The sequence below is a fragment of the Lygodium microphyllum genome, chromosome 1 (assembly GCF_053477565.2).
Source record: "Lygodium microphyllum isolate KBCC chromosome 1, Lygodium_microphyllum_v1.1.10, whole genome shotgun sequence".
NCBI classification, from domain to species: Eukaryota; Viridiplantae; Streptophyta; class Polypodiopsida; order Schizaeales; family Lygodiaceae; genus Lygodium; species Lygodium microphyllum.
In genome coordinates this window covers 73,877,857-73,949,945 of record NC_141135.1, presented here as the reverse complement: position 1 = coordinate 73,949,945, position 72,089 = coordinate 73,877,857, and positions in this window count along the sequence as shown.

The window sequence follows — 72,089 nt, the reverse complement described above, 5'->3', positions numbered from 1 at the left end:
TAGATCTCCTTCAGCCATAAGATTGTCCATGTTTTGATCAGTCATCCTGCAAAATTTCAAAAGAACTCACACACTCGAAAGCTTGTTAGCGGGATGAGCATAGCTCAAAGGCGGGTTTACAAGGCTTGTATATATATTTTGTTTGGCTTTTATAGTATTTGTCCTTTACGATTGTGAAATTCGATGTCACAATTGTCTTCCAAGAAAGTAATTTTGTGTATAGTCTGTGTGTTGATAATTGATTGCTGTAATTTGCTTCTGTCAGTTCATAGGTGTGAACAGGGGCTTCCAAAGGGTAGTAAAGTGGGTCGTGTGTTGCTGAATACGAACTGCCGCTATAGTAGTTGTTGAAGATGATTTGTTAGACTTTAGTAACTTGGGGAACTTAGAGAACTTAAAGCTTTAAGCTTTAGTGACTAAGCGTAAATTTTGAGGACCTGAGTATGTCCTCACTCGATTTGACGACGGGTAGTTCATCCTGCCCTGCCGTTGACGATTAAATTTGTTTAATGAAGCTTCTTATTAAGCTTCTTTTGAAGCTTACTAAGCTTAAATAATAAGCTTGAAAAGCTATGGCTGAAATTTCCTTATCTGTAATCAACGACTTGATGAAGGAACTTTCCACGTGGTCCTAAGCCTATAGAGGCCGGTCCCTCGCGATCTGAGTGTACAACAGGGGGTTCTTGACTGCCAGGAACACGCTGGTATCGACTGTTTGCCACGAGACTGACTGTAGAGCTCGATCATTCCGGGAGCTCCGCCTTTGCGCGAGATGGTAAGCGATTGGAAGCTCTTGATCTCAGCTTCGCTCTGATACCACTAGTGCATAGATCGGACGTCGTATGCACGCGTAGTGAGCATCAGAAGGTCCCCAAGAACAAAAGAACTCTACTTTTTGCACAAAAAACAATGAAGAAAGCTTGCACGACATGAAACAAGAGACAAATTGGGTGCAATCTCCCTCCATGCCTTGTGTGAGCGCTCCACAAAGCATGTATTTTATATATTATTCATCTTCAAGCTCAAGAAATAGCCCAATTTACAATTAGCACGCTTTAGCTTTTGTGTTTGCTTTTGTGCCACTAAAGAATTAAAGCTATTGGGTGAAGAAGTCAGGCGGTACCCAAATACAATGTCCAATACAAATATTTAAATCGTACATCTATGCGCACACAAAAATAATAAATAAATATCAAGTGCTTTAGTAAATAAGCGCAACAAAATATGGACGCCATGCCTAAGATACACGCCCATAAAAAATTGATGATATTTGAATACACGCTATCCTCCAATGCTTCCCACTACCACCGCTGCTTGCTCTACACATTAACTGAAGCATTCACAATTGTTAGAAAAATAGTACAATTAAACCGACAAAAGTGAATACCTAGCAGTCTTCAGCTACAAAAATAAATTGGTTAGAAATCAATCCTAACCTTAATTTATTATGAGTGCACACTCCAAACTCATAAACGTTTATTAATTTAAATATGTATTTTTCGAAATCACCCGCTATGAAATCACCCACTTACACATTGAATTAACAAAATGCCCAAAAAGGATAGGCGTCCCCATCGACTTTTCGCACAAAGAATCCACCTTGTGTATGAGCCCCGGTAATAAAATTTTACTGAATCCATCGCAAAACCTCACGGAATCCACTGTGGGATATGCCTCCTGGCATCAGGGATTAGGTGGATGGTATGCATAGAGATAATGTATACTCATGGCAAGAGATTTTAGCATGTGAGAGTAACCTTTAAGATGTGTGAAGTGTCCAAAAAGAGAAAGTTAATGCAAATTTTAGGCAGGAATTTAAAGCCGATGAAAGCGGAACATGAAGATCTGACAATTTTAGAGACTAAGGAAGATGGAAATGAAAAAGTTTGACCATTGCGGTGGTTTCATATTTTTATTAATTTTTGCAAAAATTATATTGAAGAGAGACAGCTTCCCGACCATTTGGGATGTCAAGTTGGACATGCAGGATTTTTCAGATTTGGATCCGAGCACCAAACGGAAGAGATATGAGACGTTGGACAATTTAAAGGTTAAAAAGGGCCAAGAGAGTGGACAATTAAATGGGCATGGGCCTTGAGGGGGCCCATGGCCTAACAAAAAGTTTTGTGATTTGGGGGTTGGGGGGGGGAGGGGTGTTTTGAAACGACATTGAAAAAAAAACGACGCCCCCCCTCTTGGCGACGATTTGTGGAGAGGGGGGGTTGTAGAATGTAAGCAACCTACCAATCAGATCAAGGCAATGATCTTCTGTAATTTTTTAGTTCTCTTCATCGCTTGCTGATCCAAAAATGGTTGCGTGATGAATGAACTGCAAATCTAGTCTTTCTCTCTCCTCCCTCCTCTCTCCTCTTGATGGCTGTTCACACGCATGATCCTATGGAAGAAGGGGAAGGAGTTGGATGCTGCTGATGGAATAATAGAATTGGAGCAGAGGAGATTGTAGATCAGAGTTGGAGAGAGCATCAATGGCCTTAAATGAGCATCAATGGCCTCCCAACCATTAAATAGGTGCCTCCAAAATCGGGTTTCCATGTGTAAGCGCTCATTTCATTCATTTTATGAAAGATGTTTGATGAAACTGTTTGTAAATGGATGTCCATGATTGATAATGCTGAAATTTATTAGAAATCTTGAAGAAAACCAAAAATCTTAGTTGCTTAACAATTTACATCAAAACACGTAAAACACGAAATTATACAATTTTCATGGAAATGATAAATTTTGGGGGTTTTGTTGTGATTTTGGGGTTCATATGGAGTACAAATGAGTACAAAATCAATGTTCAGTGATTGTGATAAGTCCCAATCCATAAATCAAAAATATCAAATTTTTATTTAAATAAATAAAGAAAAATAGTGAAAAAAAAGAAAATTTTAGTTTTTTGCACTAGGAAATTAAGGAAAAATATGTTTTATGTACATGAATGTATGGCATGGCTATAGCATGATCGATAAGCCTTAATTCAATCGTGTCTTCATGTTAAAGTTTGTTTTTACCATTTTTTACAAGAAAAACACATGAAAAAACCGCCCTTTACACCTATCAATGATGCATAACCTAAACGGTAGGGGGAAGAGGGGTTTTCATGCTGATTAGCTATTGAGAACATATGAAATTATGATCTATTTATTTTTGTATACCGTATAAGACGTTTATAAATTAAGTTAAAAGGGGTCAAGCACCACGAGGATGCTTGGTGCTGCTAACCCTTAGCAACGAAGAATGATGTGTAGGTTGAAATCATGGAAAGAAATATTTGTTGCACTTCACAACGTTGATTTATAATCATAAAATGCTTGAGCATTATGGCATTCACAACTGCATTGCGCATATCACATGGTGTAATTCTTTGATGCATTGCAATTGGTTTCTTATACATATGATCCATGCTGAGTTGTGAGATACCTAAGCTGTAGGTGTAGACGTTCGGGTCCCTTGGGAAACTATTAAATGAGGAAATATCTTATCTCTTGGAACTCTTTAAAATAAGAGTCGAGTTCGTGATGTCTTATCTCTTGGAAACTATTAAGTGAGGAAATATCTTATCTCTTGGAACTCTTTAAAATAAGAGTGGAGTTCGTGACGTCTATGTTATTTATGCTAGCGATGCATCGAGGGGCCAATCCTCGAGGTGGTGTAGGAGAGCTGCAGTGGGGCCATGGCATTCAGCCGAGGGGTGCCTCCTTCTATTTGTGTTACTAAGTATTTTATACCAATCTATGTGTAGGGACTCCCTTTGAGGAGTGTGGGGCTTAATCGTTGGACTACAATTCAAAACAAATGTAAAATTTACGATAGAGGTTAGGGCAGTGTGTCTCTTAGACACTCATGGCAGCGGTGAGGTCGAGGGGGTGTGTTCTTTGAGTGTAGAGAGGCCCAACTAGTGCTTAGAGCCAGTGTTGGGCCCATTTTTGGTCCCAAAAGCATGTCAAGTACCTATGGTAGTAGCATTACATTTCGATAATTGATTGCACATTCTTCCTAACATATGTGCTTCCATGATCAATAATGGATGAAAAAACAAGGCAACTAGATCTCTATAGAGTCCAACAAAGGTGGTAGACCAATCTCTAACATTGAAATTTATATACCAAATGGATTGGTGAACTCCTTGCTAAACAAGTATTAGAGCTTATTTAATATTTGTGAACATTTAACTATCATGGGGAGTGTCAATACTAATCGTTTTAGCTTTCAAATTGGATATAGGATCATATGTTTGCTTGAGTTTATCTATGATCTTCTATGTTCTGATATGTGCATAAGAGTTTTGATTTTTTGTAGGTGGAAAAGATATTTAAAAAATCTTTCATGTTATCTACATCTTTGAATGGAGTTAAGATCCATGTACAATTTGATGATGCAAATGAAAATGAAGAATGATATAGTATGCTTGTTTGTTACATGTGGAAGTCAATAACACCATCATAGATTGGGGCAGTGGATTGTCATGGCTTATTGGGCATCAAAGTGGAATCCAAGATGGAAGGGTGGTTAGGCCTATTTCACCTTCTAGGTGTTGAGAGTTTGGCAATCACACCCACTTCTATGCCTCTTTGTATGGAGCAGTGGGCAAGGGAAATGCAAGTAGTCTAAGAAGAGGTGACTAAATCCCATAAGCACAATGGTGGAGAATGCTATTATCCAACTATTGTAAATCATTGTACTTGACTATCACTTTCATGAAGCTGAATGAGCAATATCATGATACTTTATTCTTTCAGTTAGTTTCATTGTCATTGTCAGTTTCTTACACAAGATTGTGTTTATGAGTCCAAGCTTACATCTTGGAACATAATTCACTTGTGTAACGACCAGTCTCTCTCAGTCTATGTCATCATGAGTCTTGTATTCATCTTCCAACCTCCATAGCTACCATGCTCTAGATCTATGTTTTTGACATGGTATCAGAGCTCAGCTAAGCATGGCTTAGCTCTCATCTATGCTCATTCGGTCTCTCTCCATCTCTAGTCAGCTTAATCCCAACTCATGATCTCATTTCTCACCTCCATCTCCACTTTACCTTCTTGTTTTCCATAGCTAGCCTAGACCTATAGCACTTTTCGAGCTCTCATATCTATCTCTACAGGCCAAATCTTAGCAATATCTCTTCTAAACATTTCCCCCCTACTTAAGACGCTTCTCCTTGGCACATCATAGTGAGACATTAGTCCCTTTGCAGCGTGACATTGGTCAAATTTTTTCATTGTTGTCCTATTTGTGCATGTCACTATTCATACCGTTGATTCTCCTCTTGCATGCCATGGTTCACTCTATAGCTATAGGGCATTTGAAGCCCATCACATGAGCTTTCTCTCCTGATAAATTTTGAGCCCAAATAGCCCATTGTGGGAGTTTCTATAATAAACATTAGGGCCAAAAAATCTTCAAAAAAGGCACTTGTAAGAAAATGATTAAGTTGCTAATTAGTTGAGATATTGGAAGAATGAAAACGCCAAATTTGGTTGCTCAGATGTGATTACTGAGAGAATATTGAATTCATTAAAGAGCTCAGCCATTAATTGTCCCTCATCTTTAATTTATGTCAGGGTCACTTTTTTGGCCATTTTTTGTCTTTGAACTTGAGAGAATTTGTATTTTTGAGAAATGTCCACCTATATCACGGTTTGTCTACTCCAGTGTCTTCTTTTCACATGCTCTTTCTCCATTATCTTTCACCATTCTCTTCTTTGTGTTCACTTTCTTATCATTGTGATCATTGATGTGCTAAAATGTTTAGCAATATCTTTGCAAGTTATACATATGCGAGCACATGCAAGTATAAACTTACCATCCAACTAGATCCAATTTATTCATCTTAGAGAAGTATACATAGTCGAGTACTAACAGATGAGATGGAGGCCAATAGATTGCAAACTCAAGGAAAGAAACATATAGATTTGTGGGTGGATGGAAATATTTATCCCAAGGATCCTTCAACAAGTAAACCTCCTAATTTTTTAGTATTCATGGCTATGTGAGATATGTTGGGGAAGGTTATAATGGGATTCTTGGCTATTGTAAAAGGTTATACTCTACATCATACACATACATGGCTCAGATGAATGAAATGAGAAAAGCATTATTTATTGCAAAGACAAGCATTTTCGAGCTTACAAATAAGATTGACGTTTTGGAAAATGCTAATAAGTCATTACAAGACAAGCTAGCACACTTAAAGAAAACTCTAATAGGATTTACAGAGAGAAAGAGACCATTAAAAAAATATAACTATCTTGTGTGTGAGAGTAAAGAAAAGAAGATTGAATCTATATGTCTCTAACATGTCAGGTATTAATATTCGAGAGAGTGAGGAGAGAATCAGTCTTTTAAAAGAGACCATGAATAAGAATGATATTTTGAGGATTCTTAGGTCACCTCAGAATATGGATTTGAGAGGTCCAACTCTTAAAGAATTAGTCAAGGACTTAAAGGACACAGTAAAACCAAATGAAATTGTAGAGACATGTGATACTGTGGGCATTAGTCGAAAAGGTTATCGGGCTATATCAAGATTATGGTTTAAAAATCTAAAATGTAATAGAGAGTACCCAATAAAAATACATTTTTTAGCCTTTGGATCAAGCTTCTTCCGTAGCTCATCTGGCACATGAACATCTGCATTTGGGTTATCTTGAGCCCTAAGAGTATCGGTGGAAAGGACTGCCATGAATCGTAAGATTCCTCAAGTTTTCGGGGAATACATTCATATTGAAGCATCTATGCCATATGAAAAGACAAAAGGAAAATCTAGTTTTGAATACAATGTATTTAACAATAGATGGGTTGATCTAAGAAGAGTGCAGATTGCAATGGTTCACATGTATAGACTCATCTTAGAGGAATGTTACGGTGTTTTGAAGTTTGCCTTGAAATTAGATGAAGCACAGATTCAAAAAGGACAAAAGATGGAAAGATTCAACATTTCATCATGAACATGGTATTGGAATACATCAATGGTGGGGGTCAAGCACCAATGCATAAGTTCCAGTCTGAGGAGATTTGGTGGGTTGGTGCAGCTCAGGTACCAATTGAGAATCATCAAACATTGAAATCGTTGTTTATTCATACAAGTATTCCAAACATTATTAAGTCTCAAAGTGAAGGAGAAATGTTAGTTGTTGATGGGGTAGGTAATTTTAATGTGAAAAGGCACATGAACACTAACTTGAAAACTATCAAATGTATGCTTGGAATATGTAATGGGACGTGTATTTATTGCATGGAAAGTGTTGGGTCTAAATATTGAAGCAACTTGCATCGTGTAAGAAGAGCCCCAAACAACTAGAGACTCTATAGTTCTAAGTTTTTAAAAAAACAAGAAAGGAAGATATATGGGATCCAATTCTTTCAATTCCTCTTACAAATGTTCATATATGTACTTTGCATGCAAAGATTAGAATTATTGATAAACTTCTCAGGTTGCATCTCAACTATGCATACTCAATTAAGCCTTTGCTTTTATTAGATGAGTGTATTGACAAATGTGAGGCATTAATCTCCAAAATGGGTTTTCATGGAGGTCAAGTTCCCTTAAGAAAAGATCCAATACTTTCAGGGAAAACAAGAGATGTCTTGGTTGATGTCTTAATGGGAGGCTCAAAAGCTAGATGTTTTTTAGAAAACCATATAGGAAAACAGGTTAGCATTACTTGGAAGCATTGGAGAGAGATGTGTGGGATAACGACAAACATTGCAAGCACACCACGACTTTCATTTTTAAGGATGGAGGTTTGGAGACACCTTGATGTCTTCCTAAAGCTCATCAAGCAACAAACAAAAACCTACACATATCCAGAAGAGTTCAAATGTTTGATTACAAATCTTGTTCAAGCAATAAAGGAGGCATGGGGAGAAAAAGATATCACTTTTTATTTGGTAAGAGAGAATATTTAATCCAAGATTTCTTCGATAAAATTTCCATTGGCATAAAATGATCGTTACTCTTATGAATTTGCATTATATCCTTCATATCCATGGGCCTTAGTTTGTGGAGGAGCAAGGCCCCCTAGCAACTTTTAGCAGCCAAGGCTGGCAAAATCTCACTATCAAGCACGTACAAGTTTTTTCGAAGCACACGACATGGAGGAGTTACAAAAAGCAATGCTCTTAAGGATCTATTCAATTGGTTTTTTTTATGACAGCTTCAAAGAATGAATACTTCAACTTGAGAATTCATAGTATTTTTTAAGAAATAAAAGTACAAAGCTAGCTCTCAGGAGCCTTTACATCATCCTCCTCCTTTAGGATATTTCCTCTATAACATATACATTTTCTTCTCTTGTAGCCAACTATTGATTTTATATCAATTTGGTTTGCTGCCAAAGCATAAGATGAGAGGGCTAGAAAGTATCCTACTCTAGAAGCAGAGAAACCAAGACCATAACCAAAAATCCTAATATTGCCACAGTCTTCTCCAAAAACATCACCTTGTGTGCATTGTATTATAACCCAGAGAAACCAAGTAGCCTTGTAAGTGCCTTGATACATAGTATAGGCCATGTTGCTTCCTCTGAGAAGATGTTATGAAATACCAAGAAAACATGCTGATCAATCCTTGCTAAGTGACGGCCAAGTGCAACATCTTCAGTGAACTAATACCAACTCTTGTCCCTTTACCCCGTCCCAAGAAGTTATCGAAATCTTCAATCTCCAATTGTAAAAAAAGATAAACGTCAAATGAATTTTGAAATCAAACATATTAATGTATACCTTACAAAATTCGAGATAATAGTACCAATTGATTTTCAACAGTCTCTAGCTTACTTGGATTCCATATGTTAATTGATGATTGTGCCTCATTGGTATCTTCTAATTCTTTAACATATTGCAACTCTTCTCTTTCAAAATTGGAAATTCCAAGTCGGTCTTGAAGGCCGTGAAACTCCTCTTCACCCATACTCTTTCTTATCATTCTTTGCCTTACGAAAACAAAGAGAAAGGGCATCCCCTGCTTCAATAAACTTGTCGTCTATAATTTCAGTGTCAAGTTTAACTAACTCTTCTTTCGATTCATTTTCGACATCAACAATGCCATTTGTAGCATCAAAAACCTTTGCAATGATCATTAAAAAATAATCCTCCTTTGGATGTCTGCTCTAGCAGTATGTATTCCTTGTCCTTGATAAGAAAATTTGGAAGTAAAGCAATAGTATAAAAAGAAGAGTCACATACAAAATCTGCATTTGCATGGTTTTCTTCAATAATGACTCAGCTTTGAATTGAGCAATATCTAGTTTGCCAGCAATATATGCTTCTTGCTCAGGGTCCAAACATTCCTTTGCATCCTTGTCATTTACTACCTCGTACAAAAGGTAGAAGTTGGAACATTTTGGACCCTCTAATTGTTGTTCATCAAATTTAACGCGATATTTAACAAGAGTATACGCAATGAATGCAGTTTTTTTTTACATTAGCCTCTGCGATGTCGCAGCGTGTAGGATTGAAGGTCACCACAGGGGTTTGGCAAGAGAAGAATGTATGGGGGTTCAAGAGCTTAGACTTCGGAGATGGTAGAGATAAGAGAAGGGTTGAAGGTTTCAAGCCAAGTTCTTGAAGATAAGAGATAGCAGGGTGTAGGTAGATTCAAGGAGAGGAGTGAACGAAAGAGAAGGGGTTCGAAGAGATTAAAGATGCAGAAGAATACTCCCAAAAAGAATTAGAAAATATAGAAGAATACTAATAGAGATGAAGCCTGTCAGTTTCTTTCAGCATTATGAGAAAATATAACTCTAATAGACAAAAACGTGTACAAAATAATACCTTCCTCTATGCTGCTTAGATTGCTAATCTGATGCTTCCAATGGCTCCAAAGGGGGGGTTAAATACCAGGACACCTGGCCAGAATCATGCCAGATCACTCCTTCTTCATCTCTCACTTTCGCAGTGATGTTTACTGCCTGAAAAGAGCGATCACGTGTCATGCGATTTAGCTAATCTCTCTTTTTACATAAAATCCTCTCAAATTAGTTGAAAGCTACATGCTTTCTTTTACATGTCATCCTAATCTAGAAGTTTTCTATAGTTTTATGGATTTTTTATAAGAGATAATATCTAGAATATCAAAAATTGAATAAAATCTAATATTTTTGAACCATGGACACTAACACTAATGTCTAAAATGGCATTAGCTCTCTAAATCTAAAAGGAAGCCACACTCTAGATTTTTTTTTTTACACGGTGTGCACATAGCGGCATGACATCCACCCCCTCCTAACTTGCATATCCTCTAGCATGTGCCAAAGTCTTACGGATTTGCAGTGTCAGAAGAAGTATCTTCTGCCATGTCAATGTCTTCATCTTCAGCCTCTTCTTCTTCCTCTATGTCTTCATGCTCTTGAATTATATTCAAGTCTTCTAGCTCATATGTTGAACTTTCTCTTTGTTTTAAGAGCTTGATTCTTTTTCCAGCTATGGGTATCTTCATGCTTGTTCCATCCAATTCAGCCAATGAATATGTGGCATTGTCATGAACGACCTTTACCACATATGGGCCAAACCAACGCTTTACCAAACACTGTATTGATTGTTTAGGTTGCTGTCATAGACAAGAACCCAGTCATTTTCTTGAATTGCTTTTGTCCGAAGTCGATGTCGCTTATCAAATCTTCTTTTGTTCTTTAGTCTTGCTGTCTTTAGCTTCCCAATAGCTACTTGAACATCTTCATGCCTTCTTTCTAGCTGCCATATACGCAAAGTCAGTAGCTCTTCTCTACTGATGCCTTCCTCCCAAGGTAGAAGACTCCATGCGAGAATAGATTCTTCAATTGGCATAATTGGTTGTTGTCCATGCATAAGTTCAACTGGCATATAGCTAGTCTGAACTATGAGTAGTCCGGTCAGCCCATAATGCAAAAGGTAGCATTTTAGGCCATTCTTTGATCTTTCCTCTACAAGACTTTGCTAGAGCTTTGAGAATAGGTTGATGACCTCTCTCACTCTTTCCATTGTCTTCAGGGTTGTAGGATGATATTAAATCCAACTTAATACCCAATTAGGCAAAGAAATTGCGTGCCTCATCAGCATCTAACTCTCCTCAATCTGTAGTTACTTTACCCACACAACCATATCTACAAAACACTTCTTCAAGCAAAAGATGACAAATAGCTTGAGTGGATTTGGTTGTTAAGGCTTTGCCTTCAACTTGATTGGTTACTCGGGGGGTTCACTATATATATATTCTCTATATAACGTGCGTTCATGGCCTATTTATAAATATTCTAATCTGTGAATTTTTCTTCAATAAAACACAACCCTTTTCTATTCAATCTATAAGTAACCCCTTTATATGACACCCTTCTGTATGTAAAAAATATATAAAAATGGTGTTTTAAAAACCCCTTATTTTGAACTCACGTTATATATACATATATTCATGAGTGACCCCCCTCCCCCCCCCCTCGAGATTGGTTTGATCCTCTCTTGCAACCACTAAATACCGCATATTCCATATTCCTGTAGGCATGGTTATAAGATCAATAACCCATCTATAATTTATAGACAAAGGATAAGTTGGTTGTAACCCATCTCGATGCTTGACCATAGAATACATTTGGCACACATAATAGGTTTCAACAAAATGTGCTATGTCCCGATACATGTTTTGCCACCAATATTTTTCTTTGACTTTACTAAAGGTTCCCCATATGCCTCTATAGCTAGCTCACAAGCTTTCATGAAATTCCTTCGTTACCTATTGTTGTAATCTTTTGTTACCTAAAACTCGGACAAGCGCTCCTTTCTTCTTCTATGCGTACTTGTAATCCGAGAAAATCACAAAAAAATATTTGTCTAACACTTTGTTGATTTTTTGTACATTTGGAGGTTTGAAATAAAGAAGAGGGTGGGAACAACCTCTTGGGAAATCCAAGAAATCACTAGATGGAAATATTTCATGGACCGGTTTACCAAGGGGGAGTGAAGAGTAAAGATCAATGGAGGAAGGTGAAGGGAAAATGTGTAATGTGAAAAGAAAAGAGATGAAATGGATTTGAAACCACCGAAAGGGCATGTGAGGCTCATAATGTCATGGCTTTGGAGCCTTATGATAATTCAAACAAATGGGACCCTTCTTGGAAGCATTAGTGGAAGAAAAATCAGGCACATGATTTTGTAAGATTTTTTAAAAATACTTCCACTCTGATCCAAAAAAACTTTTCAACATGAAGGTTGTAGCGCGTGAGCTGAAGTTTCAGCTTGTATTTTTTTATAATTTTTTGGAGCTACGAGTCAGGAGATATGGCCAAAATGAAGAGCTCTTGGACTTAAGCTATGGGGGGGAGAATGGAGACAACTCACCTATGATGGAACTTGATTAAGTAAAAAATTGGTCAATAAAACATCTAGATGGAGCTTCCACATTGGTGGAACTGCCTTAATGCAGCTTTGGTGGTATTAATTCCTATTCTATCTTAACCTCCTCCCTAAACACGCTCAAGGCCTATATAAAGAGGCCTTCTCCTTTATAATTTGCAAGAGAGAGCCAAGAGGCCTTCTTCGCCCTATTGAGCCTTCCCCATTCTCTCTCATGAGCTTATGCAGTTCATTCCCTTACTATAGCTTATGCATGCTCTACAGTGTAATAAGCCCATGCTATTGGTATCCATATCGTGTATATTGGTTATGTCTTGAGGATTCTCTATCTCTTGTGCCCTCTTAATTTTTATTGATTCATCTATTTTTTATAGTTCTCTCTCTCTCTCTCTCTCTCTCTCTCTCTCTCTCTCTCTCTCTGTGTGTGTCTCTCTCGCTCTCTCTTTGTGTAAGAAGCTAGGAATAAGGATTTAGTGTAAATAATATTGATATTCTGCCATGTCACACTGACATTGGTATAAAAGGAGAGGACATGTAATTTTTCATATCTTTTTGACACATTAATACAATTACATTCCTTCTCTCCCATCTTGCTCACAGCTTCTATGGCTTCTCCCTCTTTCCTGTCTTTCTCTCTCCAAATCTAGTCTTTCTCTCTCCTCGTCACTCTTCTTCTCTCTCTTCCTATGGTCTTTCTCTCTTCTTTGTAGTCTTCTCTCTCCTCTTTCTCTCTCTCTAGTTCACTCTCTGACAAGTGGTATCAGAGCATTGGTCTTTGATCCATTCTTTTTCTTCTATTTTTAGTCCTATTTTCCTCTATCAAAATCAATTTCAGACAAAATTTGTACAAGACAATGACTAGTGGAGTGCTGCAGATCATCTACAATTAGTAAGAGACTAAATCTAGAGATATCCAAGGTCAGATATGGTGGAGGATGACTTAAGTGACAAGTCGTTACACGAGCGGTGATCGAGAACAAGCCTCACTTACAACCCGATAACGAGATATTAAGGAGTGCCGGTTGGGGTAATTGACTTTGTAGAATGCACAACACAACTTGAAAAATATTTGACAAAACACCACGAACCACACAAGATAACTCACAATGAAAGTATCAAAATTTTGACAACAAACCAAGTGAACTATATTCTCATACCTTAACAGCCTTGAGGCGAGGCTTGACACCACAAAGTCCAACTTCTTCCACTTCGACAATAGCATGTCCAAAAGTATCCTCTCGCATGCGACCCTCCTCTCACATCTCTCACAAGATGACAAGAAGATTCAAGGGAAGGGCCCCTAACTCTCTACTCTCCTCTCCTTTTATAGTTTTTTTACATTCTTACTCACGTTGGATATGCTTTTGCTTTCCCAAAAAGCCTTAGGCTTTTTATGCCTTTCAAACTTAAGGCAATTTTAATGTTTTTAATGTTCATAACTTTGACATTCAGGATATTAAAAGCTTAGAAAGTTTTATAGCCTTTAAGGCTTTTTACTTCATGCGTTACGTTAACGCTACCCTTTGCGGAAACGGACTGCTTTGTCGCAGCCTCCAAGTTCACGCCCTACTTCTTCTTGTCTTCCTTTGTTGCTTCTTGTTCATCTGTGTCTTCCCGCCTTCAATTAGTCGTTATCTTCTGTAGAGTTCTTCTCCTTCGATCTCGTTGTGTTTTCATTAATAGCTTCATCTCCCCATCCTTTATTCAGTGTCATCTTCCATCGCTTTCGTCGTCGCCTCACTACCTTATGCTCAGAATATTGTGCCATGTCATTGCACATTGCCTCTTCTTCATCTCGTCCTTTCTTTGTCACCCTGTTGCAGTCATCGTCGATTCTTCTTTTCATCTTCTTCACTGTAGGCTCGTCCTTGTCTTCATTATGAGCTTGCCGAAGTCCCTTCGTTCACCTCTTATGAGTTCACGCGGTCTTCTCACCTTCCGCTCTCGGCACTCCTCTCTCACAGCAGCATCCACTTCACACTTCCTTCTATCTTTGGCGGAAATAGTTTGTGCTTGTTGTCGGAGGTGTGATCAGACTCGCACCTCTCACCACTTCTTCTTCTGCTGCAATAATTACATCGTTGTCATCTTCGATTTCACATGGATCTTACTTCTGGCTTCTTCGACTTCACTGTTCCCTCTTCCAAAAGGTTCCCCCTGTTGAAAGAGTAGAGAGAGAGAAAGGGAAAGACTCCATATCCATGAGCCTTCAGGCTCTCAAGCTCATTCCTTCATTTCCACACACTCTACTGAAAAGCACACACCCACTACAAGATAAAGTGACCTAGTGTAAATGTAGACTAGACTGACTAACTCTAGTCATGTCACTGACTGACTACTCACTTGACTTATTTAATGTAGTCACATATAGACAGCTGTACACACTAGCTGTCATAGATGTCGGTCATAGATGAAGACACACTGACGGTGAGCTTGATTTCTAACACTCCCCCTCAAGCTCAAAAACAAAACTCAAATCATCTGCATCACTCCAAGTAGCTGTCTAAAGTGAATGAACTTATCTTTACCTGTGATTTGGTAAATATGTTTGCTACCTGGTCTTCAGTCTTCACATGCTCCAAGTCAATCTGATATGCTAAAACCATTTCCCTGATGAAATGGTAGTGAACCTCAATGTGTTTTGATCTTGCATGATAAACAGGATTGCTTGCTAACATAACACTGCTCAAATTGTCACAGTACAGCTTGACTTTGCTGTCCAAGTGTACTCCCAAGTCATTCAGTAACTTCTGTAACCACTTAGCTTCACAGGCCGCTAAGGCCGCACCACGATACTCTGCTTCTGTACTGGACAATGCAACTGTAGGCTATTTCTTACTCTGCCAACTGATCATGCTACTACCCAATCCAAATGCATAGCCACTGGTTGACCTCCTGTCATATGTGCAACTAGCCCAGTCAGCATCAGTGTACCCCATCAAGTCAAGGGTTTTCCCATATGCATAAAACAGCCCATGATCTGTGGTACCCTTTACATATCTCAGAATTCTTTTGACTGCATCCAAGTGTGGTTTGCGAGGCTTCTGCATGAACTGACTGATCAGCCCCACAGCATAACTCAAGTCAGGTCTAGTGATCGTGAGATAGATCAAGCTGCCTACCATCTGTCTGTACATAGTAACATTCTCAATCTCTGTCCCAACATCAATCTGCAGCTTGACATTCTGCTCCAAAGGCGTATCCATAGGCTTGCAATCAGCCATACCATATTTCTGTAACATGTCATGAGCATACTGCTTCTGTAGCAGCCATATGCCTCGAGGTGTAGAGACAACCTCAATCCCCAAAAAATATTTCAGCTCTCCAAGATCCTTGACCTTAAACTCAGCCTGTAAACATGTCTTTATTTCTGCAATCCCATTTTCATCATCTCCTATAATGATTAAGTCATCAACATAGACAACTAGAAAAACATAACCACTATCTGTCTTCTTCACAAACAGACTATGATCAGCATCTCCCAATCGGAAACCATGTTGCTGTAAATAACTGGTGATGCGAGCATTCCATGCTCTGGGTGCCTGTTTCAACCCATATAATGCCTTTTTCAGCCGACATACATGTGCTGGAAATTCTGGATGTACATAGCCTTCAGGCTGTTCCATGTAAACCTCTTCCTGTAATTCTCCATTGAGAAATGCATTCTTTACATCCATCTGCCATAGTTTCCAGCCTCTAGCTGCTGCCAAAGCAATCACAGTTCTAACTGTAGCCATCTTTGCTACAGGGCTGAAAGTCTCCTCATAATCAAGACCATACTGCTGCGCATACCCTTTTGCAACCAGCCTGGCCTTATATCTTTCCAATGATCCATCTAATTTACATTTTACCTTATACACCCACTTGCATCCAATAGGTGTTTTGCCCTCAGGCAACTGTACCAAATCCCATGTACAATTTTCAGCCAAAGCTGAATATTCCTCATCCATAGCAGCACGCCAATTCTCATCTGAAACTGCCTCATCAAACTTACTTGGTTCTCTAAAACCTGTTACTTTCATCATATAAGCATAATGATGGGCTGAATATCCAGTGTAAGTATACCTGTCAACAGGTCGTCTGACCCTCTCTGATCTCCTGAGCTGTGGCTCACTGTGAGCTTGCCTCTCATGAGGCGGCACATAACGGCTCTGTCTAGCACCTGGCGTCATAACAGACGGAATCCCCAATTCACTATCTAAGCTGTCACTGCTAGATGAATCATAACCTGCAGTGAGTGGACTTGTTACATCTTCAAAAACTTTTTCTTTTCCCTTATCTGTTCTCCCCCTCACTAACATATCCATGTCAGTGGATGCAGTAGTGCGACTCCGTAATCGTCCTGTCCAAGGACTCACTATAGATGATACATCACCTGTCTGACCAGTCATGGAAGTACTCTCTGCAGGAGTATTTTCAGCATGACTCATACTGGGTGAGCCATCAGTAGGCACTGCAACAGGATTCCTATACCAAGATGCTAACTCATCAAATACCACATCTCTGCTTATGAGTGTCTCATGCGTAGAAGGTACATAACACTTATAAGCTTTCCAATCCTGTGCATATCCAATAAACACACTTTTCACTGCCTTAGGATCCAATTTCTTCCTCTTCTCATCCGGTATATGCACATATGCAATGCTACCAAATACCTTCAAGTGTGAAATATCAGGTTTATGACCATACAGCCGTTCATACGGAGTGACCTCATGAATCCCTGCTGTAGGGGTTCGATTCAGCACATATACAGTACTCACCACTGCTTCAGCCCAATAACCATTTGGCAGACATTTTTCATTCAGCATAGCTCTAGCTGACTCCATCAAAACCCTGTTTTTCCTCTCTGCAACACCGTTTTGTTGCGGTGTATAACTGCATGTGAGCTGTCTTCTGATCCCATGTTTAGCAAGATACCTGTCAAAGTAGTTTGAGACATATTCACCTCCTCCATCTGATCTCAAACATGATATGTAACAGCCCAATTCATTTTTTAGCATGTTTCTTGAAGTCTTTAAATGCATCAAACACATCATCCTTATGTTTCAAGATATAAAGCCAAGTGTACCTGCTGAAATCATCAATAAATGAGACATAATATCGTGCACTGCCAAAGGAAGAATTATGTGAAGGACCCCAGACATCAGAGTGTACCAACTGTAAAGGCCTAGTGCTGTTTTTTACATGTCTCATGAAAGGAAACCGTGCCTGCTTCCCAAACTGACATGCAGGGCATACATGACCAAAATCATTATACTTGAATTTAGGTAATCCAAGTACTACTTCTTTTTGCTGCATAGATTTTAGCTTTTGTACATTGACATGTCCGATTCTCTTGTGCCAGATCTCTACATCTCGAATGGCACTCTCATCATGTGCAAACATAGCTGCTTTAAGTTCAGGAATGGTCGCTTCCAAAGTAAACATCCTGCCATCCCTTCTGCCCTTGGCAATTAGCTTGCAGCCATTTCCATACTCCTCAATGAAACACCCATCTTTGTTGAACCTCACTTGCAAATTCTGTTCTGCCATTTGACCCACAGACAACAAATTCTTTGTTATGGTCGGTACATGTAAGACATCATGCAGGCCTTTCTTCTTGCCATCAGGCATCATAAGAGGAACAATCCCTTTATGCTTTATGTCATGTTGGGTATCATCCCCAGTACATACATGACCATGTGTACCTGCAACCATCTCATCAAACCACTCTCCATGCGGGGTCATGTGGTTTGACGCTCCAGAGTCAATGTACCATCTGTCATCTCTATCATGTCTCGATGCATTTTTAGATACATGCTGCATGGCAAAGAGTCTATCAACTGACTCATCATGAGCACCACTAGAAGATGCATAGTGCCCATGATGTCTGCCCTTTGCCTTCATATCTCCTTGCTTCTTGTAACAATCCTTTGCAATATGCCCATACCGGCCACAATAATGGCAGTCCTTGCCCTGTTGGACTAATCAGACGACTGCCATGAACCAGAACCACCACCTCTACCTCGAGGTGATCTCCCTCTGCCTCTAAACCCACCAGATCCACGCTGGCCTTGTGTATTTGCACCATGCCAATTACTCTGCTGCTGCTGCTGTCCATAAGTATTACGAGTGTCACCACGACCTCGAAACGAACCACGACCTCTAGATCCTCTGCCACGCTGGCTAGAGTACAACACAGTGTCTCTACTCTGAGATGCACTAGAATCTGTATTCAAACCAAGTTTGAATTCCTCATGCAGCAACAAAGCAACTAGCTCTTCCCAGCTAGGGGGCTCTTCTCTGACAGAAATGGAAGTGTCAAAAGCTTTGTACTCTTTGCCTAAGCCATTCAAAGCAACAGCAATCATATCATCTTCTGATACACTTGAGCCAATAGTAGCAAATTGATCAGCTATGGTCTTAATCTCCGTGGTATACGTCTGGATGCTCTTGCCATTCCTAGACATGTTGTTGAACTGTTGTTTCAACTGGATCTTTCTTGCATGTGTCATGGTTCCATAATTTTTCATCAGTATGTCCCAAGCATCCTTCAGAGTCTCACATCCAGTGATTTGAATTACCATAGCATCAGATATACATAAGGAAAACCAATGCATCACCTTGCATGCTCTTTCATTCCATAGCCTGTAGGCTCTTTTCTGTTCATTTGTTGGATTGTGTGCAGGCAACTCAGGAGCAACTTCATCTCCTGTACATAAATCCCAATAACCTCTGCCAACCAGAAAGTTTTTCATTCTGAATTTCCATAATGTAAAGTTCTTATTATCCAATTTCTCTCCAACTATCTGAGTGATATTGTCAGTCCCATGTGCATTAGCCATGATGCAATAGACTGTCTATCAAGTGCCTGACTCCCTGCAGTCCAATAAGTATGACTGACTAAGTTCAGTCCGTAACAGTTTATGACAGTTTTCTGCACTAAATTGTAGAAAAAAACCAGGGTATTTCAGCCCATTGACACCCCAAAACAACCCTCAAACAAGTGGTCTCAACTGTAGATATAACTGTCAATACATAAGCTATGTGTTTGCTTCAGCTTAAGCTTATGTAACCTCACTGCCAGGGTACATACATGCAGTCTGAAAACTGTAAACTATGAGTAACCAGCAGCAATTTCAAGTCCAAAACTGAGTGTGTCAACAAATTCAGTTTTAGGTTGCAGTCAACCAGAATTCAGCATACCAAGCTCCAAGTGCTCCAAAATGTCTTTTGACCATGTCATACATTTACTTTGTAGTGGCAAGTTCAATACATGAGCTGTTTGTAATTAACCAGGACAGTGTAACTGCATTTACTTCAGCTTCAAAATTCAATTTTCAATGATGTTCATTGCTTGCTTCAATTCTCCATGCATTCAGCATGTATAGGCCAATTCATATAGATGATGGAACCCCCAAGATGACCTGTATTGCTTCAGTAATGCACAGTACTTGTCATTGACTGTGTATGACAGTTTTCAGCCTGTCATTGATTTTCAGATCTGAGTATTTTGTCATTGACTGTGTATGACAGTTTTCAGCCTGTCATTGATTTTCAGATCTGAGTATTCTGTCATTGACTGTGTATGACAGTTTTCAGCCTGTCATTGATTTTCAGATCTGAGTATTCTGAGCAACTGTGTATGACAGTTTTTAGCCTGTCATTGATTTTCAGATCCGAGTGTTCTGAGCAACTATGTATGACAGTTTTCAGCCTGTCATTGATTTTCAGATCTAAGTATTCTGAGCAAAAGATCTCAGCTCCAAGACATTTGATCCAATGTATACATGCTTTGACACATTCTTGTGCTCCAAAGATGCCTTTTGAGTGTAGTACAAGGCTCTTGTGTGTCAGTAATGACTACAGCAATTCAGAAATGATTATAGGTCTGTGTCTGTCACTCCAGCTCATAACAGAGCTCCCACACAAGCATTTACTCCTTGCACACTTCAAATACCTTCAATAGTGAGCATACATGCTCTATGAACCTTGTCCAGGTGCCCCACTGAAGATTGACAGGTTGCTGTCCACTCAGATCAGCATGCGCAGATTTTCAGATACAGGTTGATGTCCATTCAGATCAGCAGGCGCAGATTTTCAAATACAGGTTGCTGTCCATTCAGATCAGCAGGCGCAGATTTTCAGATACAGGTTGCTATTTTTCAGGAGGCAGTCCATGATTTTCAAAAGGCAGTCCACGCTGATTCCTTCCTTTGACTATGGCTTCATTTGCAAGTTGTCATGCCCATTCTCCCACAGCCTCATGGATGAAGCTCTGATACAATGTTGAAAGAGTAGAGAGAGAGAAAGGGAAAGACTCCATATCCATGAGCCTTCAGGCTCTCAAGCTCATTCCTTCATTTCCACACACTCTACTGAAAAGCACACACCCACTACAAGATAAAGTGACCTAGTGTAAATGTAGACTAGTCTGACTAACTCTAGTCAGGTCACTGACTGACTACTCACCTGACTTATTTAATGTAGTCACATGTAGACAGCTGTACACACTAGCTATCATAGATGTCGGTCATAGATGAAGACACACTGACGGTGAGCTTGATTTCTAACACCCCCGAGGTATCGTGAGTAATCGTGAAAGATCCACTGGCCTGAGACTCCCATATATACTGCTCATCGTCATTGTGCTTGGTGGTTACTACCACCTTCTCAGCCACAAAGTACGCTGAATAGAAGCCCACTCCAAACTGACCAATCATACTCACCTCTGCACCAGCTTGGAGGGCCTCCATGAATACTTTCATACCTCCTTTACCTTTTTATTTTTTTCTCCTTATCTTTCTCCTCGTCTATTTCCTAAATTTTGCCTTCAATTGCAGGTCACGACTTTAGTTCGGACCACCTTCTCTATATTATGACCACTTTGTATGCCTTTAAATTCATGTTCACCAGCATTAAATATGGAGTCAAAAATGGGTTTCCATCTCCTCTCGGACTTGCGCCTTTTCACAACTTTCAAGAAGGGTATAGATGTCTCAGAATGTCTCTTCCTGGACTTATCTTCCGGAAAACCACCACTGTTAAATCTTCTGTTATCCTCCTCCATTTCTCTACGTGTATCAACCTCAACAGGTCTCAAAAAGTTCACACGGACTTGCATTGACATAGCAGGGAAATCTCTCTTCTAGGAGTCATCCTTGATACTAGTGCCAACTGGAGCAATTCTCTCTTTATGGTTGCTTTCTTCTTTGTTGGATGTGTCCCTCTTCCTAGTACTTCTGCTATAACCTTCAGAACTGGAGTCCTGTATGAAAAGTGCTCACCTCCTTTCTCTTGTACTTTGTTCACCCAACGACATGGCATGACTGGAAATGACAAGGTTCTTCCTCCTTTTGTTTGATTGTTCAAATGAAGTGGTTGAAGAACCTCTCTTTCCAGGTCTCATGCTTAGAATCCTTGAAACTCTCTCCAATGTCATGCATAGGTCCTCTTTTGATGTGTTCGCTTGAAATCAAGGTCAGAGAATCTATATGGCCATTGAAAACCCTAATTTCTCTGGTGAAAAGGTCAACACATTCTTCTCTTGTCACAAGCTCTGAAGCTGAAGTAGGCACTGCTCCTTTAAGAGCTCTAAGAAACTGTTGATTTTCAATCTGAGAATCTATACCATCTGTCTCTTCTTTACTTACCCTGGTTTTGAGGACATCATCTAGATTTTCACCAGTTGTTGCAGGCTCTTTTCTCTCAATGCTGACCATGAACTTGGCATCCTTGTGCACTGTCAAACATGCTACATTCTTTATTAATTCTAAGAATGTCAACTGGACTCTCACCAGCCAAGCTGTTGTTCTTCCAACTCAGCATCCTTCGGAATGCTAGGAGCAAAACCATTCTTGGAATTTTCAAAATGATTTTGTATTTTCATGCAATGTGCCCTAGCAGAAATATGATTTGAAGAGAACTCCGTGTACAACCATACATGGTTTGAGAAAACATACAATTGATCGAATCCATGACATGCTACCATTCAAACAATGCTCACACAAAAAATATGGATGCATTGGAAGAATTGTGCCTAGCCTATCTAGATGTGCTAGTGCGTCATGCAAAATTCAAACATAGTTCCTTGATTAATTAAATCCTTATCCTCACCTCTCAAGTCTTAGTAAGAAAATATAAAGTACTCCGCTCCTCCCATCCAATTCTCATAATTACTCAAGAAAATAATGGTCCTCAGGATGTTGACCAAATAAGAATAACCCATCTCACAATTGGCGGTGCCCTTCATGACCCTTGAGCTCTCCCAACCACCTTACACTCTCAACCAGAAGTTCCTAACTTTGTGATGAACATCCCAAATGGTGCATGCAAGAAATGTGCATGCTCAATGACAGGTGCTCTCTCATGTGTGGGTGCATCTAAAATTTACTGCATATAGCTACAGCGGACCTCATGCCGTGCTAGTGCTCAATGATGGTGCAAAACGTGTATAATTCCAACCCATGGCATGGAAATATTTGATAAGAACAGGAGACGACCCCCAAGTGCAGTGCATCAACTAGTGCAATGTGAAGTGCTCATGAATCCATTATCCTTGTGATGTGCAAAATCTCGACAAGAAAACATACCTAGCTCCTCAATGTTCAGTAGCTAATGCAATTGCACTTAATGTTCAAAACGAAGATCTTGAGGAAGAAGTTGGGCAATAGTATTTCTATGATCCAGCTGACTCTTTTCCTTTTGATCCAGGTGGAAGTGTTCCGTTTGATCTAGGTGGGACTTGTTATGAGCCGCTTGCTTCCACTAATTGTTCTATTTCTATGGATGCTTGGACAGGATCTAAGAGCCCTAATACACTCCGTATGAAGGGAAGAATATGTGGAAAACCAATGTTCATTTTGATAGACTGTGGCAGTACTCATAGTTTTGTGAATAAGTCCATCTTGGACAAGCTGAATTATATTCCCACAGATTTACAGTAGCCCATTAGAGTTCAAGTGGCCAATGGTGAAGAGGAAATCAGCACACAGATATGCCCACAGGTTTATTTATAGTTGGCTGAAAATTTTGAAGCAAAAGTAAACCTGATCACTTTGGAAATGGGGCCTATAGACATTGTACTCGGTTGTGATTGGTTGATGACATTAGGCACTATGGATTTCTCACAGTTGTATATGGAGTTTATCTTAAATGGACAGCTTATCCATTTATAAGGAATTCCTAGTAGATCAGATTTTCAGCTTATTACCATTCAACAACTCAAAAGGGAGTACAAGAGGCACTCACAAATATTTGTTTTGCATTTGAATAAAGAAATGTAGGATCAGCCCAATAATTCAGCAAACCATCCAACCTTGACAGCTCTTCTTGAGGAGTATAGAGATTTGTTTGAGGTACCTACTTCATTGCCTCCTAAGAGAGCAATAGATCACCCCATTGATTTGCAGCCCAACTCAAAGACAATCAATAAGCCACCTTACAGATTATCAAAGTGTGAACGAGAGGAAGTAGCCAAGAAAATCAAGGAACTTCTTGAGATGGGATTCATTGAACCAAGTTCTTCACCTTATGCATCTCCAGTCCTGTTAGTCAAAAAGAAAGATGGATCTTTCAAAATGTGCATTGACTACAGGGATCTTAATAAGATCACAATGAATAACATGTATCTGATACCCAGGATTGATGATTTGCTTGATGAGCTTAAGGGGGCTCGAAGATTGACTTGAGGTCAAGGTATCATCAGATTCGCATGCGAGAGGGTGATGAAGTCAAGACTGCTTTCAGGACTGATTGTGGGCTCTATCATTTCTTAGTGATGCCATTTGGGCTTACAAATGCTCCAGCTACCTTCCAAAGCCTAATGAATAAGATTTTACAACCTTTTCTCTTTCATTTTGTCTTGGTGTTCTTTGATGACATTCTGATCTACAGCAAGACTTTACAGGATCACTTGGCACATATGAGGAGGGTTTTTGATGTATTGAGACATCACAAGCTTTTTGCTAAAGAGAAGAAGTGTTCTTTCATGCAAACTGAAGTGGAATACTTGGGACATATTGTCAGTGAAAAAGGAATACAGGCTGATCCCAAGAAGGTGCAATGTATAAAAGATTGGCCAATACCTACTTTCTACTACTACCTCTCTTAGAGGATTCCTTGGTTTATCTTCATTCTATTGCTGATTCATTATACATTATGCGGCCATTGCAGCTCCTTTAACTGATAGGTTGAAGAAGGAGGCTTTCTTTTAGAATGCTCTTGCAGATAGTAGCTTCAACTAGTTAAAAGAACTCCTTACCTCTGCTCCTATCTTAGTATGCCTGGACTTTTCCAAAGAATTTACTATACAGTGTGATGCTAGTGGCCATGCCATTGGGGTTGTTTTGCTATAGGAGCATGGAGTGATTGCCTTTGAGAGCCATAAGCTCACAGATAAAGAAATGGCCATGAATGTTTATGACCAGGAGATGTTGGCTATCCTGCATGCAATTAAAAAGTGGCACCATTACTTGTATGCCAGCCGATTCAGAGTACACAATGATCACAGGGTACTTAAGTATTTCCTCACTCGGTCCAATCTTACTCCAAAGCAATGTTGTTGGGTAGCTACATTACAGAATTATGATTTTGACATCACTCATACGAGGGGCAAAGATAATATAGTGGTTGATTCTCTTTCTCGTATGTGGGCTTGCAAAGTTTCAGCTATGACAGAATTGCATAATGATTGAATTGAAGAATTACAAGAGGCTTATCTTCTGGATGAAGAATTCAGCCATATTTTTTAGAAATTACAACAAGGTCTTATGGAATAAAACTCGCATTACTAGTTCAAAAATTGCCTTATTTGGTTGAAAGGCAAGATTGTTATTCCTTCTACCTCTTCTTTTATGTGGAAAATTATGGAGGAACTACATTCATCGCCTCTAGCTAGACATTTAGGAGTTTTCAAGACCGATGACAGGATCAACAAAAGTTTCTATTGGAAAGGACTATGGAAAGATGTTAAGGACTTTGTTATGAAGTGTATGCCTTGTTATCAGAATAAGGATAGCACTCATAAGCCAGGAGGTTTGTTACAGCCATTACCTATTCCTATGGGTAAATGGACTCCTATTACTATGGATTTCATTACTGGCTTACCTACTACCAAGAAGGGATGGAATAGTATATATGTGGTGGTAGACAGACTCACCAAGGCATCCTATTTTATTCCAACCAAGATTCAGTTTTTTGCTTCTCAAGTGGCTAGTCAGTTTATGGAGTAGATTTTTAGACTACATGGATTACTGCAGGTGATTGTTCATGATAGAGACTCAAAGTTTATGAGTAATTTTTGGCAGGCAGTATTTACATCTATGGGCACTAAATTGGCTCCATCTATGGCTTATCATCCCCAAACTGATGGACAGACAGAAAGAGTCAATAAATGGTTGGAGACTTATCTTCATCATTTCTGTTATGATGTCCAAACTTCATGGGATTCTTGGTTATACTTGGCTGAGTTTGCTTATAACAATTCTACTCATGCTAGTATCAGAGTTTCACCCTTTGAGGCTTTGTATGGTTACAAGGTGCCCTTACCCACAGTCATATTTAATGAAAGGATCAATCCTCATGGGAAGGAAGAGCTAGAAAGAATGCAGACCCTTCTTCAGCAATGTAAGATGAATCTTAGGAAGGCTCAAGACCAAATGAAAATGTATGCTGATGAGAAGAGGAGGCCTTTAGAGTTCCAAGAAGGAGAGTTGGTTTTACTAAAAGATGGATCTAGTAATAAGCTTGCCCACAGGTTTTATGGCCCTTACCGGATTCTTAAGTACTCTACATTAAAAGATGGATCTAGTACTCTACGTTAAAAGATGGATCTAGTAATAAGCTTGCCCAAGTCTAAGTACTCTACATTAAAAGATTGATCTAGTAATAAGCTTGCCCACAGGTTTTATGGCCCTTACCGGATCCTTAAGCGAATTGGATATTTGGAATACAGATTAGAGCTTCCCTCTTCCACAAAGATTCATAATGTTTTCCATGTTAGTCAGCTCAAGCCCTTTTATGGTGATCCAGTGGATATAGTTGATGAGCTGTCACCTATTGATAAAGAAGATCTTATTCAATACATCCCAAAGGCTGTTATAGGATAGCATTAGACGAAGCTTCGATCTCGCTCTATCGTGCAATATTTGATCAAATGGAGAGGTTTAGCTCCTAAGGAAGCTTCTTGGAGGCCTGATTCTATATTGGATGAGTTTCCTTTCTTAAGGGATACATTGGTGGGCTGAAGCCTATTGATTATGAAGCTAGTGATGATGTAGACAAGAACATGACAGCACGATGTTTTAGAACAATTTTTATCGCGCCTAATTTTCAGAATTAAGCTATCTATATGGGCTTAAAGTATTCTTCAAGAGCTTCGTTTTGATATATGGTACGTCTCATTTGGACACTTCTACTAGAAGTTATGGGTAGAACTGGTCCAACAGGGTCTGTTTACACAGCAAGCTGTCTACTTTGTTTTGAGATTATTTGTTGAAGACTTTATGGCTCCATATACTTTTGAAGTACTCCAGATCATGTATATAGATGAGGCTTACTTTTGTTCTTCAATCTCAGTCCATATAATTGGTCATACTTCATTCATTTCCCATTTATAAAGCTGTAAAAAACAAAGTAGTACTCTGTTCTATCCATCTTTTTCTAGTCTTCTAGGTTTGTTTTTTAGGACAAAAACTTTTAGGAAGGGATGGATTGTAAGAAGCTGGGAATAAGAATTTAGTGTAAATAATATTGATATTATGCCATGTCACACTGACATTGGTATAAAAGGAGAGGATATGTAATTACAGTCCTTCTCTCCCATCTTGCTCACAGCTTCTATGGCTTCTCCCTCTTTCCTGTCTTTCTCTCTCCAAATCTAGTCTTTCTCTCTCCTCATCATTCTTCTTCTCTCTCTTCCTGCAATCTTTCTCTCTCTTCTACATTTTTCTCTCTCCTCTTTCTCTCTCTCTAGTTCACTCTTCGACACACACTCTCTCTCCCTTTCTTAGTTTTCCTCTCTTCTCCCTCACAAGCTCCTCTCCCTCTTGCATAGCATTCTAGTCCGCTCTTCCATGACTAGGTAGTGCCCTTAACTCATTCACTTTGTGTCAGAAGGGAGTTTGGCATAGTATAGAGGCTGCCATACCGAATTTCCTTTGTCATAAATTGGTGCCCCCGCTGAGGACATTCTCATCCACAATTCTCTACCTCCTTATGCGGGACGATACAACACATAGTAGTGCATCCTCTACAACAAGTGCTCCAAGTGGCTCTTCTCCAATGCCTTCACCAACTCTTTTTGAAGCTGGTCAAAGTCCACGACTCCCACAATGGTCTCCCAAGGAAGCCCAAGAAAGGAAGTATGGCTATCGGATGACGGCACGTATGTGGGTAAAAGCTGTTCACCTTAGAAATTCCATTCTCTCACAACGGAAAAAATCATATTGCCATCAATTGCTAGGTTCTCATAATTGTGGTGACTGTTTTGCAAACAAAGTAAAGGTCCTTTCGGGAGGTCCTCATCTCCAAATCATCAAATCCCTCTCTCTCTCTGTGGCCTAATCCACATCAAAGGAGGACAACTATGCATGAACGGTGTGGAGTTTTGTAGAGGTGCAAAGTATGGAGACTACCTTCAACTGTTGCTAGCTCGAAGGTTGGGTGTGGTTGACAAGGTGACCATCACACCTTATGAAATATATGTTATCGAGGATGGACACATTAAGGCAAGAACAATCACTGGTGAGAAAATTCTCTGTATAGCAAAGTTGGTGGGTTCCAGAAAGAAACACTCTAGGAAAACTCCTTTATAATTTAAGAAAGTGCATTCCCTCTACTCCCTTAAGTAGTCTCCACTTATGAATAATAATAATGGCCTGAATTTCTACACCTTCCACTCTGTACAAAACATCCGAGGAGTTAATGTATGCATCAGTAGGAAGATTTTCTTCCAGCAGCGTCTTGTCATGTACTTTGGGGCTGAAAGATTAAGGGAGATTCTTGTATCACCAAAACCTAGAATCTTCCCAATGCTAGACTACAATGCATCCTTCAAACTACATGTCTTTATTTTATTATAATAGTTTCTCATGAATCACTGCGAGTTGTATGGACCAATCCAACCTCTTGCTATGCAAACTGTGCATATTGTAGCTAGCACAAAGCTTAGATTCCAAGGCATTATTAGAAGCATACTGGGGCCTAGACGTCTTGCTAGAATCAATGCATCTGTGAACCCATTCATCCTCCCCCTCATAAAATACAACTTAAGTCTAGACATGTTCATCTTTGTACTCTACTAAGGCAACATGGCATTTCCAAGCTTCTTTAGGCGCAATGGGAAAAATGCAGTGGATTTTTTGGACAACCTTGAGATGGCCTTCCTTGTCTCTGGGAGGGATGATGAAGCATTAAAGTTGAGGCCTTTTCCTTTGGTGCTCAAGGAAGAAGCTAGAATGTGGTTTCAAACTCTAAATCCGGCCCAAAGAGCTGAATGAGAGGAATTGATGGCAGCTTTCTTGCAGAGATTTCAACAAACTAACTCAGCTAAAGAGTTATGGCAATGACTTTTGGCCCTCCATCAAAGTGATCCTTATGGTTATGCAACTTATGAGGAAGGGTTTTTGAAGCTTTGGGGGCAGTGGTCAGACTCACTGAATCCTAGTGAGAGAGCTCCAAACTGCCTTCAAAAGGATCGATTTATTTCAGGTTTGTATTCCTTGCTCAGGGAGAAGGTAAAGGTAAAATTTCCAAACACTTTTGAAGATGCTTTGAGAATCACTAGGGAAAATAATCGAAAGATTCTCTACCAAACCCAAGCTAGCCAAACAGTTTTGGGAAACAACATCACAACTATGGAGGCCTCTCAAGTTTCCCCAAATGTATCTAATGCACCCGGCCTTGCTAGAGGTCAAGAAGACATGATTCAACAAATAAACAATCTTACTAATCAACTAGAGGGTTTGAGAGTGAATCTTGTGCAAGGTGCAAGAAGACCTATCGAGGGGAATGGTGAGAATCGACCACAAAATCGGCGACAAGTAAGGGAGATGTTGTGTTACAACTATGGAGAAAATAGACATGGCATGTACAATTGTCCTCACCCTAGAAGATATGATCACCCTGCCAGAGGTCCTCGACAACAAGTAATCCCTCCTCGTGCTAGGACTCAAGAGCAAGAGTAGTCACAACCTGCAATTTTACAATCACCTTATGTTCAAGCTAAAACCCCTACTATTCAACCAAATGTTAATGTCATAAAAATAGAGGAGGTGGTCAAGGATAGAAGGCTCCAAGAAGAAATAGTGAGAGGTAATATGAAGGTAGATGTAGTAGAGACCATGCCTATCAAGCGGGTATGTGTCCAAACTGAGGCAAGCAAGGAAGCAATCAATGAGGCAAGTACATCACGCGCACCTAGAGATGAAGGGAAGAAGAGAAAGACTCGAACTAGGTCTAAAATTGATATCTCCGACTTCCCTTTGGGTTCTCGGACAAAACCTTATGATCTGATAGCAGATGTGAGCTCTCAAGGGGCAAAAATTTCTTGGCCACAACTACTTCATGCCTCTCCAAAGATACGATGACAATGGTCAAAAATGGTAAGCACAAGGGCAAGGCAAGGTAAAATGGTTAGTGCAATCAAGGCATATGGCCTCAAAGATATAGTGCCTTTAGTGGAGGCTCAAATCAAAGGTCAACGGATTCGAAAAACATACATCGATATTGGAGTAGAGGTTTGCGTCATGACAGAAAAGCTTATGCATCAATTAGGCTTAGAAGTAATGGAATCCTCAACCTTTAGGGCAAAGATGGCCAACAATGATGCGGTCACATGTGTGGGTGTAGTGAAAGCTTTGAGAGTTTCTGTTTTTGGAATCACTGCAGCAGTGGATGTTTATGTGATGCCAGTAAAGGGACAAGGATATCCCCTCATCCTAGGGAGACCTTGGCTTATGGGCATCGGAGCTAGGCAAGATTGGGTAATAGGGGATCTAGAGTTGAGGCCACATAAAGTGGGTGGCCACGATCGAAAGGTGGTTTACAACTTGAAGAGCAGGCATCAAGAGAACCTTGAACTAGAAACGTCTGCCGATGAGTGGAGCTCAAGTGGATGTTCCTCATCGGTAGAAGAGGAAGAGAGTTCAAGTGGAGAGAGTGATAGCACTCTCGAAGTTATGGGCGTCACCTTAAAGGAACCTATCTCATCAGAAGACAACCCAAGAATCCAAGGAGAAGATGTGTGGGATGCTAGCCTAGAGAAGATGATATCCAAGGATATAAAGGATGAAGAAAGGGAGGGTTATGTGAATGTTCTCAATAAGCATGCATCATTGTTTAATTCTGATTACACTCACATTACAGGTTTCACTGCAGTGAAGCATCACATCCAACTCAAAGAAGGAAGTAAACCTGTAGTACAAAGATTGAGAAGACTGGGAGTTGTGCAACAGGATGCACTGTTGACAAAGGTGAAGAGACTCTTGAATGCAAGATTCATATACCCAGTGGAAGATTCAAAATCGGTCTCCCCAGTAGTAGTGAGGCCAAAGAAAAATGGTAAGTGGCGAGTATACATAGATTACAAGCCACTAAATGCTACAACAAAGAGGGACCACTTCCCTCTCCCATTTCAGGATGAAATCTTGAATGAAGTAGCGGGACATGAGCGGTATACAGTGTGTGATGGCTACTCTGGCTACTTCCAGATTCACATTGCAGAGGAGGATCAAAAGAAGACCACTTTCATCACACAATGGGGCTGTTTTGCCTTTCGGGTCATGCCCTTTGGTCTCACAAATGCCCCAACAACCTTTCAACGGTTCATGAATATGGTTTTCCAACCTTAATTTGGTAAGTCCATAAGGGTTTTCATAGATGACTTTTGTATTTACAACTCAAGGAACATACATCTACGCAAGGTTGATGAAGGATTTACTCGCTTAGCTAGGTTGGGTGGACAACTGAATAAGGATAAATATCACATTGGGGAAAGCAAGGTTACACTACTAGGGCATGTAGTGTCAATTGAAGAAATTGAGGTAGATCCAAAAAAGGTAGAAACATTGCTAGCCCTACCTTCCCCAACCTCCATCAAACAATTAGTCTCCTTCTTACAAAAGCTAAGATATTTGGGTAGATTTATACACTTACTCTCTCAGGCCATATATCCCTTGTAGCAACTGACACACCAAGAAACACTTGTATGGAGTGAACAAAGTGAAGGACATTTTAAGGAGATAAATAAAATGTTGGGGTCACTTCCTATAATCCTCCATCCTTGTTGGGAAGAAACATTCTTTGTAAACCCTAGCGTGGGAGAAGAGGCCATTGGTGCTGCTCTTCTATAAAAAGATCCAAAAACATCCTTCATGAGGCTTGTGTATTTTTCCAGCCGCCTCATGAAAGCCTCAGAGAAGACTTACACCTCCATGGAACAACTAGTGTTGGCCCTCATGTTTGCAATAACCAAATTTCGGCCATATTTGCTTCCAAAGAGGATATGTTTCCCTATGCACTACAACATATGGAAATCTCTAACAAAATAGCAAAGTGGGTGATCTGACTTCAAGAGTTTGATTATACAGTGCAGGTTGAAAAAACAACTCGAGCATGCCTGGCTGATATTTTGACAAACAGGTGCTATAAGAAAAATCTTAGGGTGAAAAGAAAGGACATTCCACCACCCCCATCCATAAAGACTCTTGTAGATGCTTATAGCCTCTACTTTGATGGTGCATCAAGAGAACTAAGGATAAGGCAGTCGAAGGCATTGTTGTTTTCTCTCCTTTAGGAGAGAAAATCTATGGTGAAGGAATCATCTTGGAAGGTGTCCACTCTAACAATGAGGTAGAATATCAAGCTTTAATTCATGGTCTTTGTTAGTGTCTTAGTAATTCAATCGAGAGGTTGAATGCTTTTGGAGACTCCATGATATTGCTAAGGCAGATGCAAGGTACATGGGCATGCAAAAATACAAACCTCTCTAGTAAAATGAGATAGGCCAAATCTCTTATGAGAAGATTTAGGGAGGCACAAGTGCATCATGTGCCAAGAGACCAAAACAAGGATGCTGACCATCTAGCACAATCAAAGCTGAATGAGTCAATGGTGGGAGCAGTGGCTATCAAACCCCCACTTCAGCAAGGCAAGGAAGACTTAGAAGATATTCTACACCTCTTAGAGCAAGGAGAAGCTCCCAAACACCTGACTAAGGGAGAAAGACAGTGGCTAGCTCGGAAGGCTACAAGATATCTCATGGTAAATGATAGTTTGTATTGTCTTGGTAAGGATGGTGTGCTTAGGAAAGTGCCTTCAAAGTGGGAAATTGAAGAAATCTTAAAAGCTTTCCATGATGATGTGTGTGGAGGCCACTTTGCACACAGCATCACAAGTAGAAAGGTTCTACAAGCTGGCTTTACTTGGCCCAGTCTACACCGAGATGTCAAATATTGGTGTCAAACATGTGAAGAATGTCAGAAATCAAGACCACGACAGCTCATAGCAGAACCCCAAACCCCAATCAAGGTCTATGGGCCCTTTGAGAAGTGGGAAATTGATGCCATAGGGCCTCTACCATGCACTCCATCAGGAAAAGAGTATACTATCATGGGGGTAGATTACATGGCTAGATGGGCCGAGGCTATGCCAATTAGAAGAATCACTGCTAAGGAAGTGAGTAAATTCATCTTTGACCACATTTGTTGTAGGTTTGGTACCCCTCTTGAAATACTATCAGATAGAGGACCAGGGTTTAGAGCTAATGTGGTGGGTGAACTCATGCAAAAGCTAAATATTCAATGGTGACACTCTACCCCTTACTACCCTCAATGCAATGGATTGGTGGAGAAGGTAAATGGAATGATTTGTAAAATCATCAGCAAACAGGTACATTCAAGGCCTCGGGATTGGGACAAGCACCTTAGTGGAGCTCTATGGGCTTACAGAACCTCCTTCAAAACCATGTTAGGGTTCACACCTTTTCATCTAGTTTATGGACAAGAGGCTCTTTTGCCTATTGAGGTGAAATTAGCTAGCCTTCAGGTATTAGGTGTCACGGTAGGCTCTCAAAAGGAGAAGTTACATCAAAGATTACTAGACCTAGAGAGGCTACAATTGGAAGGAGAAGTTACATCAAACATTACTGGACCTAGAGAGGCTACAATTGGATCGTGAAGAAGCCATCAACCACTACTCCCAGGAAGCTGAGAAGCGTAGAGAAAAGTTCAACAAGAAGCTAACAGATAAAAACATCAAGGAGGGATCTTTAGTGCTTCGATATGACAATCGCTTTGATAAAAGAAAGGATGGTAAGTTTCTCTACTGATAAGAGGGACCGTTTTGGGTCACAAAAAAATTCAACAATGGCTCCTACAAACTGCAAGTCATTGAGGGAAAAGTGCACAAGACCAGGGTAAATGGATGGTGCTTAAAACCCTATCACATCAGGGTGGGGTCAGCTCAAGATACCAAAGAGTGTCTAGAGGCATAAATACCTCTAGCCAGGTTGGGGGGGGGGGGGGCTATATGATTCGAGAAAATCACAGAAAAATATTTGTCTAACACTTTGTTGATTTTTTGTACATTTGGAGGTTTGAAATAAAGAAGAGGGTGGGAACAACCTCTTGGGAAATCCAAGAAATCACTAGATGGAAATATTTCATGGACTGGTTTACCAAGGGGAGGTGAAGAGTAAAGATCAATGGAGGAAGGTGAAGGAAAAATGTGTAATGTGAAAAGAAAAGACATGAAATGGATTTGGAGCCAACCAAAGGGTATATGAGGCTCATAATGTCATGGCTTTGGATCCTTATGATAATTCAAACAAATGGGACCCTTCTTGGAAGCATTAGTGAAAGAAAAATTAGGCTTTTTGTAAGATTTTTTAAAAATACTTCCACTCCTATTCAAAAAAACTTTTCAACATGAAAGTTGTAGCGCGTGAGCTGAAGTTTTGGCTAGTATTTTTTTATAATTTTTTGGAGCTACGAGTTGGGAGATATGGCCAAAATGAAGAGATCTTGGACTCAAGATATGGGGGGAGAATGGAGACAACTCACCTATGATGGAACTTGATTAAGTACAAAATTGGTCAACAAAACATCTAGATGGAGCTTCCACATTGGTGGAACCACCTTAATGTAGCTTTGGTGGTGTTAATTCCTATTCTATCTTAACCTCCTCCCTAAACACCCTCAAGGCCTATATAAAGAGGCCTTTTCCTTTGTAATTTGCATGAGAGAGCCAAGAGGCCTTCTTCAGCCCTATTGAGCCTTCCCCATTCTCTCTCATGAGCTTATGCAGTTCATTCCCTTACTATAGCTTATGCATCCTCTACAGTGTAATAAGCCCATGATATTGGTGTCCATATTGTGTATATTGGTTATGACTTGAGGGTTCTCCATCTCTTGTGCCCTCTTAAGTTTTATTTGATTCATCTATTTTTTGTAGTTCTCTCTCTCTCTCTCTCTCTCTCTCTCTCTGTGTTTTTCTCTCTTCTCCCTCACAAGCTCCTCTCTCTCTTGCATAGTGTCCTAGTCCGCTCTTCCATGACTAGGTGGTGCCCTTACCTCATTCACTTTGTGCCAGAAGGGAGTTTGGCATAGTATAGAGGCTGCCATACCGAATTTCCTTCGTCACTTCCATAGATGTCCTTCTTTAAGAAAAAAGCCATAAGCTTTCCTCTTGATATGTTTGAACTCCTCATCAGTCCAAGTCTCTTTCTTCTTCATTGTGCTCAAATATTGGCCGATCTTTAGCCAATCTTCTTCATAATCTTCTTCAAGGAAATAAACTAGAACTTGAGCAATGCAATGAGCATGCTGGCTTCTAGTTGACCATTCAGTTGTTATTAGCTTTAGACTAGTATATGCAGTAACTGAAAAGGTATTTTCAGCAGCCATGGAATGAAATTCAGCAAGTTTAGATTCTTCAGCTTCATCTTCTTCCATCATCTCTTCTTCATTGTCATATCTTGCACGTGATAGTATGTCAATAACTGGATTCGCCTTTCCTGCAATATGCTTTAATTTGGGGTTGAGTGACTTAATATATGCAATCCATCTTAGCATAGCAATGTCGGATGTAGAGCAGTTGGCAATCATGCCCAAGAGTGGAAGACAATCAGTTTCTACCACTACGGAAGCACCTATAAAGTATTCATGATCACACTTTAATGCTGTTACAACTCCCCACATTTCCCTTTTCACTTGTGCATACTTTCTTTGACGTTCATTGAGAACTTTTGCTCCAAAACGAATTGCATACGTGTTACCTTCAAGATCCTCTTGGCCACGAGCCCATCCTATCCCAATGGGACTTGTATCCACAGTAAGGATGATGGGTTGACCATTTGAATAGTCATCTCTTTTAAGAGTGGGGGCTGAAATTAATAGCTTCTTTAATTTACACATAGTGAGAGTATGCTCTTTATTCCAAGAGAATCTTTGGCCTTTTCTTAATAATTGATAAAGATTTTCAGCTACATGAGCAAAATGTGGTATCCATATGAGATAGAATACACATGCGCCAAGAAATCTTCTCACCTCTGAGACATTTGTGCATTTTTCTTGCATTTTGCTGATGGCATCTATCTTGATTGGAGAAGGTTTGCATCCATAGGGGCCACATAGATGACCGACCACTAGGACTTCTTCTACTCCAAAAATCGACTTAGCTCCAGAAAGGGTAAGATGTACCTCTTCTAGCCTTGTCAAAATCCTGTCACAATCTTGAATATGGTTAACTACAAATATCCTGCAACCATCTTTTTCAAGCTCCTCATTCTTTTTATTGACTTCACACCTTGATAGGTACATCATTAAGAAATGGAAGAGTAAGTTGTGGAATAAATTCCCTTAAGACTTTGTGCATGGCATTCATCATATGGGCTACGGAGTTTGTTGCACCTTGTGATAGAGTGCACATGTGGACCAATCCAAGAGGTGTCTTCATTATGGTAATGTATCGGCTTTCTAATGAAAGCTAAAATTGGTCATATCCTGAATATAAGTCTCCCATAGAATAAATTTCTCTACCTGCAAAAGCTTCAGTAAACTCATCAACAATTGGACCCAAACCAACATTTCAGATTGTGATACGATTGACAGCCTATAGATCTTGAATGAATTGTATAGATCCATTTTTCTTAGGCACAGTAAACCATCGGTTTGAGTAAGGTGCTGAAGAAGGTTCTAAAATCTTCATTCTGATCTTCTCATTTAGAAGTTTCAATAATTTGGGCACATGCACCCTTGGAACGGGAATGGGCTTGAGGTTCCAAGGCACATGTGGGACTGTAAAAATGACCATAGGAGCCATAATATTTGGATCTACACAACCTATTTCACTTGGTTGAAAAGCAAAAGCTTTTCCATGTTTCATTAGTGTTTGCATAAAAGAGTGTTTTTCAACCGGCGAAAGGAAAGAATTTTCACCTATTTTGAACTCTTTTATACTTTCAAATGTGAACTTGTGACCAATGTTGGAAGGATCACGAAGACTTGGCTGATTTGCTGCCCTATCAGTGAGCCCTTCACTTTCAGGAGAGGCAGTGGGACTGCCATAGGTTTGACTTTCTTATCTACCGTCTTGTATTTTGTCTCCACTTGTGCTTCAGCCTAGTTGAATAAACCATTGTCTTCCTGTTCAACAAATTCTTGAATTGTTTGATAAAAATCCAATGTACATACTTCTATGGACTAATTTTCATCCTAATTTTTTGCATGAGCAGCTGCATATATTTCAGCCAATGTGTCAGTAGTAATCAGTCCAAAAAAATGCCCGAAATATCTTCATTTTCAGCCATCATGTCATAAGTTTTCAACTCCCTTTTTACATGACATAAATATTTTCTTTTAGCCTTAGTCATTGCCATGAGGAAGAAGAGGCTCACTTCATTCCAAGCAGTCACTACTCCCGTACACATTGGGCAAGAGCAACAACGGAGACACTCGTCAAAATTGGAGAAAAATAAACACCATGTATTCCACTCTTAGACCATGGCTCGGAGATAAATATCATGGCAAGGAGTCTCTATGAAAGTGGCGGATGGCCCATAGATGTTGATCCAGGTTGGCGCATGAGAGCTGCAAACAACTCTTCTGGAGAATTATATGCTGCATGTCCTAATGTGCAGGTAACTATTAGAGACATAAAAGACAATTTTCACTTTTTTGTTCAAGACTCTTGTAGTTCCTCTATCATTCTTGGGCAACCTTACATTTCTGAAGCCCGCTTGGAAACAAAAGCTCTTGATGATGGTTCTTCCTATGCTCAAATCCGAAGCAAGGATAATGAACGAGCTGTCCAATTTCTTACTGTATGTGTTAACCATCATCGAAACAGAGATCGACTGCATGATTATCCTGTGCCTCCTAATGCCCGAGAATTGAAGGGTTTTCGGGCTGCACTACTATAAAGGGAGGCTATGGTAGTGTGTCATGTAAAAAGATTAAACCTCCTCATGCAACAGAAACTGTGTCTCTAGCAAATTTATATGTATGTATAGCCAATAGTATGGGCTGTTATAAGTCTCTTTCTGTGCTATAGATGGCCTTCTTTTTGAGAGGTGGGCTATCCAATTGGTTTGGACCAGCCGACCATTACATTTTCAGCTTTCACTTCTTTAATTTTTGCATTCATGTTTTCTTTATCTTCAGCTTCAATTGCTGCAATTAATTCTTTAATTGCTTCAAGTTGAATTGAATTCCTTGTGAAGTCAGCTTCTCTTCATCCTGCACAAAAACTAGAAGAACTTGCAAAAAAGCATGCACTGTTTCTTCATCACCAACATATTGTCGTTTTCTTTTGATTACATTAATAATTACATCATGGAATTCACGTTTGGCAATTCCAAGAATTTTGCCTAAGATGAATTCAATTTTGCTTCCTAGAATTCGTTCTTCTAGGACTCGTTTGAGATCGGTTGCAAATTCTATGTCAGACTGCAATTTGTAGCCTGGCTGCTTGCCTTTCTTCTTTTCTTCGGTCTTCTTTGTTTGTAGTGCATCTTCTATCTCTTGATCTGGGGTTATATTTTCAGCAAGCTTTGGTTATTCAGGTGTTCTTCTAGTTACCCGTTTTGGAGGGCTAGAAGAGGAAGGCCCTGGTTCATCTTCTCTTTTCTTCAATCAAGACTTCTTTATGATTGACGTCAGCCAAATGTGCAAAGGCAGAAAAGAAATCTATTGGTTCTTTCCAACTAGTTATTCCTCGAATATACTGACTATCGTTAGCCAAATCTTCTTTGGCTACTTTACCACATTCCATTTGATCTAGTGCCTGCATCCATTCTTTAGATTGCACATTAGCTTTACATGCATTCAAACTTGATTTAATTGGCTCAATTTGTAGCCTAGAGGTAGCTGCATCAATTGCTGCATAGGCATTCTTTACAGCTAAATCTTCTAATCTTTTCTTCATTCCATCATTGCCAAATTTTGGCTCCAATGGAAGACCAGTTTCAGCCACATGAATTTTTCCTTCTTTCCAAAAGACAAGCTTCTGTGCTTCAGCCTCACGGAAGGCAGAACACTCCCTCTTGTCATGTTGTTAGCTGTCACACCAAATACATCGCCTCTTAAAGCCTTCTCTCATGGGTCTTTGAGTTTATGCTCATCCTCGCTCTAGGACTTTGGCATCTAGCTTCTCTACTTTGGAACTAATTTTCTTAAGATTCAGATTGTCAGGATTGTGGGAGAGAAGGAAGGAGTCTCACTTGTAGCTTTCTTGCTTGCACAATGGGAGAATACACACAAAGGTGGAAGCTGAAAAACAGTTTTTCTCTTCTTAGTTGTGTAAACCAAAAAGAACTCTAGTACAAAGAAATAGAAGAACCCTATATATGGGTCTCAAACCAAACTCAACTAACTAAGGTGGCATACTAACTGAGCCACGAACTAGAATAGATAAGGATAGCTGTCATCTAGCTATTATTTATGGGCGGTGTACCAACCGCATCTGCAACTAACAAGTCGGTGACATAAATGCACAACAGTCACCCTGGCATATCACGAGAGCTTGATATCTCAACACTCCCCCTCGAGCTCAATCCCAATTCTTGCACACCAAGCATGTCTCTGAACTTGTGCAGCTTCTCTGTGCCCAATGCCTTCGTAAATATGTCAGCTACCTGATCCTCTGTGCTAACATAAACTAGATCAATAAGACCTAGTAAAACCCTCTCCCGCACATAGTGATAATGCATCTCAATGTGCTTTGTTCTAGCATGATAGACTGGGTTATTTGCCAAGTGTATACTACTCATGTTGTCACAATAAATGACAACTGGCCCATCTGTAGGCTGATGCATATCATAAAGCAGCTTATGCAACCAAGCTACCTCACATGCAGCCATTGCTGTGTCCCTGTACTCAACCTCTGTGCTCGACAAGGCAACTGTAGGCTGTTTCTTGCTGCTCCAAGTGACTGCAGCTCTTCCAAAAGAGAACACATATCCACTGGTAGATCGTCTATCAGAAATACTACCAGCCCAATCAACATCAGTGTATCCATGCATGTATCTGAATCCCAGTCTCATAAAATAGTCCATACTGCAATGTGGACTTCACATACCTGAGTATGCGTCTAGCCGCATCCAAATACAGTTTCCTTGGAGCCTGCATAAACTGACTTACCAATCCAACAGCATAGCTCAAATCTGGCTTGGTAATGGTCATATAAATCAAACTTCCTACTATGCGCCTGTACATAGTAGGGTCTTCCAGAAGCTCACCTGCATTTGCGCTCAGCTTCACATTCTGCTCCAAAGGAACTGAAATAGGCTTACAGCCTGTCATTCCATATTTGGACAGCATGTCCAATCCATACTGCCTCTGCAAGAGCCATATCCCACTTGGTGATCTAATCACCTCAATGCCCAAGAAATAACGTAGCTCTCCCAAATCCTTCATCTCAAACTTCTGCTTCAATAGCATTTTCACATGAAGGATATCTTCATCATTGTCACCTGTCATAATCAAATCATCAACATAAATGACAAGTAGCATAATACCTTTCTCTGTTTTTCTCACATAAAGTGAGAAATCTGCCTTGGAAATTTGAAAGCCAATAGTGACAAGATACTGTCCTATCTTGTCAGACCATGCTCTAGGTGCTTGCTTCAAGCCATACAATGCTTTCTTCAACCTGCAAACAAACTCAGGATGAACAACATGCACATAACCTGGTGGCTGCTCCATATAGACCTCTTCTTGCAAATCACCATGCAAGAAGGCATTCTTTACATCCATCTGATGTGAAGACCATCCCTTTGATGCAGCCATAGCAATGACTGCTCTTACGGTTGCCATCCTTGCAACCGGACTGAATGTTTCTTCATAATCAATGCCATATGTTTGTGCATACCCCTTGACTACTAATCTTGCCTTATATCTATTCACAGAACCATCTGCATTGTGTTTCATCTTATAAACCCACTTACAACCAATTGCATTCTTATCTTTAGGCAAAGGTACCAATTCTCATGTAGCATTTGCTTCCAAGGCATCCATTTCTTCATCCATGTCTTTCTCCCATTTTTCTTTTCCCATGGCTTGCTCAAAAGAAGTGGGTTCTGGTTCTTGTATCACTTTGACCATATATGCATAGTGAATGGCTGTAAATCCATCATATTTCAGCCTATCCACAGGATACCTAGCTCTGATAGACCTGCGCAAAGTAGGTTCACTCCCAGGTGCTCTCAAAACATCCTTGGTCTTCCTTACTCCAGGTGTAACAATAGAAGGAACACCCAACTCATCATCAATGCTCTGTTCTGAGCCACTGGATTCACCATCCACATAAGAGTGACTTGCATTCACATCAAACATGGGTTGATCTACCTTATCTTTTCCTTTTCGTGATACCTGCATACCACTATCTGCATTGCTTTGAGAAGATTCTCCTGATCTCAATCTGCCTGTCCATGGCGAAGAATGTGAACCATTGCTAGAGGACGCTCCAAGTCCACTAATATTTTGTGACTGCTGCTGTGAATTCTATGCAGCATTACCATTATGTGCATCTACATCATCAATCACATTTACTGGTTTATATCAGCTACTCATCTCATAAAAAACAACATCTCTGCTCACTGTAAATTTACGAGTAGAAGGGTTATAGCATCTATACCCTTTCTGCTACAGAGAGTAACCAATAAAGATGCACTTCTCAGCTTTTGGATCCAACTTAGATCTCAACTCATCTGGCACATGAACATAGGCAATGCAACCAAAAATTTTTAAATGAGAAATATCTGGTTTCCTACCAGTATACCTCTCCTCTGGAGTCATGCCATGTATTGCTGCAGTGGGAGTCCTGTTCATTATGTAGACTGCTATAGTAACTGCTTCAGCCTAGTAAAAATCTGGCAGGTCTTTTTCATTGAGCATGGCACGAGATACCTCTCCAATATGCCCGTTTTTTCTTTCTACAATTCCATTTTGTTGTGGGGTATGACTACATGAATATTGCTGCTTTATGCCATGCTCCTGCAAGAACCTTGCAAACTCATTTGAGAGGTACTCTCCCCCTCCATCTGACCTTATGCATTTTATTTGCAGGCCTGTTTCTTTTTCAACCATAGCTTTAAGAGTTTTGAAATGCCCAAAAACTTCACTTTTCTTTTTCATAAAATACACCCAAACTTTTCTACTAGAGTCATCAATAAAAGTGACAAAATAATGACAACCTCTAAGAGATGCAGCTTTAGTAGTCCACACATCAGAGTGGATTAATTCCAATGGCTTCTTACTCTCTTGAACATGTCTAGGAAATGGTTTCCTTGCTTGTTTTCCAAATTGACAAGCTTCACATACCTTATGCATTTCTGCAACCTTGAATTTAGGCAATCCTGCAATAATATTTTGGGCTTGCATTGATTTAAGTCGTTGTACATTAACATGACCAATGCGTTTATGCCAGATATCAATATCTGCAACTACATCGGTCCCATGTGCAAATATTGTTGCACTCAATTCAGGCATGTTTGCATCCAACGTAAACATTCTGCCCTTCTTCTTTCCCATCCTGCATAGACAAAGGAATTTTTCCAATCTGCACAATAGGATGTGCAGTATCATCACCAGTCTCCACAAATCCTGGTTTTTCCATTTTCCTTGCATCCTGCATCCATTCTGCATGACTGTCATGTGGTTTGATGCACATGAGTCAACATACCACACATCGTTGCTTTCTTCTGCACTTGTCACAGAATTGGTCATGTGCTGCACCATAAACAAATGCTCATTTCTGTCATCACCCTGTCTACTAGAAGATGGATAATTCCCTTGTTGCAATTTTCCATTCATGATATCATTCTGCTTTTTATAGCAGTCTTTAGCCATATGACCCATTTTACCACAGTAGTAGCATTCAACATTGCTATTTGCATTTTGGCCTCTTTGCCATCTACCACGACCTCTTTAGCTTCCCCTGCCTCTAGAGTTACCACGTCCTCCTCCAAAGGATTGGTTTTCTTGAGTTTATTGCATATTCTGATTTCTACCACGGCCTCCAGATCGTCCTCCTCTACCTCTGCCTCTACTTCTTCCAGCATTTGAGTAGAAGACAGCTTCTTTTGAAGTTCCTCATGAAGAAGATGCACCACCATTTCTCTGCTCCTCAGAAATTAGAAGAGCAATCAACTCCTCAAAATCAGGAAATCTTTCACGGACGGAAATGGATGTTCAGAACTGTGCATAATTCTTTCCTAGACCATTCAAGGTCATAGAAACTAAATCATCATCTTCCACTGGCGACCCAATGGAAGCAAGTGCATCTGCAATCTTCTTCACCTTCATGTGGTAGTCATTGATGCTCATACTTTCTCTTTGCACATTGTGCAACTCTTGCTTAAGCTGCATTTTCCTCGCTTGCATATTTGTGCTATACATTTTTGACAAAGTATCCCATGCCTCCTTTGGCGTACTTGCATCTTGAATATGCATAATCATAGAGTCTGAAATGCTGATAGACAGCCAGTACATAACTTTCTTGGCTCTCTCATGCTATGCTTTAAATGCCTGCATTTACTGTTGATTGGGAACATTAGGAAGAACTGGTTGTTCTTCATTTCCTGCAACGAATTCCCAATATCCTTTTCCCATAAGGAAATTTGTCATTCTGAACTTCCATGCTTGGAAGTTGTTCTTGTCAAGCTTTTCAGTGCCAATCTGTGAAAGAGAATCAGACGCCATTACAGAACACTGCAAAAAATTCTGTCACTGCAAAGAACACAGCTTCAGCCTCACAAGGGCAAATCTGCAAAACTGACGAAAGTGGTATTTGACCACACAGTCACTTCCTAGTGACGATTTTGCATCAACAGGAAAAAAGGATGATTCTATAACTCCCAATGTCTCTGCACACAAGCATATGATGCAATTTCTGTGATAACTTTTCACCAACCTGTAGAACAGTGGTCGCATAGCATAAAACAGGGCCTTTTCCTGAGTGCGTGTAGAAAACTTCCGCCTCAGAAAACCATGTCAGGATTGTGGAAGAGAAGGAAGGAGTCTCACTTGTAGCTTTCTTGCTTGCATAATGGGGAAATACACACAAAGGTGGAAGCTGAAAAACAGTTTTTCTCTTCTTAGTTGTGTAAGCCAAAAAGAACTCTAGTACAAAGAAATAGAAGAACCCTATATATGGGTCTCAAACCAAACTCAACTAACTAAGGTGGCATACCAACTGAGCCACGAACTAGAGTAGATAAGGATAGATGTCATCTAGCTATTATTTATGGGCGGTGTACCAACCGCATCTGCAACTAACAAGTCGGTGACATAAATGCACAACGGTCACCCTGGCATATCACGAGTGGAGCTCGATATCTCAACATAGATGAAGGTCACGCATGCTTTTAATGAGTTCATTCATTACATCATTTTTTGAAGGAACAGAAGAAGAAAGAGCTGGTTGATTAGTCAAAGGAATAGGGAATTTTGAAGGTGGAACAAGCTCCATCAATGGAGTTGTTGAAGTTGAAGTAGAGCCCAATCTTAGTCGCATCCGCTCTCTTCGAGCAATCATGTTAACTGCATCAGTAACATCTGTCCATGCAGTCTTGACTCCTGACTCGGAGGTAGCATCTTCTAGGCGATCAGCACGCTTCTCCTGCAGAATGGGATCTGCAGCCTTAAGGAATAATTCAATCTTCTGATCTTCCATACTTTGTTGGTCTTCAGCATCAAGTTGTCCAAATTTACTTTCAAACTCATGGTATAGAGCTGTTGTAGCTAAACCTTTGTTGGGTTTTTCAACCCATTCAGTGAAACTTTTCTTCGTCATTAGGCCAGAGTCTTCTAAGAAGAATTCTTCGCATAGGGCTTTTTTGAATGCAGCCCAATCCACATCTTGTTGAAAAAGACCATGTATTCTTTCTTGAAGACCATGCTTGGCTAGTCTGGCAAAATAACGGCTCCATGCATGTTGTGGTACACCAAAGAAGAGCATTTTTTCAACATATAAGTGAATAAAAACAGAGACATTTTGACCATTAAATTGTTTTAATTCACGCCCAACTTCCTCTAGGGCCTTGATAGCTGTGGAATCAATCTTCTCTTCGTCTTGCCTTTGTTGTTGTTGTTGTAATATTTGGATTTGTTGTTGCTGAGTCTGCTGCAGTATGCGAACCAATTGTTGTAGAGTATCTCCTGAAGAATCCCCCACCTTGGAGTTCTCTTACACCAACCTTCACGTCGGATTCACCAATGTCACAGCGCGTAGGGTTGAAGGTCACCACAAGGGTTTGGCAAGAGAAGAATGTATGGGGGTTCAAGAGCTTAGACTTCAGAGATGGTAGAGATAAGAGAAGGGTTAAAGGTTTCAAGCCAAGTTCTTGAAGATAAGAGACATCAGTGTGTAGGTAGATTCAAGGAGAGGAGCAGACAAAAGAGAAGGGGTTCGAAGAGATTGAAGATGCAGAAGAATACTCCCAAAAAGAATTAGAAAATATAGAAGAATACTAACAAAGATGAAGCCTGTCAGTTTCTTTCAACATTATGAGAAAATATAACTCTAATAGACAAAAACATGTACAAAATAATACCATCTTCTATTCTGCTCAAATCACCAATTTGATGCTTCCAATGGCTTCGAAGGGGGGGTTAAATACCAGGACACCTGGCTAGAATCGTGCCAAATTACTCCTTCTTCATCTCTCACTTTCGCAGTGTTGTTTACTGCCTGAAAACAACAATCACGCATCGCGCGATTTCGCTAATCTCTCTTTTTACATAAAATCCTCTCAAATTAGCCGAAAGCTACATGCTTTCTTTTACATGTCATTCTAATCTAGAAGTTGTCTATAGTTTTATGGATTTTTTACAATAGATAATATCTAGATTTTTACAAGAGATAATATCTAGAACATCAAAAATTGACTAAAATCTAATATTTTTGAACTATGGACACTAACACTAATGTCTAAAATGGCATTGGCTCTCTAAATCTAAAAGGAAGCCACACTCTAGATTTTTTTTTACACAGTGTGTGCATAGCGGCACGACAATGTTTCCTAGAATGAGCAGAACAAAACAAATTTGAGGTACAAAACCGATCAACAAAATAAGATATACACTTTCTTGAAAAAAAAGCCTTCTCTGAAGGTGAGCTCCCAATAGGTATGTGAACATATTCCTTTGCATCCTTTTCAACTATCAGAAATGCAAAACTTTCAATCTCAACAAACTCCTGTAGAAAAAACTTCTTGCATGAGTTCAATACATGGTCAATATCCTAGTCAAGGATGAAAATATCATTTGCAATTCCGTAACAAGATAACTCCATGCCATTCTGAAGAAGAAAGTCCAGGAGTCTTTTTGATGGACAAACCTCTGTGATCTGAGACAATTTAGAAACCCTCAATGGTGACTTGCCTTTGACTAGAGACTTCCTAGAAATTCCCGCACTTGCTATTGAACAAAGGGAGGAAGCTGTGGGAATTTCAGGGGAGAAGGCAGCACAACCAAAAGCCCTTGTTAACCCTGATGACAATCTTCTTATTTTCTTATTAGGGGTTACCTACTCTTGGGAGCATGTAACATCCTTAGGTTTAGACATGATTGAAAGCACGATACAGCGTGAAAGTGTGCACCCGACCTCACAAACAATGGCTCCTCGCTTCGTATTTATGGATCTATGATATGGTGCGAAAGTGGGCAAGCAACCTCAATAACAATACCACCTCGCTTCTTATCAAGTGGTGCACAAAACGGCGCAAATTGACATATGAAAAACTGAAAGTGGACATCAACTCTAGCTAGGCTTGATAATTTTCCAAAAATTTTATAAATGTATAATTGCTTGTTTATATAGATCGACAACTATTTTTCACATGGAAAGCCATGTAGATAGCCACGTGGATGGCCCATGCAAACCCTAGCTGATAAAACAATGCCACGTGTCACCTATCATGTAGGTATAAAATATCGATGCTAGCTTACGTGGCTCACTTTTCGAATCCATGAGTGCGAATACACAGCAACGTCGAGTGCAATGATTGTCGCATCGCCTTATATTGGTCATCCACAAATATGGCACGAGTAGGTGGTTTTTGAAACTACGTTGCATTGCATTCGCACCGTATTGGTCATTCACAAATACGGTGCGAGTAGGCTAATTTTGTGCTTGCGTTTCACTTCTTTCATGCCGTATCGATCATCTTCAAATAATCACTACAATACTTAATAATTACTCATAATAATCCTTCTTTGGTTGTGTATACCTCTTCCAATAGGTGTGTTTGATATGAAAGGTCACCAGAGCCACTACAATGACTCCTCGCAACTCATCACTGTCGCTTCACTCCAATCTTCTCTTTGAGTCTTCAGCAACTACTTCTTCCACTTCCTTGAGATCTTTTGAACTTACATTCACCTCTTTCAAAGGCTAGAAAACTTTCCCAAAGTCACACATACATTCCACAGAACATTTACAGAGGCATACAGAACAAAACAGAACAGGAATAGATGCTCTACAAAAGCTCAATAGAGGGTTACAGAAGGTCATTAGAAAGCATCAGAACCACATAACTCATACTAAAACCATTCCAAACTATAAAAAACCATTCAATGAGCTTTCAAAAAACCCCAAACTTCATCAATCATTACAAAAGATAAACAGAACAAAACAAAAGCTAAACCAGAACCTATCAGAACATCACAAAACCTCATATATGAAAGCGGAGTTTTGAGCCCGGGATGTGCCTAAAATTTGCCAAAAAATCCAAAATTTAGGGAAAAAATATTTAACATCGAAGGCGGCGTCTCCAACTAGGACGATTTTAAGCACCAAGTGAAAGACGACTTTTAAAAGGCACCCGAGCGACACTCGCGGATTTTTGATAATTTTTCAGACTCTCTTGTGGGTTGTCAGGAGTTTCCACTCAATGTGAGATGTCAAGCGGGACGCCCAGGATTTTTCAGAGCTCGAATCGGATGCCGGACGAAGAAGGAGCCAACAAACGGTTAAGATATGAAAAGCTGTGGCCAAATGGGATGTGCCTTTTGGAGTTTGGGATCCCCCCCCCCCCTCTAAAAATTTTAACCAAGAATGAAGAAAAAAATGTGGAGAGAGAATGTGGGAGCATGGCATGATCAACAACGACGGGGCCGAAAAATGCGCCATGATGGATGATGGGGGTAATTGCTGGCTGCAAGCAACCTATGTAATGGACAATGGGGTTGATCTTCTTCCTCCTTGTCGGTCCTATCACCTATCTTCGCCCGTGAAATGGCTGTGGGAATGAGAAGAACCAAATCTAATCTTTCTCTCTCCTCTCTCTCTCTCCCCTAAGGGGTTGTTCTTGTGTGCAAGAGGAAAATGAAGAATGGTGAAGGAAATCTTGTCCGGTTGAGACCAGATTGCTTCCGGATCAATGAAGACATGAAGAATGCTGATTGTGAAGATGCTCGACATTGAATGTTGGCTGACCCACAGTCCCGCATCAAAATCGAGATCCCGAGACACGGAGCTTAAGCGGTAATTCAATTTTTATGAAGAAAAAATGAGTTTTTATGCTATTTGATTGTTGATGAAACATTGTTCCCATGGGCTGAATATGCATTATGATGTTTTTTTCTATGAGTTTCAACAGTTTATAATCTGAAAAACAGAAAATCATAAGTGATATGGCTGAAATTAATGTTATAAAACCCGAAAAACATGCGTTTAAGGGGGTAAAGATGGGGTTTTTTGCAAAATAAATGGAAAATATGAGACATAACATCTACAAAACCTGAAATTTTGCTATCAAGGAACCTAAGGGCCACAACCCACAATCAATCTTAATTTTTAGTCATTTTTTATTGAAAAATTAGAGGAAAAATACCAAAAAATGGTAAAAAATGGGTTTTAAATGGGAGAAAATTAGAAAACGATAAAAGGAAAATTCCAAAAAATTACATGTGTGCTTGTGCAGCGTATAATGAAGATAAAGCATGAGGTTGGCCTCAGTTTACCCTCGTTTCTATGTTTCCGTTCATGTTTAACGCTTTCTTTGTAAGGAAATACACATAAAACGACTCTTTCACCTATCAACGAATGCAAAACATTAAACGGTAGGGTGAGAGGGGAGGTTGAGCTTCAAAATATAAACTAAAATATGGTTTATGTATTGCATCATGCCTATAGGACGTTGTTTTAAAATAAAGGGAAAGGTAGCATGAGCGTAAGGCTCGGTGTCTTTTCTCATTTCATTACATAAACATTAGCATGGAAATCATGAAAAGATTGGTTTCGCACGATGCACAATGCTGATTTACTTCTGTTTGTGCACTAAACCATTCACATTATGTACTATGCATGGTTCATGGTATCAAAGAAAAAGCTCCTAGACTGCATAGTAATTGTTTTCTTAGGAATCGGACCCACGATTGAGAGTGTGAGGTTATCCCTTGCCGTAGGATAGAGGGTCGGTTTCCCAAGGGACTGTCAAGTGAGGACACATGGTATTATCTCCTGGATTCGAAATGAAGAGATGAGTGTGTTCGTTTGTTTTATATGTTGAGCAGTGCATCAAGGGGCCAATCCCTGCGATGTAGGAGAGTTGCAATGGGGCCGTGGTATTTCTACCGAGAGGTTGCCTCCATGTGTGTGATTGTGGCATTGCCAAAGTGTATGGGTTCTCCCTCTATGGAGTTTATAGAAAGGGAAACGTTGGACTATAAACTATAAACACATAGATTAGGCTTTAGGGCAGTTTGTCCTTTAGCATTAGATTGACGCTCCTGGTCCGTGAGGCCGTGAGGGTGTGTTTGTGTGTTATGAGCATGAGGCCCGGCTAGTGCCATAGCCAGTGCCAGTCCATTTCAAGTCCCATCAGTGGTGCGTCTGCTGGGAGTTGCCTATAAGTGGCGGTTTTTGAATCTAGGGTTTCAAGGGATCCTAAATTATCCATAAAATGGGGTTCATTCAAGGAGGGAAAAACTTGGCTTTCCCCATACAAAACATACTAATGGACTTAGTTAGTTATGTAAAGCATGAGTCCTCTACAGAAGATAATTCATGTGATGAAAAGAGTAGCCAATTAGTGGTTACCCCATCCTCTAATACGATGGTATGGGCCGAGGTTCGCCTTGGTGTGGTCTCTACCCAAGAGAAATCATGTTTAACCATCCATCAACCTAGAGGGCATGAAACAAGCATGTTGGAAACTATGGTAATTATGGCATCAACAAGTCATCATGCCAAAGCCATAATGGCATGGGAAAGTGCTGATATAGGATGGAATATGCTTGTGGTTGAAACATCCCGTGTAATGGGCCACCATGACGACATAGTAGGCATCACAAGGATGTTAGAAGCCCTAGCTGTCAAGGGAAAACCATTGCTTAAAAGGCACGGTTCCCAAGTTTTAAGAAGTGGTAATGATAAATCTGCTTTAGATAATGACCAAAAGCTCTTATATAAACCCATTATGGACTTTCCTTTTAAAGGGAAAGGTATGGAAGACCCTCTAAGAGGGGATCAAAATGACATGCTAAAACTTATAGGACTCCCTAGACCACTCAGTGAGTTAGCAGAAAGGGATGTCAATGAGGATATTAACCTCCCTACACCGAAAAGGGTGGGGATGGAAGAGGTTAAAGATCCTAAGAGGCTGGACCTAGATCATGATGAATATGAAGATTTTAATGACCCGGTGTTGATCCCAAAGGGGAGGACCAAATGTCCTCCTCTTTATAGGGATCTCCCAATGTTTTATGGGCTGCCAAATGAGGATCCAATGATTCATTTAAGAGAATATGGCCTAACTTGCATTGCAAGTGGGTTCGTTATACATTGGATGCTCGTATTCCCAAGTACCCTAAAGGGAGAGGCAAGGAAATGGTACTGGAGCCTCCCAAGAGGGTCGATCAAATCATTTGAGGAGTCTTGTGATAGATTTCTAGATGAGTATGAAAAGAAGCTCCCTACGATTCAGGTCTTAGGGCAGCTTATGCAGTTTAGAGAGGAGTCTTATCCTTCTGTTAAAGAGTATGCTAGAGCCTTTGATAGTACTCTTAGGCTTTGGCCAAGAAGAGCCAGTGCATTACCAGATGATGTGCTATGTGAGCTCTTTCTGAATGGCTTAGCGATTAATACACAAATCCAAGTGGGACTGCGGAATCCTAAGTCGTTAAGGGAAGCAAAAATGCATGCTATTGATTATGAGGGTCATATTTAGAGATGTTGAGAAAACTTTTGGAGTTTTCCCCGCTCAGTACAAGTGCATCCTAGCTTCCAACCATTTCTGCAAGAAGACAGCTCACTTGTTGATACCAAGACAGCCTATGAGGGGAACCTTGGTGGCCAAAATCTAGAAGTAGAAAATGGCCATCCTATGAGTAGTAATGTCATGCCTCTCAGTGAAAAGGTTCCAAGCCATGTAAGTCCCATTAGGGCTTGCAACACTTCCATGAGAGGTAGTTGTGATGGCAACATGGATAGAACCAATGGGCCTATGAGTGTTGATAAGCATTCTGTGTGTAGTTCTAATTTTGTTGCTAGTAAGGCTCTTGAGAGACCTTTGGTGTCAGAATCATGCTTCCAGGTGGATGTTGTTCCCTTCAGTGAAAGCATGATTCTTATGGGGAAAAATTTGCAGTATGGACATAAACAAGTAAAGACGCCTCTTGTAAAGAGGATGCAAAATGCTAAAAGTCCACCTGTGCTTCACAAAGGTCATAAGGTGGAGCCCCGAGAGGAACACCAAGGAAAAGGGAATTCTCTTGCAAGAAAATCTATCTTGTAACATCAACAAGCTTGTTTATCATGTTTCATATGATCACAATGAAGAAAAGAACACCAGGCACAATAAATCTTCATACAGCATCATGTAGATCTCCCATGGATTTGATAGAATCAACCATATTCTTCAACATATTCACAAAATCCATCAATAGAACAAAGAAAACAAAGGAATACACCATCTTTGAATGGAAATACATCACATAGTATTCATCTTCAATATCTTCATAGTCTTCTCTCTCAATCTCTCATATACAATCACTCTGTTTCAGTAGAATTGGCTATCTTTGACTCTCTCTCTCTCTCTCCATCAATAATACATCATATCCTCACTACAATATCTCAAAATCACACTCAATAATCCTTCTTAGGTCATGGATACCCCTCCCAAGAGGTATGTCTGATATGAAGAGTCACCAGAGCCGCTACAGTGTCCTTTCATAGCTCACTACTGTCACTTCACTCTAGTCTTCACTTGAGTCTTCAACAGCTACTTCTTCCACTTCTTTCAGCTCTTTTGCACTTGTATTCACCTCTTTCCAAGGCTAGAAAACTTTCCCAAGCTACACTCTCATCCATCAGAACACATACAGAAGCATACAGAACAATCACAGAACAGTACCAGAACAGCTACAGTACAGAACAGAACAGAACAGAACAGAAGACCTACAAAAGGTTACAGAAGGTCATCAAAACCACATAACTCATTCTTAAACCATTCCAAACTCTCACAAACCATTCAATAAACTTTCACAAGATCTCAATCTTCATCAATCAATACTTCATCCCTCCTTACAGAAGACAATCAGAACAAAACAGACCAAAACAGAGCAAAACAGAAGGTATACAGAACCAATCAGAACCTATCAGAACATCACAGAACCACTAATAAACATCATGAACTTCCAAAACACAATCAATATCATCCAAAACACTCTCAAACCACTTCCAAACCAATCAATCATCTCATAAAATCAACCATTCAGCTCTCAAAATCAACAAAAATCAACCAAAAAACAAGTCATTTCAACACTCAACATATCCCCACACTTAAGAAGGAAGCGTCCTCGCGACCCAGGAAAAAGGGAATACAAGTTCATTTAAAATCGCAACTTTGATCTTCAATATCTTTTCAAAAAGAATCCATCCACCACGACCCCAACTTATAACCTGTAGCTGATATAAAAATACAAAGAAAGGAAAACCCGTTACACATTAACACTTCTTATCAAACAAGAAAATCACAACAAATTTGTAAAGGATATAAGAGTTTGCTTCTTCTTCATTAGTATCAGCTTCAACTCTGCAACCACGACCCCATCACCACAATTCTCCAAAAGGTAGCTCGCACACGAAATCCAATCCAATAGAAAACCACCATGTTCGTTTTACATAAAGGAACTCACAACACAAATACTAATACAACACAACCATCTGAATGACTCCTTCAAAAAGAGAGATTTTCATTAAAAAGCATCCACCATACATTGGAAAGGTATCAATGAAGATGATCCCTCTTGAAAGATTGATGTTGTCGGAAACGATCCATAGACAAGGATTCATCTACAAAGGTTTTGGGAGGATTTTGAAAAAATTGAAGACAGCACATCCTTTCCAACAGGACCAGGTATCTGCTAGGCAAACAAAGGGCATGAAAATACAAAATATCCAGCTGTTGGGAATCAATGCTCACATTGACATTCATGCACAACTTTGGAATAGGCTTGGAATCATTATGAGAGTGCCTATGCATATACGCCAGGTACCAAGCAAAGTGAGCAGTTAATCTCACTGAGGGATCCGCAGACTGTGAATACTGCTGAGAAAAATGAACATAGTTCTGATAAGCTTGACTGGCAGCTGTCCATTCTCCTGGAATTACTGGCCAATTGATCTGAGGTCCTGTAAGGAAATTATTCGAACTCCATCCCCTTCTTCGGGAAATCTGATTATCAAACCCGTCACAGTCACTAACCAACTGAGGTGGTTGAGATATAGAAGTGTTAGGAGAGGGTAGTGGAATAAGGAAAAGTGGATGAAGGGAGGGATAGGAAAAATCATAAAAGTAAGAAAAGTTTAAAGAAGGAGTGGCAGAAATTTGGAGGGCATCACTAAGGAAGGGTGTTAACTGATAAATAGGAAATGTGGAGGGTACATGAATGGAGGGAGAAGGACAGGGTGGAGAAGGGGAAAATACCCTATCCTCAATAAAGGAACAGGATGTAAAAATGGGAATTTGAGGAAAAGATGAAGGTTGGAAAAGAAGGGTAAAATAATTGTGGAATTAGATTGACAAAGGGAAAGATATATAGCATAGCGGTGAGCCATTTGTTGGTAATAGAGGAGGGTAGGAACAGAAGGTCCTAAGAGAGATCGTCTATGATAGGCATCAAAGAAGGAAGAATCAAACGGATTATGTTTTGAAAGATAGGCTAAGAGATCCATCCTCAGTTGATTAGTACTCTGGGCAGAGATAGGAGCAGGTGCTTTGTCTGTGATTCAGGACCACAGAATCAATCATGGGATGCCACGAATTATCATGACAATCAGCCACTTTGGAGGAATAACTCTGGAACATGTCAACTATGTGCAACTCCAAATGGTTGACATACAAAACAGCTTGTAGAACCACATCCCCCACATACCATGCCATATCCACCTCATCTGGAATTAACAAGTCTCCTCGGAGATACATGTATGACATCAACATGGTATCTGGCGTGACAGAATCTTCAAACACCATCCTGACTACCTCTGTCAACAACGCAGCAAACCAAGCCCCACTCCAGCCATCCTCTGGAAGAGGTAAATCCATCGTGGAAAGCTTCATGTAGAAGACCAACTTCTGTAAGTGGTAGTGGACAAAGAAAGAATGGTCTGGTAGAACATATTCCTGAAACTGCTCAAATGTAGACCATAACAAGTCCATTCTGGACTGCAATCTTTCTACTTTTTCTTGGAATAGAGGACACAAAGTAGCCTGTCTCTGAAGAGCAGCCAAGTCCTGCTGTGAAAGAGAAGGGATCAAGGGAACATTAGGGCTTGGAGGAACAGAGCATGACTTCGCCAATTGATCTTGCAACTGCTGGATTTGGGAGGCTTGGGAGGCCACTGTGTCACTAGCAATCTGTAAAGCTGGAAGTTTGTCATCTAAGATAGCTTGGAACTCCTGCGCTTCTCTGGACATCCTCTCCTTCTCCGCTGAAAGGCTAGTAACCTGGGATTGAGCCTCTAGTAACTGGATCTTCAAAGAAGAGATCTCATCGCTTTGGGTGGCAACCAGTTGGGTTTGTTGTTCCATTTGCTTAAACAAATCTGCTAGGGTATCCTTAGCAGATGTTAACTCGGATGTTGCCTTATGCAACTGGTCCTTAGACTGCATGAGTTCTTCATAAAAAGACGCATACAGCTGTTGAACACAGGCTGTCACTGACAACTCAATGGAACTTTGAATATCTTTACAGAGGAAAGGAATTGCATCTCCTGAGACTAGACTGTGCAGGGAGGGAACTGATATGTCCAATGATCCTTCTCGATGTGCTCTGAACAGGTTATTACAAGTGAGATACCCAGGGAGATCACTGCCAGAGGTAGCAGGAATAGGCACTGAAGGAAGTACTGAAGGAGCTTTATCCGCTACCCTCTTCAAGCGTTTGCGCTGGATGACCAGGGGAGGCGGAGAATCATCATCCTCTATGTCAATAGGTTCTGACTCATCTGAAGGTGGAGGAGGAGGTACTGGATCTGATGGACGAGGTGGAGGCACAGTCTTCTGTAAACCTGAATAGGTCAAGAAGGCAGACAAATATGATCCATATGTGACATTGGTAACATTACCCCTGGTGACTTTGACGAAATGTTGATCCATTTTAGTGAGGAGGTAAGTGCTCCAATCAATAGCAACTCCTTTCAACACCATCCTAGAAGCTGTAAAAAGCTCTTTGGATAAGTACTGGGATGGCGTTTTGGCAGGCATAAACCTGTCCTGGAGAAACTGACAGATCGTCTTCCATACGGGATCAGTGATCATAGAAAAGGAAACTCCTGAAGAGTTGATCACCTTCTTAACATCCAGCATTTCCCTTATCTGCTTTTGCAACACCTTCAGAATCTCTTCATTAGAGAAAAGCTGACGAGTGGTAACAAAAGGTTCACCTTTGGAGGGAAGAGACAGAGCCTTCCCTAAGCCTCGAGGTGTCAAAGTCATAGAAATTCCCTGGACTAGTCCTGTCTTCTTGCTGTAAGAGGCCAGAAACTCATCACATAACGACGGATCCTCGGGAAGCAGTGGAAAAGAAGTAGCCACAAAAGCAGTGATTCCTGCCTTCGTGAGAGGCTCAAAAGTAAGTAGGGAAGAGTAATCCCTACTGACTAATGGGACGTACTGGATAGGGGGAGGAGCGTGAGAAGGCGCCATTCAGATGGTTACACACACACCACAAACACAGACAATCAAAGAGAATGTCTGCAAAGCAACAGACAAAAATCCAAGGATAAGAGAACAACCAAAACAATAAAACGGGACTCGACCAACTAACCCCAAGCAAACCACAGCCTAGAAAAAATTCGACATGACCTTGAGATAAATGCGACCGAAAGCTTCATGCTATGCATCAGACAAACACCCAGAACCCCGTATCAGGCAATAAAAGAAAAAACTGCATACCGTACCCGTAACCGTAACAAAGACAGTAAACCAAAATAATACTACATCCGACACATTATCAAGACTACATCATCAATAAACCAGTGTTTGACTATGGAAATAACTCCAAGGACTGCGCATACCCATCCCACGAAACGGTTCATTAAAAAGGGGAATTAAGTGCAGTGAGGGGGAATTAATTTAATGAAGGGTTTATTTTAATAAATTATTAAGAATATGTGAATTTTTATTAAGTGATAAACCTTAGCAAGAAAATGGCGGTTCCTTATTATAAATTGAATTACCAATTATTAGGTGAAAATGGTGCTTTAATTCGAATCCCGGACTTCGATACCCAGACTGGGTCTCTAAATGCAAGTTCATTGATTACAAATTAAGGTGATGTGGAGCGCTTTTTGGCCAGCGCGTGCGCATGTGACGGCTGGTTCATTTTAATTAAAAATTAAAGTGCCTCTGTACCGCACGTAGCGCGTGCTAAGTGAACGGAGGGTTTATTTTAATTAGAAAAAATATGTGTGTGTTTAGCGCGAATGTGCATGGAAACTATGGGTGAATAAATCGTTCATTTTAACAATTAATTTGTGATTAAGGGGAAAATAAAAATAAATAAAGCACATAAAATAAATACCTGGAAGGGGTGTGTATGTAATGCCTAAATGCGCACAAAAGAGTCCCCCAAAAGAAGTGAATCCAATAAAGGAAAAGTAAAGACCACTGACGAAACAACAAAGACAACACCTTAGCGGGTGTGTTGATTTTGTTTTTGTTGGTTGTTTAATTTTTGTAATTGGTGATTATTTATGGTTGGTTTTTGTTTTTGTGGTTGTTTTGTGTGTTTTTTTTTGTGTTTGTTTTTGTTTTTTTGTTTTGTTTTTTTTGTAATAATAATAATAATAATAAAATCAAGATATATAGCACATGAATATGTGATGACGGGAAAAAATGAAAATGCAGCCATGGAGGAAATATCCACAATTGAGTGTATGAAAATAAAATAGAGAGTTTTACGGTGAATTTCCGTGTGTTGGTTTTTTTTTTAATTTTTTAATTTTTTTGTGTTTTGTTTTTGTTGTTTGTTTTTAACAATAGGGGTACCATGTATGATAATATTTTAAAGTGAAAAATAAATGAAAAATGGTCAAGGGGGGTGAGGGGAAATTTTTAGAAATTTTTAGAAGAATTTTTTACTATTTTTAAATGAATTTTCTACATTTTGTGGTAATTTGGAGGATAAATTAGGAAATATTTAATTTTCAAAAATTTTGGGGGTGGAAATTTCCAGCTGACAAATTTCCAAAAATTGGCAAAAAGCGAAGGAAATTTTTAGAAATTTTTCTGAATTTTTATGAGGTGGAAATTAATTTATAAATTAATTAAATCAGTTAAATCAAAAAAATCAGCTTAGTCTGGTAAGTAAGGTCAAATTAAGTCAGCTAAGTCCTGTTAGTCTGTGTAAGTCATGTAAGTCTGACTAAGTCAAGTTAGGTTAGTCAAAAGGAACTAGGTTAGTCTAGGTGAAGTCAGATAAGTCAGTTAGGGGGACTAAGTCAGTGGATACTAACCTAAAGGGGGTTAGTTAACCTAAGTTGGGTTAGGGTTAGGTTAGGGTTAGGGTTAGGGTTAGGGTTAGGGACCTAACTAGGGTGAGGGGGAACTAACCTAACTAGGGTTAATTAGGACTAACCTAACTAGGGTTAATTAGGTGGGGGTTAGGTTAGGACTAATTAAAGTAAGGAAAGGTTAGTTAAACTAACCTCTAGTGGCAGTTAGGGAGGAGGAGGAGGGGGAAGAGGAGGAGGGTGGCGGCGGCTTCCGGCGTCGGCGTCGGCGGCGTCGGCGGAGTCGGCGGCACGCTGCGGCGGCGAGGTGAAGGCGACCTCCTGACGGGCGACGGGGAGGGCGACGCCGCTGGACGACCGGGGATGGGCGGGGCCTCCTGACGGGCGACGGGGACGGGCGGGGCCTCCTGACGGCCGGGGCGACTGGAGGGCTCTGCAGCTGCAACGGCAGCGCTGGAGGGCTCTGCGGCGGCGACTCCAGACCAGCACGGCGGCGGTGGGCGGAAGACAGGAGGTGAAAGGGAAAGGGAAGGAGAGGCAGGCGGGGAGGGGGAGGAGGGGAGGTAGGAGGAAAGAAGGAGGGGAAAGGCGTGGGGGTGGGAGAAGAAGAGGTGGAAGGAAGAATAAGAGAGAGAAAGGGAGAGAGAGAAAGAGAAAGGGTAGTTGGGAGGGGAAGGATCCGTTGGGGGAAGGGGTAGGTTAATTTTTTTTTAAGAAATTAAAGAATTTCAAAAAAAAGGAGAGGTGAGACACCCCTGTCCCGCGCTCATGCGCGGGGCAGGGGTAAAAAAATTTGCGGTAACGGGAGTGAAAAGGTGTCTGGATGCAGGGACGGAGCACGCGGACACGACCAGGGCGCGTTAAGACGCGTAAAATTGAAAAAGGGCGCATTCACGCGCGGGATGGAGCGCGTAAATACTCATAAAAATAGAGAAAAATTAATAACTCCCAATTCGGACGTCAAAACGAAAGGACGTAAAAACAAAAAGTGGGCAGGACAGCAGGCGAAAGACAGGGAAAATATGCGACAGAGGTTCCGGGAGGGGTAAAGGGCAGTCACGTGCAAAAAACACAAAAAATGGGTCTAAAAACACAATTAAAAATTAATAACGAAAGATTCGTGCATTGAAATGAGGTGCAGGAAAAAGGAAAAATGTCCAGAAAGACGGGCCCGACAATCCTATCACATCAAAACATAGGTCCAACTGAGATAAGACGCGTTCACGTGGAAAAAACCCAAAAAAAACCCGAAAATGGGATCGGAAATTAATAGCGGACGAACCGTTCACCGGAATGTCATGCAGTAAGAAGGAAAAATGTCCGCAGGAAGGGGTGGCACAGGGTTGTCATGTCAAATCGCAGTTCCGGTGGAAGTAGAAGGAGTTCACATGCGAAAAATTCCAAAAATACACCCAAAAACGCATGTAAAAATTAATAATAAAAAATCCAAAAGTCAAAAGAGGGAGGAGAAAAAAGGAAAAAGGTGGGGGAAGACACAAGGGACACGGCTATCAAATCAAATGGGAATTTTGATGCAAACAGGGCAGGTTCACATGGAAAAATGTCAAAAAGACGCACGAAAAAGTTATAAAAAACTGGAAAATTAATATTGGACAAACCATGTATCAGAATGACATGGCGTAAAAAGGAAAAATGTCAAGGGAAAAGTGGTTGTCAGGGCTATGATATCAAATCACGGTTCCGAAGCAAGAAAAGCACGTTCATATGGAAAATCGATTAATTTACGCAAAATGCTTCAAAAATTAATAACTCAAAAACCGTGCACCGGAATAGGGGTAGGTAAAAAGGAAAAATGGTCAGGTCAAAGGGAGGAACAGGGCTAGAAGGTTGGATTTGGACTTTGGTAAACATCGGATGCATTCACATGACAGGACCTCAAAAACAGTGAATGAAGGAAAACTGCAAGGGAACAGCCCCAAGGGTGGGTGGAACATAAACGGGTGGGTGGGAAGGGACCCCATTAGGGTAACATCAAGTCATGGCATACATACATGAGCAGGGTAAGGCATATGCAGAGGATATTCAATGTAGGCGCGCAAGGACGCGTCCCCACACTTAAGACCTTAACGGATAGGGTTAACCGAGCAACAGGGACCTAGAACCACGCCACAAACCATCCACTAACGTCCCCACACTTAAAACATGACCGTCACGAAGAAACCAAAGTGGGAGGGTTAGAAAAACTTGGCCCATTTCGTCAAGAAGCAAGGTTGAGTGTCGATGGCACGTCCAGTGTTATTGTCGGCTTCTGGAGGTACCAAGGCACTTTTTCGGCACACGTCCGTCATGGCAGGGACCACGCGGCAGCACCCAGGGAGGTAGCTGATGGAAGGAATCGCATAAAATTTATCGATAATGAGGGATATTACACTCCACTCACAGTCACTCAAATGAAATGAAAGAACAGTCACTCGCCCCATGACTAATATCACTCAAGGAATAAGGATGGAAACCCATATCTCATACCTGGTTTAGGAATCGACAAGGGGGAATGGTGCAGAAGGAGTATGCGAGAGTGCACAGTTGATGGTGCATTAGGGCGTTCAACCCGCCTGGCATAAGTGCAAGGAGGAAGGCAAGGGAGCCTTACAGTGCAGTATACAGAACAGGGTGATGTGTCTTGTGATGAGGGCAAAGACCCATCCCGTGGGTGCACAAGGAAACGGGAACATATCTAACTCCAAGTGTCGTAACGTCCCTCAATCTCACCTCTCGGTAATTGATTGAAGAAACTCCAGTCACACTCAACCCACCCTCTGTCTCATGCTCTGTTGATAAATACAGAAGGGCAGCCTTTTCCTGAAACCCATTGATGTAATCCTCACGGTCACTTGTGCAAAGGTTGTATGCCTTGTGCGCATTTGATGGTGCAACTGTGCATCCCGCCCTGTGCCAGCATACGGTGCGAGAAGGAAGGCCAGAGAGCCTTATAGTGCAGTGTACAAAAACAAAGTGTGCTTTGTGCATTGAGAGGCCCATCCCGTGCGTGCAACGCTTCATTCACACTTCTCACCTCTCATTTGATTTGAAGGGAAAAGACTGGTCACTCGCCCCACCCTCTGTCTCACGCTTTGTTGATAATGATAGAGGGCAACCATACTCACTTCCCCATCCGGTTAGGATGAAAGCTCATGTCACTTGATTGTTTGTCGATGAAGATCGCGTCGTCAGTTGTTGAAGAGGCGTACCTAGGGAGGTAGCCATCAAATCGAACGTTGTGTTAGATAGGAACATGTCGTCTCCTAGAGGACAGTTAGACGCTCTGCAGAGAGACCCAGGACACAGCATACCAAGGGAGATAGCTGCGGAATTGGATCCTGGAAATTTCAAGTGATGAATCCACTTTCTGGACTGCTGGGTGTTGCCACCTTTTCCACAGCCAGCTTCTCGCCCAAGGGTGTTTATCACCTTTTCTTGGAACGAGGCCTGCTATGACAGGGAATTGCTTCCTTTTCTCTCATAACAGATTTGTTTTTCTTATTATTTTTTTGTCTTCTTTTTTTTTAAAATATTTTTTTTTAATGTTTTCCCCTATTCCCGAGGGTGTTTCCACCTTTTCTCGAAGAATAGGTCGGCATGATAGGGACCTAAGTCCTTTTCTCCCATGACCGATATGTATAAATTTTTATTTTTTTTTTCGAATTGAGCAAGGGAATGGTAGAAAGACCATTTGTCAGAACCAACCTCGCCACTGTCGCTGGTGGAAAATAGAGGATAAGAGATCAAGGCTGGAAGGGGGGTTTGAGGGGACAGAGGGTTGTGTCCACTTTATCAGGAGTGGCTGAAAAACGGCTATCAGAAGTAGCATCATAAGAAGTACAGTGCCGCGCCAACGAGGGAAAGGATCAAGTGACCATGATTGTCAGGATCCCCAAGGAGGGAAGTACTTCTTCAGATGATATCCATTGATCAAAAAGGGATCATCAGAGGCATCAACGGTCTGCACTTGGACAGAGCCATTAGGATTGACGGCAAGTACCTTATATGGGCCCATCCACCGCTGTTGGAGCTTGCCAGGAAACTTGCCAAATCGTGAATCATAGGCTAGGACCAAATCACCTTCTTTGAACTCCTTGTGCTTGATGAAGCTATCATGGTAAGCCTTACGTCGAGCTTGCGTGGCTTCTATGCACTGTAAAGCCATCCTACGAATTTCGTCCAAACATTCCAAGTGCAGGAGACGGCGTTACAGTGAATCATCGTCCCCCAAACACTCTTTGATAGCCACTCTCAAAGAGGGTAATTCTAGCTCAACAGGAAAAACAACTTCTGTACCATATACCAGCTGGAAGGGTGTCTGTCCTGTTGCTGCTTTATGGGAGGTTCTGTATGCCCAGAGGGCCTCTGTAAGTCGATCGTCCCAATCACGACGATGTGCGGCAATCGTTCTTGTCAGAATCGAGCAGAGGATGCGATTGGTGACTTCGATTTTGGCCGTTGGCTCTGGGGTAATAAGGAGTGGACTTGCGATGGCGGATCTTATACAACTCTGTCAACTCTTCCATGACTTTATTAAGGAAATGAGTGCCTCTACCACTTACCAGCTCTAAGGGACTGCCAAAACGGGTGATGATATTCTCATACATGAACAGGGCCACGCTGTTACCATCGTCCCGCTTGAGGGCTTTAGATTCACACCACTTTGTGACATAATCCGTACATACGAGGATGTATCGGTTCTGCTTCCTTCTGGTGGGAGGGTCGATTGGACCTACGAAGTCAATGCCCCATTTCTCAAACGGCTTTAGGGGAAGGATAGGTTGCAGTGGCATGGCACTTGTCTTGGTGGGTTTCCCCATTCTTTGACAAGCATCACATCTTTTACAGTAATCATAGGCATCCTTATGAATGGTAGGCCACCAATATCCTGCTAGCAGAGCCTTCCTGGCTGTAGCTTCTCCTGCAAAGTGGCCTCCACATGGCTCGTCATGGCAAGCCTTCAGAACAATCCCAATCTCATCTCCTGCAACACATCTTTGGAGCACTTCATCTTTGCCTTTCTTGTACAGTGCACCGCCTAGCAGGGTATAGGGGGCTGATTCTAGCATAAGCTTCTTCCTTTCCCGACTAGAAATACCAGGAGGATACTGTTGGGTTGCCAACAGATTGGCAATGTCTGCATACCAGGGAGTTACAGTTTCTACCAAGAATAGGGAAGCATCAGGGAGGTCTGGGTCATCCTGCTCCTCATCTGCAGTTTGTGGGATACGCGACAGATGATCAGCCAGAACATGGGAACGACCAGGCTTAGTAATCACCTCAAAGTCGAACTCCTGGAATAAAAGGATCCATCTCATCATTCGTCCTTTCACATCTGCTTTGTTCATCAGGAAGGATAGGGCCTCATGATCCACATAAAATTTAAAGTGGGTGGATAGGAGATAGTGGCGAAACTTCTCTAGGGCAAACACCATCGCCAAGCACTCAAGCTCTGTCACTGTATAGTTCCGTTCCCTATCAGTAACTTTTCGGCTTGCATAATAGATCGGTTGATCCAGCTTGGAGGAGCCCTTTTGGCAAAGGACAGCACCTAAGCCTTCAATTGATGCATCAGTGTGTACATGGAACTCTTTCGTCCAATCAGGAGGTTGCAGAATGGGTGCCTTAATCAGACACTGCTTCAGAGTGTGGAAGGCTTTGTCACATTCTTCCGTCCAAGTAAACTCTGCATCTTTCCTCAGAAGCTTGTGCAAGGAGGTTGCCTTTGTTGCAAAATGAGCTATGAACCTTCTGTAGTAACCCACATGGCCTAAGAATCCCCTCAACTGTTTGAGGTTGGTAGGTGCTGTCAGAGCTGCGATCTTTTCGATCTTTGCAGGGTCTATTGATATCCCTTGTGCAGAGACAATGTGGCCCAACAGAGCTCCGGAAGAGACCCCAAAGATGCATTTGTCGGGGTTGAGGGAAATCCCATACTCCCGGCATCGGTCAAAGCATTGTTCCAGGTGTTCCCAGTGTTCACGGATCAAACTATAGACACAGAAGTCATCCAAATATACCTCAATGAAGTTGTGCAGATGATTTTGAAATGCGGCCATCATGACTCGCTGGAAAGTAGCAGGGGCATTGCAGAGTCCAAATGGCATCACTCGGTAAGCGTAGGTTCCCCATTCTGTGGTGAAGGTTGTTTTGGATTGGTCTTCTTCTGCTATCTGCACTTGGTTGTATCCGCTGAATCCATCCAGAAGGGAATAAAGCTCATGTCCTGCCACTGTGTCCAACAGTTGGTCTGTGAAAGGGATAGGAAAGTGATCCTTCTTTGTCTTGGAATTAAGCTTTCGAAAATCCACACATATTTGCAATTTGCCATTCTTCTTGGGTACAACCACGATGGGTGAAACCCATTCACTATTTGCCACTGGATAGATGAACTCGGCTTCCAGAAGCTTCAGCAACTCCGCTTTCACCAATGTGGAATAATTCGGGTTCATTCGCCTCTGTCGTTGCCGTACTGGCTTGGCATCAGGCTCCAAGTCAATATGATGTTGACATATTGTGGGATCAATCCCCTTTAGGTCTTTGTAGGACCATGCAAACACGTCCAAATTTTCTTTCAACAAGTTGTACAAGGTTGACAACTCCTCTTCTGGGAGACTGCTACCCACCTTCAAGTGGCGTTCAGTGCCATCTGCATCCACAAAGGTTAACTGCCTTTCACCTTCTACTTCACGGATGAAGGTCCCATGGACTGCTTCTGGATACAGATCCGACTCCTTCAAGGGAGTGGTGTCCTCTTCTGATGTCCCACTAGAACCAACTTCTTCTTTTGGTGGAGACTTAGGTTGCTCCTTAAGATGTTGAAATGGGATTAGAGTCGTTTCGGGTTTGGTTTCAAGATTAGTTACCTCTTGGCTTGAAGACTCATCTTCTGATGACACATCCAGGAACGTCACATAACAGGGACCCTCTGATGCCTGTTGGGTTTGTGGGACTGGTGCTTGTCGGCACGGTGCATCATCATCATCTTTCTTTGGCAAAGATGGGTTAGGACGGCATGAGCCACTGCTGAAAGACGGCTTGTTCTTCTTAATCCATTTCTTATAAAGGTTTTGCATATGAGAAGATCCATTTACCAGACCAAATGGTACCATCGCCATTCTGTCCCATAGCATGAGCTCGTCTGCTTCTGATACTTCTGAAACTTCTTCTCCAAATATATCCTCTGCAGGTGGGATAGATTCTTCTGGCTCACTTTCATAACCTTCTTCGTCCATATCATATTCATCCTCTTCTGTCTCTGTCTCTGTCTCTGTCTCTGCTTCTGCTTCTGCTTGTCTTTGCTTTTGCTTCTGTCTCTGTTTCTGCTTCTATCTCTGCTTCTGCTTCTGTCTCTGTTTCTGCTTCTGTCTCTGCTTCTGCTTCTACTTCTGTTTCTGCTTCTGTCTCTGTCTCTGTAGGAGCTCTGTAACAGAAGAACAAATTCTCTGTTTCCTCTCCTGCCTCTGTCTCTGGCTCTGCTATGGCCATGTAACAGGGAGAGCAATACATCCATGCTTCTATCTCACTGTCAGAAGTGATTTCAGAAGTCATTCCTGGTTCAGGCAGGAAGTATTTACCCATTGATAATGGCTTTGCATCTTTTGGAAGTCGGCTTACAGTGTCCACTGTTAAGGAACGTGTCACTGTTTTCTTGGGGAGGATCTGTTTGACAGCATCTTCATCTGCTGATGTTCCATCTGTAGCCTCATTAGGGGAGTCAGAAGATAATTCCAAGGAGATGGATCCATGTCCTTTTTGAGAACCATACAGTTTCAGCACCACTTTATTGGGCCCTCTACCCAAGGTCAAGGTTCCTTTGAACCAATCCGTCCTTGCTCTGGCTTCAAAAAGCCATGGTCTACCCAGTAACAGAGGGTAGGATGTACCATAAGAATTTGGCTTCACCACCAGATAGGTTAGCCAATAATCTTTTCCAGCCACTGTAGTCTTCACATATGGGAGAATGCCCAAAGGCTTGATTCTGCTCTGATCCACCAGTCTGATGAGCCATTGGGTAGGTTGCACACCTTGTAGGCCTAGATCCTTCATTGTCACATCCGTCATAATGTTCACTGATGAACCACCATCAATCAGTGCATTTGCAATAAAGCAGCCTTCTATCCACACGCCAGTCTCTGGAGTACCCGGATCTAGGAAAGCGTTAGCCACATCTACTTCTTTTACAGGCTCTGGAGCCTTGTTGGACTTTGTTGCTGTTGAGGGAGCAATCCTTAAACCACGTCTTTTTGTCAGTATACTTTTGAACCTTTTCCGGCAACTGGGAGAAAACATCAATAATTGTCGAAATGTGAGGTTTGGTTTAAAGGTATCTAGATCTCTGACCAGATCGTATTCCTTAATAGGATCCACTGGCTTCTCTAACCGGTTAGGGAATGGGACAACACCCATTTTCATTTTCCCTCTTTCTTCCAACAGAGGAATTACAGGAACTTCTTCTGTCACTTGTGGCACTTCCTCTTCTTCTATCTCTTGGATCTCTGGTCCTGTCTCTGTAACTGTCTCTGTAACTCTCTGTGGCACTGTAGTGCTCTGTTCGGCACTGTTAGGCTCTGTTCTGTTCTGTTCTTCTGGTGGAAGATTGAACTTCACTATTCTGGCAGGAGGGTTATTTTATTTCTGGATAGGTGGTTCCTTCTGCTTTGCACGAGTGATGGCAGCAACTTCCAATTCCACTAAATTGGAGGTAGGCTCTTGGGCCTTAGCTGGACTATCAGTAGCACTGTTTTTCACTGGGGCTGGGCTTGGACAGTCTTTTGCAGTGTGGCCTTCTCCTTTGCATCGACTGCATAAGGGCTTGTAATCCACTGACCTTCGAGGATTTGGACAATTTGGTGAGATGTGTCCCTTTTCTCCACATCTATAACACTCCACTTCTGATCTCTGACCACCGCCAGACTGTCTTCCTCTGTAACTTTGGGAGGGAAATCTTATGGGTCCGAAATTAGGGCCAAACTCTCTCGGCTTGGGTCCAATATCGTGTTGTCATTTTGGATTCCAGCAAGTTGAATCTTGCGTCTTCTTCCTTCCTTCTCCTATCATGCATCTCCTTCAGAGAGTAAATGTCCTCTGTATGGTTCTTCCGCAAACAGTAGGAACAGAAGGCCCCAAGAATAGTTGGTTTTCGTGTACATTCAGTGGCTAAATGGCCTGCTTGATGACACTTACTGTTGAGATATCGAGCTCCACTCGTGATACGCCAGGGTGACCGTTGTGTATTTATGTCACCGACTTGTCAGTTGCAGATGCGGTTGGTACACCGCCCCTGAATAATAGCTACATGATAGCTATCCTTATCTACTCTAGTTCGTGGCTCAGTTAGTATGCCACCTTAGTTAGTTGAGTTTGGTTTGAGACCCATATCTAGGGTTCTTCTATTTCTTTGTACTTGAGTTCTTTTGGCTTCCACAACTAAGAAGAGGAAAACTGTTTTCAGCCTCCACCCTTGTGTGTATTCCCCCATTGTGCAAGCAAGAAAGCTACAAGTGAGACTCCTTCCTTCTCTCCCACAATCTTGACATGGTATCAGAGCCTTGTTCGTGGTAAGGAGCTCAAGAAAGCAAGCCAAGCTCGCGGTGTTTTGGTAAGAGGAGCAGTGTTGCTTTCATTTTCTGTTTTGGGAGCAGATCTCTGCAGGTAGCACAGCTGGAAATTGCAAGAGTGCATTGTCTCAGGTTGAGACGCCCTTCGCGGTGAAGCAAGAGGGCAGTATATACTGCGGGAGAGTGCTTTAGCCCTTGGCGACCTTGTTTTTTTTATTTGAGGCCATTTCGGGGCCTGTTTTGCAGACGGAAGTTTTCTGCACGCACTCAGGAAAAGGCTCAGTTTTATGCTGTGCAGCCACTGTTCTACAGGTCGGTGAAAAGTTACTGTAGAAATTGCATCGTATGCTTGTGCGCAGAGACATTGGGAGTTTTAGAATCATCCTTGGTTCCTGTTTATGCAAAATCGTCACTAGGAAGTGACTGTGTGGTCAAATACCACTTTCGCCAGTTTTGCAGATTTGCCCTTGCGAGGGTGAAGCTGTGTTTTTTGCAGTGACAAAATTTTTTGCAGTATTCTGTAATGGCGTCTGATTCTCTTTCACAGATTGTCACTGAAAAGCTTGACAAGAACAACTTCCAGGCATGGAAGTTTAGAATGACGAATTTCCTTATGGGAAAAGGATATTGGGAATTTGTTGCAGGAAATGAAGAAGAACCAGTTCTTCCTGATGTTCCCAATCAACAGCAAATGCAGGCATTCAAAGCATGGCATGAGAGAGCCAGAAAAGTTATGTACTGGCTGTCTATCAGTATTTCAGACTCTATGATTGTGCATATTCAGGATGCAAGTACGCCAAAGGAGGCATGTGATACTTTGTCAAAAATGTATAGCACAAATACGCAAGCTAGGAAAATGCAGCTCAAGCAAGAGTTGCATAATGTGCAAAGAGAAAATATGAGCATCAATGACTACCACATGAAGGTGAAGAAGATTGCAGATGCACTTGCTTCCATTGGGTCGCCAGTGGAAGATGATGATTTAGTTTATGTGACCTTGAATGGTCTAGGAAAGGATTATGCACAGTTTCGGACATCCATTTCAGTTCGTGAAAGATTTTCTGATTTTGAGGAGGTGATTGCTCTTCTAATTTCTGAGGAGCAAAGAAATGGTGGTGCATCTTCTTCAGGAGGAACTTCAAAAGAAGCTATCTTCTACTCAAATGCTGGAAGAGGTAGAGGCAGAGGTAGAGGAGGCCGATTTGGAGGCCGTGGTAGAAATCAGAATATGCAGCAAACACAAGAAAACCAGTCCTATAGAGGAGGACGTGGTAACTCTAGAGGCAGGGGGAGCCAAAGAGGTCGTGGTGGATGGCAAAGAGGTCAAAATGCAAGCAGTAATGTTGAATGCTACTACTGTGGTAAAATGGGTCATATGGCTAAAGACTGCTATAAAAAGCAGAATGACATCATGAATGGAAAACTGCAACAAGGGAATTATGCATCTTCTAGCAGACAGGGTGATGACAGAAATGAGCATTTGTTCATGGTGCAGCACATGAACAATTCTGTGACAAGTGCAGAAGAAAGCAATGATGTATGGTATGTTGACTCAGGTGCATCAAACCACATGACAGGTCATGCAGAATGGATGGAGGATGCAAGGAAAATGGAAAAACCAGGATTTGTGGAGACTGGTGATGATACTGCACATCCTATTGTGCAGATTGGAAAAATTCCCTTGTCTATGCAGGATGGGAAAAAGAAATACATGTCCGATGTATTTCATGTCCCGAATATCACCAAGAATCTGGTTTCTGTCGGTCAAATGGTTGAGCAGGGCTTACAGGTCAGATTTAATCCTCATGGATGCTTTGTTGAGGATATAAAAAATAAAGGTCGCTTGATAGCAAAAGGAAAGAAGAAGGGCAGAATGTTTACGTTGGATGCAGACATGTCTGAATTGAGTGCAGCAATGTTTGCACATGGGACCGGTGTAGTTGCAAATATTAATATCTGGCATAAACGCATTGGTCATGTTAATGTACAGCGACTTAAATCAATGCAGGCCCAAAATATTGTTGCAGGATTGCCTAAATTCAAGGTTGCAGAAATGCATAAGGTATGCGAAGCCTGTCAGTTTGGAAAACAGGCAAGGAAACCATTTCCTAGACATGTTCAAGAGAGTGAGAAGCCATTGGAATTAATCCACTCTGATGTGTGGACTACTAAAGCTGCATCTCTTGGAGGCTGTCATTATTTTGTCACTTTTATTGATGACTATAGCAGAAAAGTTTGGGTGTATTTTATGAAAAAGAAAAGTGAAGTTTTTGGGCATTTCAAAACCCTTAAAGCTATGGCTGAAAAAGAAACAGGTCTGCAAATAAAATGCCTAAGGTCAGATGGAGGGGGAGAGTACCTCTCAAATGAGTTTGCAAAGTTCTTGCAGGAGCATGGCATAAAGCAGCAATATTCATGCAGTTATATCCCACAACAAAATGGAATTGCAGAAAGGAAAAACAGGCATATTGGAGAGGTATCTCGTGTCATGCTCAATGAAAAAGACTTGCCAGATTTTTATTGGACTGAAGCAGTTGCTACAGCAGTCTACATAATGAACAGGACTCCCACTACAGCAATACATGGAATGACTCCAGAGGAGAGGTATACTAGTAGGAAACCAGATATTTCTCATTTGAAAATTTTTGGTTGCATTGCCTATGTACATGTGCCAGATGAGCTGAGATCCAAGTTGGATCCAAAAGCTGAGAAGTGCATCTTTATTGGTTACTCTCTGCAGCAAAAAGGGTATAGATGCTATAACCCTTCTACTCGTAAGTTTACAGTGAGCAGAGATGTTGTTTTTGATGAGATGAGTAGCTGGTATAAACCAGTAAATGTGATTGATGATGTAGATGCACAAAATGGTAATGCTGCACAGAATTCACAGCAGCAGTCACAAAATATTAGTGGACCTGGAGCATCCTCTAGCAGTGGTTCACATTCTTCGCCATGGACAGACAGATTGAGATCAGGAGAATCTTCTCAAAGCAATGCAGATAGTGGTATGCAGGTATCACGAAAAGGAAAAGAGAAGGTTGATCAGCCCATGTTTGATGTGAATGCAGGTCACTCTTATGTGGATGGTGAATCCAGTGGCTCAGAACAGAGCATTGATGATGAGTTGGGTATTCCTTCTATTGTTACACCTGGAGTAAGGAAGACCAGGGATGTTTTGAGAGCACCTGGGAGTGAACCTACTTTGCGCAGGTCTACGAGAGCTAGGTATCCTGTGGATAGGCTGAAATATGATGGATTTATAGCCATTCACTATGCATATATGGTCAAAGTGATACAGGAACCAGAACCCACATCTTTTGAGCAAGCCATGGGAAAAGAAAAATGGGAGAAAGCCATGGATGAAGAAATGGATGCCTTGGAAGCAAATGCTACATGGAAATTGGTACCTTTGCCTAAAGGTAAAAATGCAATTGGCTGTAAGTGGGTTTATAAGGTGAAGCACAATGCAGATGGTTCTGTGAACACATACAAGGCAAGATTAGTAGTCAAGGGGTATGCACAAACATATGGCATTGACTATGAAGAAACATTCAGTCCGGTTGCAAGGATGTCAATCGTAAGAGCAGTCATTGCTATGGCTGCATCAAAGGGATGGTCTTTACATCAGATGGATGTAAAGAATGCCTTCTTGCATGGTGATTTGCAAGAAGAGGTATATATGGAGCAGCCACCAGGTTATGTACATGCTGTTCATCCTGAGTTTGTTTGCAGGTTGAAGAAAGCCTTGTATGGCTTGAAGCAAGCACCTAGAGCATGGTCTGACAAGATAGGACAGTATCTTGTCACTATTGGCTTTCAGATTTCCAAGGCAGATTTCTCACTTTATGTGAGGAAAACAGAGAAAGGAATTATGCTACTTGTCATTTATGTTGATGATTTGATTATGACAAGTGACAGTGATGAAGATATCCTTCATGTGAAAATGCTATTGAAGCAGAAGTTTGAGATGAAGGATTTGGGAGAGCTGCGTTATTTCTTGGGCATTGAGGTGATTAGATCACCAAGTGGGATACAGCTCTTGCAGAGGCAATATGGATTGGACATGCTGTCCAAATATGGGATGACAGGCTGTAAGCCTATTTCAGTTCCTTTGGAGCAGAATGTGAAGCTGAGCACAGATGCAGGTGAGCTTCTAGAAGACCCTACTATGTACAGACGCATAGTAGGAAGTTTGATTTATATGACTATTACCAGGCCAGATTTGAGCTATGCTGTTGGATTGGTAAGTCAGTTTATGCAGGCTCCAAGGAAACCACATTTGGATGCGGCTAGACGCATACTCATGTATGTGAAGTCTACATTGCAGTATGGACTATTTTATGAGACTGGGGTTCAGATACATTTGCATGGATACACTGATGCTGATTGGGCTGGTAGTATTTCTGATAGACGATCTACCAGTGGATATGTGTTCTCTTTTGGGAGTGCTGCAGTCACTTGGAGCAGCAAGAAACAGCCTACAGTTGCCTTGTCGAGCACAGAGGCTGAGTACAGGGGTGCAGCAATGGCTGCATGTGAGGTAGCTTGGTTGCATAAGCTACTTTATGATATGCATCAGTCTACAGATGGACCAGTTGTCATTTATTGTGACAACATGAGCAGTATACACTTGGCAAATAACCCAGTCTATCATGCTAGAACAAAGCACATTGAGGTGCATTATCACTATGTGCGGGAGAGGGTTTTACTAGGTCTTATTGATCTAGTTTATATCAGCACAGAGGATCAGGTAGCTGA